Source organism: Trematomus bernacchii, unplaced genomic scaffold, assembly GCF_902827165.1.
Source record: "Trematomus bernacchii unplaced genomic scaffold, fTreBer1.1, whole genome shotgun sequence".
Lineage (NCBI taxonomy): Eukaryota > Metazoa > Chordata > Actinopteri > Perciformes > Nototheniidae > Trematomus > Trematomus bernacchii.
Window position 1 is genome coordinate 1,814,303 of NW_022987646.1, and position 72,089 is coordinate 1,886,391.

Consider the following 72,089-nt stretch of genomic DNA (forward strand, 5'->3'; position numbering starts at 1 on the left):
AACCATGTTTTGGGATGGTGCGGATGCTTAGCTGGGAAAAAAAAGCAGAAAAAAAGGGCAAGAAAGTGAAACAAGACATTTCCGCTTCAATAGACAAAACTGAACGGCCAGATAAAGTGATCAAAGAGTGTCTACCATTTGCCCACTGCAAAACCCCACCTCTTTCCTCTTCCTCTCTCTCTACACATTGCTGTCTCCATCTGTTAGCCCGTTGCACTCGTCCGTCCACTAACCCCCCCTCCTCATTTCCTCTCCTCCTCCTGCTCTTCTCTGGCCTTCCTACCCTCGGGGAGGTAAGGTGATCTCCCTGTGCTGGTGTAAGTGACTGGTATTAGTCTCCTTCTCTGTCTGTCTGTTTGATCCCGGCACTAATGACTCCACTGGGACTGGGGTCTGATAATGGGAAATCAATATAGAGAATAGCGCTCTGGAGTGGCCTCACTTAGCTCTCGCTCTTTCACGCCTCACAGCAAAGTGCCTCTGTGTATTTGTGTGTGTGTGTGTGTGTGTGTGTGTCGTTGTGTGTGTGTGTGAAGAGGGGCATGTGTGTTGAGAAAACCTGTGTTAGTGTGTGTAGCAGAATTTAAATAAAGGCCCATCACCTGGTGCAAATGAGTTTAGAAAACAGATAACTTTTCTTGTTTTGTAATTAGGGTTGCATCAAACAATTACCTATAAAACTGACTAATCGCTTGGTCTATAGTCTTGTTTTGTCATTCCAAAACCCAAAATATATTCAGATTGATTAAAAACCGAGAACAGCAGAGAGCTTCCATATTCAAAAGGTTGAAAACAGTACCTTCTTACATTTTTGTAAAACGTTTAGTTTTTTTTGCCATGAATTGGTTAAAAGTTGGCAATTATTTTACTTTATCCACCAACCCATTCCTCAAGTTATCCTTGCAGCTCTTTTTGTAATTCAAATAAGGCGTAACTTGCAATTATCTTGGCTGAGAGAACACTGCAGCTTATTACACATTTTATAACCACATTGGATGCAATCAAAGTGACTGGAGAGTTGACATTGTTGGGGTCATCCGGCAGTAATATGCATATGTGGCCACATATATCTGAGCGTGTGTGTCTAATCGGTCACACTCCTGCGCCTGGGGCCAGACAGGTGGGGCTGGTGGCATGAGGCTGGTGCCCCCCCTCCACCCTGAGGGGCCAGAAGGCCCAGCGAAGCAGGGGGCTGGAGTAGCTCCCCTCTGCCAGGCACCAGAGCACTATGGCTGGTGGCAGCTGGTCCTCTGTCCCTCCCCCCCTCCTCCCCTGCATCAGCGCCCCGCGGGCAGGCAACAGGAGGGGTTAGGAGGTCAAGAGGCAGCAGAAAATGGGTGGAACGGCGGTGACATGCAGTATAATCAGCTTTTATGAACCGGAGAGCACACAGACAGAGAGAGACGGGAAACACAGCTCTGACACAATGCAACTGACTACAAGCAGTAATGAATTAACACATTAGCGCCACGACCAGGGGCGTTCAGGAGCACTCAGCTGCTCTTAAACACAAACCCGCACTGGCACACTCCCTCACACACACACATAAATCAGTCATAAGTCATTAAAGCAATAGCAAACACATGCACTTAATAATTACAACAGTCATTTGGTGGATGGCAGATCCCCTTGAAAGCCATTGAGAGTAATAAAATATTTCCACAAAAAACGGCAGAGAAACTTTTACTCAGCATTCATAATAGATTAAAAAAAAGAGATAAACTTGTAAACGTGCAATCACACACACATGCTTACAAGCACCACAAAGCTATGTGCATTCTCTTGTCCAAACTCAAACCATGTGTTCAATCATCATCAGCCCCGAATGATCCCCATTAATGCTTTAACTCTTTCTCTCACATCTCAGTCTTAGCCATCCATCCCTCCTGTCTTTGCTCTCTGCTCTCCGTCCATCCCTATAATTCACGTCTGTGCGGTTTACTTACTTCCCTTTCTCACTCTCTTCCTCTCCATCCTCCTCTCCCTCCCTCCCTGACTTTTAACCAGCGTGAAGAGGCAGCCATGCATTCAACCATCAGACAGGCTTACATGGTCTACCCACACACACAGACACACACACACACACACACACACACACACACACACACACACACACACACACGCACCACACACACACACAGAGTCAAAGCATATTGTTCCTCAAGTGCACAAGAATGCAATGTTCATTAAAACAAGCATCTTTGTGTGGTTAAATGTGCATCCTAATACTTTCAGAGAAAAAAAGCGTACATGACTGATTTGTATACAAAACCCCACTGAAAGTCAGTCTATTGGGTCCATTATTACAACAAAGTTTTTATTTCAGCAACATTTCTGCTCTAACAACTGATCTTTCCGCAAATAAAGACAAACTTGTTGGATGAAAGCTTTCATATGCAGTAATTAAAACCCTTTAACTTGGAAGCAATAGGACTATATTTGACATTTACAGTGACATTTTACATGGTTTATCAGCTTTTTAAGTGTGTGGCTAATAAACAGCGTCCTCAGTGTACAGAGCAGTGGTCCAGTGACAGCTCAGGGATGATGATGGCCCTGACCGAGTCCCTGATGGGGGATCCCATTCCTCTCTTCTCATCCAACAATCCCACTGAGCATGTCAATATGAAACACTATCCCCCCACACTGGGGCCTTGCTAGGCTATTCCTCCTATTACAGACAAAACAGGCTTATATTGATAGGATGAGCCTCTAACTGCTGCATCTGCGTGTGAGAAGATGCATGGCATGGTATGAAGAAAAGTGTAAATTAGACTAAATCAAGTCTCCCAACAGTAAAACACATTTTCTCTATATTGCACTCAACGTGAGGTGATTTACTACACGACTTTTGTTGTATGTGGGTTGAAGGAAAGCGAGCCGTAAAGATTTGTTTACCCAACTTTAAAAAATCCACAGCCTTGTAAATGTTGTCAGATGGCCGATGCCAGTGTCTTTCAGCTTAATACTACCTATATTAAATAGTTTAAATATTTCATAAGGGCGGTTTTTAGAGCGAGGGAGGGGAAATCGTTAGCTGCGGTAAAGTTTCATTAACTGGTCCCCATTTCGCTGCGAGGCAAACTCATCTCCTCTTATTGTAATAAAACAATCTCTCTCTCTCTTGGTGCTGCTATCCACTCATCTCCCTCTCTCTACCGCCTCTCTCCTTCTCTTTTACATCATAATAATACACTACATCCCTTTTAAATGCACTATTACTTACCGCTGCCTTTTCATATTGTAACATCACGGGCACTTTAGCGACAATATAAAAGCGTGTCATTCATTATTCAGAAGCAGCCGGCCTCGTCCCCCTTTTAAAAAGTCAGGCGCGCTGCTGAAATTGATAACGGCGAAGAGACGCGCAATAAAAACGCAGCCCCCGGGTACAGAGCTGCAGCCCAGACCCCCGATTATGCAGATCAAGTGGTAATTTCTCAAACAAATCGCACTCTTTCACTCTTTTGTTGTCGCTTCTTTTTGGACTTTTGGAATCAGGGTGTCAGCCTTTATATTGCCTGTAGAAAAAAACGAGGATTGATGTGCGTGTTAATTGTTCGTGTGTGCTGCAGGCTTTGCAGAAACACTATCTAAACATTTGGGCCTAAACGAGATAACCTCAAGGCTGCTTTGTAGACGGGGTTGCGTGGGTTTTTAAAAAGTGGGCTCTTGGTATCAATTAGTTTTACCTTTTTTCTGCTGTAATCACGAAGCAATGAAATGATCTGACAATGTCTTCAGCAGTCAGACTATCAATAAATTCAGAAAGGCTGGCTGGAGGCGGACTGGTGGGTTTTGGATAACCGGTGTCACGGTGGTATCCCGGTAGGTCAGAGCTAATGTGACATAATCACTCATAATCATTGGATTACACCGGATTACTAACACCCAACATCTGCAACCAGTGGGACCCCGTCTGCTGTGTACAGACTGCAGAGACTGCCTTCACTCTACAACAAATATTAATTTCCCAAAAAGTTGCAATGCAAACGTCGTCCTAAACAGCTATTGGCCATGTTTGAATAAATTAAATACATTACAATATGTTTTGTTCGATGTACAAACTCCGTGGAAATTACGGTGAATTATTCTAACAAATGGCATCAAGAGAAACATACAAATGTCCACACAGATGACAGCTATAACTGACCAATTCTCCCCATCAAAAGCCACCGGTGAGCTCACATATGGCGAGGTGAAGCAGCCAACACTCAGTCTGTCCATATTGCCAAACAAACACCTCGGGCTCGTCCCGTCTCATATTGCTTCATAAGACTTTATTGTGAAGGGCGAGATGCGGATCTTTTTAAAATATATATTACCCACTACAGTATCTTTGCATTTCAATGTGGTTTTTGCGTACAACCCCACCAATGACAATTTATTCTGACGTTATTTTTAAGTTATGTTCAATGCAGATTGGCATACTAAACAATCATACAACACTGACAATAATAGTTAATAGTTAGCATAACATTTAGCCAAGAAGACCGGATAACCCAAATACGAAATGTAATTACATGAATAGTTCAGATAAATAAATATAAATAAAAACATTAGCATATTCAATGCGATGTCAATGAACAGGTTGAGCAGATATTTTAAAAAGCCGAGAAGTATAAACCCCATTGTCACTAAATGAATATGTTGGCCATTAGTTTGTTTAAGTACTGTAATGTGATAGCCTAAAAAGCCACCTGCCGCATCCGAACCCGACGCGCATTTGTCTGTCCCTTAGACAAGTTAGTGAAAATCTGATTATCCGGTCACTTTGGGCGCCTGTTACATTGAATCTGAGCGGTTAGCAGCTTCCAGAGCCCGGACACTTTATCTGAAGTAGCCCATGGCCTTCCCTTGTCAGGTCATTTAATGTGGCTACCAGGAGCAAATAAGGCCACGTTATGCTTTGCCAACCTCAAAGACGCTGGTGATTCACTGCCAATGTTCAATAAGGCTGCTGTCTTTTTATTTTAAAGAGAGATGTGATGGATTTATTGTGCGTAATTACGCATACACAGGCACAATAATTATACCTGCTTGTGGTATTATTCTGTCTAAATAATCACACATTTACCATATTTAATAAAATGTTGAAATTGATTGTTTAGTTAATGTGTTTCAATGAATCTATGATTTAAAAAAAAATCAATCATGAATTAACGAGTGAACATGACTGCTGTGCATTTGTTTATACAACTGGAACATCTAAGGCTTTGAATCCGATGCATTCTGAATACTGAAAAGCGTTTCATATGTTTTGTTTTAATCTAAAAAAAAGTAGCCTATATTTAAAACTAAAATAAAAAAATGATTCTCCACAATTGATAATTGGCGAGGACGATAAGAATAGGTTTTTAAATAAAAGGGAAAACATCTCAAACCGTGTTTTCTTCCTTTTGGTCTCTCCTTTATAATATATCCAGTCTTCAGGTTATAAAGCACTTTATAACTTGCAACTAGTTTTTGTGTAAACTATTATTCACGTACAGTCTGCATGTGACAGACGATACAGATTGAAGGGGTGACACAGACAGCAGGACGACAAATGATGAGCATTTTGTGTCTCGCCTGAATAGTGGTAATGGGCAGAAGCATCAATTCATCAGACCCTTAGGTGGGGAAAAGTTTTTTTTCCACTGACATCATTTATCACCAAAACTTATAAACCCGTTCACAGTGAAGACATTTATGGGGACTAGAAGAATCCAGAAATATGACTGACTCAACACCAGTTGGTTGAAACAATAACATATTAGATGTTTGACGCTAAAGACGCTAAAAACAACACTGATCTTCAGTGATCGCTGGTGCGATTTCTTCTGACATGTCATATACATTTCCATGAATCTGTTGCTTGCTCCTTACTCTCCGTTATAATGATACAAAAAACGACAACGTCAATAACTGATTCACTGGAAGGCATTGTGATGCCTTATCTTGCCATAGATATATAACAAACTGACGCCTGTGGTAATGGGAAATCTTGGTTATTGTGCCAAATTGTGGGCCTACCCCTATTAACATTCAATCAGTTATTCAGGTTCCAGCCAATGAATAGTGGAGAGGGATGTAGGAGGACGGAGTTGAGCGTTTTGACGCGCAGAGAGGAGGACAGAGCGTCACATCTCTCCAAACGCCCATCAAAGTTTCAGCAGAGCGCGAGAGGACCCAGTCCTCTGAAAGAGGCCTGTTAGAGACAACAAGGATACGCTGGATTCTGGAAACACTGCTCGACCGCGATGGAGACACAACTGGCAATTACAGTTGTTTCAGTTTGACCCTGTCGTGATTCCCCCTAAAACATATATTTTTCAGTTTTTCATTTCCTCTTCGCGACAGAGCAACGGGAATGGAGCAAGCACCCAGCGCGCCGAGCCCTCCTCCAAAACCGGCTCACCACGAGCCCATCAGCTTCGGCATTGACCAGATTCTGGGAGCCGGTACGGAGCCAGAAACCGGGCGCACTTCAGGAAGACAAAGTGGAGTCGATCTAAGCAACGGGGACGGTTATTACAGTTTAGGAAGCCAGACCGGGGCCAACGCGCCCTCATACACCGCGCTATCCATCTCCCTCTCCGGTATAATGCCTCCGGTGGAGGCGTCGGGTTCTTACGGGGATAGCAGGAGTCTGCCAAGCCGGGGAGTGATTCGAGTCCCGGCACACAGACCCATGACAGCCCTGGGACCCCCGGCCCCCGTGCAGGGCGCTATCCCTGGGTTTGGAGGGCTGTGCTTCCCCTGGATAGGAAACAGGTTCGCCAAGGACAGATTATCAGGTAGCCTAACACCTAACGGATTCCCCTCATTAAGATTGCATAATGTTTAAAATATTAGTAACTGCTGTTGAATCATTTAAAAAAACACCTGTGCCAAATATTTGTAAAGGTTTTTAGCAGCCAACTGAAATGCTTTTACTTTAATTATTTTAACGGCTGAAATAAAAAACAACAACAGGACGCAAGTTTTAAAATGTTTATTTAATTCAATTCAATTCAATTCAAGTTTATTTATATAGCCCAAAATCACAAATCCTATTTGTCTCAGAGGGCTTCACAAGTCAACAAACTAAATTGGCAATGTAAAACAATGAATTTAAATACTGGATTACACTACATTTACTGATTATTATTAAACACCTTTTACCCACTTCACTTGTGTTTTAGGAGTTGAATATCTCATTTCTACATCACGTAGTTGAGCAAAACAAATGTAGTTGTGTAACTATCACAGAGCTTTGTCAGGACAGCTAGAATGTATTGACATATTTTATTACTGTAGTGAAAATGTACTACAAATGTTAATTATAGTCTACATTGAAGATAAATAAGAAACATACTATTGGGATGTTGGATAATTTCGGCTACGTCTTAAAACTACATTAAAAAGTAAACAAAAAATAATATACAATAATAAAATGTTATGTCTTCTGCATTTAGCACAGAGGTACGAACAGATGTCTTTACAAAGAAAGGCGTTTCATAGAGAAAGTAAAGATAAATAGGCCGACAGGCCTGTTGTCCTATCTATAACTAGCAGCATGGGTATGATCAGTTTCTCCTCAAACGACTTAAAAATAAGAATTCATTTATTTCCCAGAGTTGCCTTGTTCATTGGCCAGACCCATCTTCCACAATATATTTCCTCTCACATATTTCACATAAGGCGTACACAGTCTAAATAGGGAATTGTTGTCAACCAGGGCAGATATCTGTGATGTATGGCCTTGTATTTCCATACAGATTGTTTGGTGCTGTAGGAAATCTTCTACTCACCGGTCTCTCTCTCTCTCTCTGTTCCCTGCAGCTGCTCTGGTGCCATTCGCCGTAACACGGCGGATAGGACATCCGTACCAGAACCGCACGCCACCCAAACGGAAAAAGCCCCGTACTTCCTTCTCCAGGGTTCAGATCTGCGAGCTGGAGAAGCGTTTCCACCGGCAGAAGTACCTGGCCAGCGCCGAGCGGGCAGCCCTGGCCAAAAGTCTGAAGATGACAGACGCACAGGTCAAAACCTGGTTCCAGAACCGCAGGACCAAGTGGAGGTTAGTACACATTTGTCTGGACTCACATTTGCAACCGTAGTTCATCACATTTACACTGTAAGAACCACACACCCCAGCCTTCTGCCGTAAAGTGGTACATCTGTTTTGGCTGTCCAGTTCAAACTTTTATCAAGCGCCACTTCCTATTAATTGACCCCATTGACACGGAAGAATTAAACTTTGACCATAACCTAACCAGAAATTAAAACAATAGTAGGCTATAATCATCCTCCTCTTGTCATTCACTTTCTTCTACAATTACAACACTATAGGCAGAGTAAAATGTAGTTTTTACCAATTATTACCGCAACTGTATTTGCTGGAAATCATGTTTTTATTTTATTTTGCTAAGGACACCAACGTTGACATCTTTACATCACTGACCTCATTTTAATTATATTCTAAGAATTGACCACTGCAGTTTGTGCAAATGTTTTAGTTCCACACGTGCTTTTATTTTTTTTGTTATTTTATTTTTAGCACATAACCTCACTTTTTAATTGATCCTTTTATTCATTTTTCAATGTTTTCTTTTTCACCTGTCTGTTTCCAGGAGACAGACAGCCGAGGAGAGGGAGGCGGAGCGTCAGCAGGCCAATCGCCTGATCCTGCAGCTGCAGCAGTCCGCCCTCCAGAAGTCCCTCAGCGAATCAGCGGTGTCGGATCCACTATGCGCGCATAACTCCTCCCTGTACGCCCTGCAGAACCTCCAACCCTGGGCCGAGGAGAGGGAATAAACACTCTAATCGATAGGCATTAGCTATTATCCCTGGGAGGATAAATAAAATAAATGAGTCCTACATGAGGACTAACACTAACTATGATCCATGCAATGGATAAAAAAAAGTTGGACCTGATAAACTGAGGAATTGGTCACAGCCAATTGAGTGGACGGTTGAGAAAATGGACCGGAAATGATGGTGAGTGGTGTTTGTTTTGGAGAAGAGACAGAACTTTCTTGGAGTAAATCTTGCAACTCTGTTCTTTGGAACCGTGAGCCTTTTTCCAATCGAAAAGGGAAACTGAACTTTAACAATTCTTGTCAAAACATTATTGTCCTCTTATGCGTGTACCAATTATGTTTACTAGGATAAGAGGGAGAAATATTTGTGTTAACCCCTTGACTTAAAGTAACCATTTTGAAACATCTTGAAAGGGTTGGCTTTGTTTCTATAGGGGAAAAACACCAGCCATATGAAGGCAAGGCCTACACCCGTTTAAACAGATACATAAGAGAACCTGCTCAAAAATGTATCTGAAAAAAATAATAATTAAGAATCCTGCTTTGTTTTATCCAAATACACAAAAATATGTCTTCACAAGATTATATTTTTGAATGTTCTGGTGCTTAACATTTTCTTCCAATCTCATTTATAAATGCAACACCACAATTACCTGTGCATACAAAGGTGTGGTGTACCAGAGTAGCCCAATAAATGGTGCCTAAAATGTTATATTATGGGAGATAAATGCTTTTGTGCACAGTAATAAAAAGAAAATAGATGTCAGGATTAGAGGGGAGAGAAGTGAAGAAAATATGAAGGAGGCTGTAAGTTGGGTAATAAAGGGAGTGATGCATGTTCAGTTATGGTGGTGACGTTTTTTTCATATGCACATTATCTATCATGCTTTATTTGTGTGTCCTCCGGGATTGAGGCACAAATGTACAACTCTTTTGTACTTTCATTGTATATGTGTAAATAACAATATAAACTGTTCTTGTGACCCCTTTTGCTCCTGCTCTTTATGGCGCACTATAAAAATGGTTTCACGGTTTTAATACACAACAATTATAAGCTATACAAATGCAAATGTTATGACGTGACAAGGTAAACAAAATAGCAGACATGAATTCATTTAGTTTCTTGAAAATTTTATTGATAAATATAATGATTTTATACAATATTTCAATACACACATTATTTCATTCTGACAGCTTTATTCTGTCTGTCTGTTTGTCTTCCTTTCTGTCAGTCTATCTTAAAGTTATTCTGGGTATAATTGAGATGAGCCGCAACACATCTCAGCAAGGAATCTTTATTAAACAATTGTTAGCACAGTGAGTGGGCCTGACACTAAATCATTCATTATTCTGTATTTTTGTCTTGCTCAATCTTTAAAAAAAAAAATGGCTCTTGTTTGAAACATGGCTTCCATTCCTTCAGAATCAGTGACTGGGTCTCTCTCGTCTTCTGTCTTATTCTCTACTCTTCTTTTATTCTGTTTCCACACTCGTCCTTCCTTCTTCGAGCTCCCCTCTCTTGTCTCTCCTTCACAGTGAAAGGTTGGTGGCTCCGAGTCGACATTTTAAACAAACAGAACTGACGACAAAACTCTCCTCTCTGGCAGAAACACAGCCAGTTGAGCTAGACCAATTCTTCCAAAAGATGATGTTGCTACATACTACGAACACACACACACACACACACACACACACACACACACACACACACACACACACACACACACACACACACACACACACACACACACACACACACACACACACACACACACACACACACACACACACACACACACACACACACACACACACACACACACACACACACACACACACACACACACACACACACACACACACACACACACACACACGTCACTCTGCATCTGTGTGCCAGTTAACCTCTAAATGTATCCTTTATTAAGCAATGAGTGTCAGGTAGAATTATTACATTAAATCCATTTGACAGAGAGACAGACAGATAGTCAGAATAAGAAACACGCAGACAAAGACAAGGCGAGAACAAGCCACAAATACAACAGTTAAATATTTACAGTGTAGTCGTTCTAACATTGAAACACTGACCGACACCACATGAACACAGTGGGTGTAAAGAGGACTGTAGCAAGCTGTCACGAGACGTAAGACTGCACGCTGGCTGAGGTTAAATTCAGCTCTGCAAACCTTTACAGGCCTGTGTCTGAATTTAGTCTGAAAACAAATGAGGTGGCTCTGTCAGACCATTGCTTCCAAAATGTATACACTTAGTTGATAATATTTTGGAGTTATTTATCACGGCACAAAGCCCATGTTAAATACGGCGTAGGCCTCTCTCTTGCATGCTTCACAATAATGCTCAGCTTTGTTGTGACGACACAGAAATTCACGATGAAAACAGCTATTATTTTAAAGTCTAATGCATAAAGTATGCATTGGATTGTTCTCAGCTGCTTTTAGGAATTCCAGTCCTGCTTGTTAATATGGTTCAATTTACAAGTGTATTAAAAGTATTTGACCAAATGAGACAGAATCAGAATTTACAAAATGACATGAAATACACACTGTCAGTGACGACTGCAAAGATGAGGGAGATGGAGAAGAGGTAAATGGTTACAGAGGTTAAATGAAAGGTATAAGTCCAAAGAATCTTTTCCAAAACGTTTGTCTCCATGGATGTTTCAGCAAGATGGTTTCCATGAAGTTTTCTGGCAACCATCCCTCTTTAAGCGACAAGATCCATGATTTGTTTCCAACGCAAGCTATGCTGTTCCTTTTCTCTTGTGTGTTCATCTCTTTTCTTCTTTGTTCTTATCTTGCACTTGTCTTTTGTACCGCATCCCTCTTCTTTGTTGTCTAAATGACATTTTCAAAGAGCTGTAGAGATCTCATGATGTTTTCATCCTGTGCAAAGAAGATGGAAAATGAAAAAACTGAGCGTGAGGAGAAAGTAATCCAACTAACACTAATTAATTCAGATTACTGGCCACTAGGGGGCAGTGAAAGCCTGTGAAATGATGGTCAGTGATCACTCTACAGACTAACAAACACATTGATAAAAAAGGAAGCAAAGTCCATAATTAATAGCCAATATAGTGAGATGTGCAGAGGAGAAAGCAAAGCAAAGAATATGAGGAAACAGGCCCTTTGGTATAAATAAAATAAAATGTTTACTTTTCGTTTTTAAACTGAAATTAGCATTTATCACTGGTTTTTGCAGTTTCTGTTTATTAGGCATGTTGTCACAATAGGAAGCACAGGTTTTTCTAATAACATTAACACAGCTTTGTTATATAAATGGTTTCAGCCACCTTTAATTCAATCATTTACACAACACATGTGCTACTGCAATATATTAAAATGCCGTTTTTTGCAAAGTTAAAGGGATCCTCTGTGTTATGTAATTAGAGACGTGAATCTAAAGAAAAGTACCTCTTGACAAGAGTAGATGAATTCATCCAGAGTGACCACACCATCTCTGTTTTTGTCCATTTTCTGTGAGGAGAAATGCAAAGGTGTTATAGGGAAGATATTATTAAATATTCATTAAGATAGATATATATATTTTTAAATAAATAGACCACCTACTTAAATCTGCAGCCTATTCTATGTCATCGTCTTTTTCACGCATTGCCCTTTGCATCAGTGTTTTGCTTTTGTTCAGTGTTGTTTGTTCTTTTATTGCAAGTTTCGTTGTTTTGTTTTGCTTTTGCATAGCGATGCCAGGGTGGGCATTGCTATGCATGGTACAAGTACCAGGTTTTTGTTATGCTTTTAGAAATGTGAGGCATGTGCTCGACTGATGCATCCTTGTTTGGTCAATCCTCACTAACTATGTTGTTGCTTTTTGGTCTGCCGCCTAAGATGTTGTTACCTGAAAGAAGGCCTCCACATGCTGTTTGGGAGCATCGTTTTTCAAGACAGGGTAAGTGTACTTCCCCATCATGTCGTATATCGCTCTGACTATGTCCGTCATCTCCTATGAAACAAGGGGAGAGTAAACACATACCAATAAGAAGTGTGAGATTAACATGAAAGTACAAAAGAAATGTGAGTGGTAGTCACACACACACACACTGGAGGGTGTTTGCAGTGTTTGTTTACTGTCAAGGCAGGCACGCTACTAATCCACCAAATGTCACTTCCTCATATTAGAGTGCCACTTATAAGTGTGTCAAATACTGCTAATTTACACACACGTATGACCATGCCCAATATTTCGTTTTAGAGTACACACACACACACACACACACACACACACACACACACACACACACACACACACACACACACACACACACACACACACACACACACACACACACACACACACACACACACACACACACACCACACACACACACACACACACACACACACACACACACACACACACACACACACACACACACACACACACACACACACACACACACACACACACACACACACACACACACACACACACACACACACACACACACACACACACACACACACACACACACACACACACACACACACACACACACACACACACACACACCTCTTTGTTGATGTATCCATCTCTGTTGATGTCGTAAAGGTTGAAGGTCCACTGTAGCTTCTCAGTGATGGAGCCCCTCAGTAGGATGGACAGAGCTGTAACAAAATCCTGATGGAGACAAAAAGGACTGAATTAAAATCAATTCAGAGGAGAGTTAGTTTGGAAATAGTGTCATTCAAATAGGAGAAATCAAGCAAACCTCAAACTTTATGGAGCCACTATGTGCTGTGTCAAAGGCGTTGAAAAGGTAGTGTGCATAGGTGCTGGCATCTGCAGGAGGAAGAAGAAAACGCTTGTCAGTACACTGGATACAAAGAAATAGTGAGACAAGGACAGGTATAGACTCAAACATCACGACACACACTCTTTACCTCCATGAGGGAAGAACTGGGCGTATATTTGCTTGAAAGTTTCCTCGTTCACAACGCCACTTGGACACTCCTGGAACGAGAGGGAGACAGAAGAGTGGTGATGGAGATGGAGAAAGTCAGATTGAGTCAATTAAAGGATTACACAACATTAATGGGAGACTCGCTATGCATTCAACATCTTTAGTTTTTTGTTTAATGTTATGTAATATCACTAAAAGTAGAACAGACTGCAATTTCATATCCTGACTGTCTCTCCAGGGTGTCACTATTGAGTCAAGTTTTTACATAGAGCTTTAATTAAGCTGTAAATTGGCAAAAGAGACACCAAAAGGGTCCTAAAATGATACCTGATTCTTTTGCAGTACTTGAGCATTTATGTGTAGTACTTTATTATTAAGTAAAAAAGAAAAAACGATCATTTACAGATTATTTAAATACATCTTCAGTATCTTAAGTACACCAAGCTGATACTGTGGACAGCTACTGGTGCTTAATGGAAGTCTAATAAACCACCTCCATTAAAAGCATATTACCTAGCCAAATATCAATTTCTTTGGTTGTGCGATGCTTGGATAAACCTATAGTTGGAAGTAAAGAATTACTATTTGTAATAGTTATGTTAGTAATGAACCTGCCTGGTCACTTACGTTCTTAAAGCCCCGGTACAGCACTTGGAGCTCCTTTTTGCTGAAGTTGGTTAGAGCTTCTAGCTGGTCGAGGCCCTCCGGTCGATGGCACACCATCGTAATCTCCAAGTCATCATCGGCTTTGTCTGAAGAAACAAAAATACATATTTCTTAATAGCTGATACACAAAACACAACAAAAGAGTGTGGAAGCAAGAAGGAAGAGAAAGAAAGAAAATCAAAGTAGTATAAAACAGAAGAAAATAAATATGTGACATAGCGAAATAATCTGCCATCAAGTTCAAAATGTTATTCATCCAATCCATTAAAAGGTAGAGAATAATAAGACTTCTAAGAGGTTGAAAAGGGAAGGAGGGAAGAGGAGAAGAAGAGAGGTAGGGGTCAGTCTAACAGCTTCATGTCCCTCGTCTCACCGGCACGATCATTAACATCTCATTACTGTCCTCGCCGGAGGGGAGAGAGGACAAACCATCGACCCTGACTCAACACACACACGCACGCACGTACACAAACGCGCACAAAATCTTACACTGCCAATATATAAACATACTAGTAACAAAGCATGTGCACCTAAGTGCATGCATACTCCCTGAAGCAATCTACAATGTAATTATGCATAATCTTATAACTATGCATAATTTAATAGAAATGGCCGTACTATTTCAGAACATGATAAAGTGGTCATAAGGTGCAGTAGTAAAATGCTTGACAAAATAACGTACCGGTGGTTAATAAGAGGGTACGTTTTATGATGCTGTTTCTGCCTGTTCCTGCTGTGTTTGCTTTAGTAAGGAAGCTACCAGAGAGCCCTGAGGTTATCATCCTCTCGTTTCCCAGTGATGGATAGGCTCTTTGCTCTGGAGCTTTTAAACACTGAGAATTTGGGCCTCACTCAGACAAATCTTTGAAAAATGCGCACCCTAATTCACCCATAAAAAACTTGCTAAATGTTGCTAAATTCCTGCATGCCATGGGATCATGATTATATTATTTGATCCCATTGACCAGCAATGCAATCAGCAGTTGAGCAAAGATAATTCAATGTTAATGTTTGGCATACATTCAGACGGCACTTAAAACATTAAGGAACATCTCTACTAAGGCATTTATTAGTTTCTGACTTGAGAAAAAAATAAATCTATTCTCCAAATGATTATATATCTGAAATATCTTGTTCACCAAATCACATAATCATTAGTAAGAGCTGGCTGCCCATTAAAAGGACTGCATGTTCATCAGGTACAATTTCCATGTATCGTTAGCATTTACCTGCTAAATGAATTCTGTCAGTTTCCAGATGATAACTCTGTGTTGCAGAGGATAACATGTGTTGCAGAGGATAACATGTGTTGCAGAGGATCTGGGTAGACGGTCATTTGAATGGGAGGTGGTAGAGTCATAGTGTCAGCCGATATAGTGATAATAACGCATTTCTAAGGGCTCCTATCCGGCTTTAATGAAGTGTCCCAAAGTGCAGTGTTCACACTGTCCTTGGCACTCAAGATTTTAAAACATCAACAGTCTTGAAATAGAAATCTTTATCTTTGTGGCAAGAACCTCAGCGCCCTGTAAAGCTTCATTACACCAACTCCTCTTTAAATGGTATATCTCAGAGAATCGTGGGCAGCAGCACTCTGCATTATTAAAACCCAGTCCAGTGTTCTGATTTGATAAATACTCTAACTGCAAATGCTGTTTCATGATTTATGAGCAAAAGTAAGTTTGAATTTAAACGAACTTTGAAGCATTAATCTTGTTGAAAAGGAAAAGTACTGAGAAATCAAGAGATTAATGTTATCGATACAAAATACCTTATCCAGCTAATGACTCTGTTCCCACTACTTTCTTACTGTGTGGGTGCAACACACACACACACACACACACACACACACACACACACACACACACACACACACACACACACACACACACACACACACACACACACACACACACACACACACACACACACACACACACACACACACACACACACACACACACACACACACACACACACACACACACACACACACACACACACACACACACACACACACACACACACACACACACACACACACACACACACACACACACACACACACACGCTAACCCCCGAAGGCCCTTCATTTAATCACTCAGGCAGCTCAGTGTGTCTCAGTGTCACATCAGGATGGAGGAAGTTCAAAGTAATGGCTCAAGGTGAGATTATACACAAACCCCAGGTGTTTCCAGACATAGCCTATACTGTACATATACCGCAGAATCACACACACAAAACATGGACACAATCAAAAATTGTGATGGTATCAGTCAAAGTCACACATCATACTTTGACATCCCATCACCAAGTACATCTATAAGTAAGCCTCCTCTATGAAAGAGAACAAGTTAAACAGTCACTAGGACTGACCTCATTAATAAAACAAGTGGGAGAGCCAAGATCAGTTCACATTCCACTTTAAAAGGAGCTATACACCTTCACTCAGTCAATAAAGCAAACACTGAATGTATGATCACATTGGTTAGGAGAGACTCAAAACATAGAAAGCAGCAGACAAAATAAAATAAACAAGCCCTCTACAGAAAGCCCATAATCCATCCATTCGTTTTCCAACGCTTATCCTCGGGTTGCGGAGGAAGCAGTTCCAGCAGAGGGCCCCAAACTTCCCTTTCCCTGGCCACATTAACCAGCTCTGACTGGGGGGATTCCAAGGCGCTCCCAGGCCAGCATATATTCCCTGCAGCTGGTCCTGGGTCTGCACCTTGGTCTCCTCCCAGCTGGACGTGCCTGGAACAGCTCCCTAAGGAGGCGGCCCTGTAGCATCCTTACTGGGTGCCCGGTTTGTCTACTCCGAGTCCCTCCTGGAGGACTGAACTTCTCACCTTGTCCCTAAGGGAGATGCCAGCTACCCTCCGGAGGAAACCCATTTCAGCCGCTTGTATCCGTGATCACGTCCTTTAGTCATGACCCATCATTCATGACCATAGGTGAGAGTAGGCACATATCAAACCCATACAATTAGTTGCTAATGGAAATGGTTCAGAATGAATTACAGTACACGCGGTTGAGAGTGCAAGCAGCCAGTCTGCAGCTTCTAAAAATACATTGATTCATAATTAATGAAAATGTATTTTCTCTGAAAGTTACAGTTGAATACAAATGATCTATTTTCAACATATTTGATCTTCACACATAAATAATCCAGATATTTTTTGTTATTATTCCAATAACTTGCAGAAGTGAAAACTCTTGTTCAACTCTGCTGGTTGGGCAAGTGCTGGATTACAGTTCTGATAGCAGTTGTACTGACTCACCCTCCACAGAGATGACTCCCAGTAGGTGCAGCATTTTGACGGCCGCACAGCACAGACAAATGATGGCTACAGTACGTAAACTGTTCTCACTCTGCTCCTCGGTTTCCATTTTGATACCTACTTCTTTCACTGGCCTTCAGAAGATTACGCTCCAACTCCACTGAACGTTATTATTTTTGTATTCCTTCCCTTTTACCAAGTAGAAATGTACAATAACTAACTTATTCTAAACTTTTACACTTGCTATAATGACTTTCATCCAATTCTCTACAGTTAGCTTCTGTTTCTCTCTCCCTCTCATGCCTTTAAACCTCCCATCCATCCTGCCTCCTCGTACGCTGAGATCAGCACACGACTGCCTCTCTCCGTCTCTGTCTTTTTATCCCCCCGTCCCTCCACTCCCTGGGGCATCGTCCTCTCTTATCCTGCCCCTCTCTCCATCCCACTAACTCTCCCTCTGTCCCCCGTCCCCAGCCCCCAGTCCTACTCCCCTCTGTTAGAGTCACTGTGTCCTTCACTTTGGGAACAGAGCTCTAACTTTAGGGTCCGGCCTGAGCACACTGCCACAACACCTACTGCTCTACGGCCTTATGTGTTTGTGCCGTGACTCTGTGTGTGTGTGTGTGTGTGTGTGTGTGTGTGTGTGTGTGTGTGTGTGTGTGTGTGTGTGTGTGTGTGTGTGTGTGTGTGTGTGTGTGTGTGTGTGTGCCCGTGTGTTCATGAGCACATCAGCACTTGATTAATTGGCTCCATTGAGTCACACAGTCATCCTTGAACAACAGAAGGCTTACAAAGTGACTTTTCTAACTAAAGTGTTGCTGCTATGACTCCTAAATTCCCCTACATTGTATCTTATCTTATCTCATCTTATCTTATACGTGCTTTTAAAGTGACTTGATCTAGAATTGAAAATTCTTTATCTGAATCAGAGAATACCTAGTGTGAATAAAGCATCCACCCCCCTTATCTTTACATTGTCTTTATATGATATATTGTAATGTGTCTGCCTAGAAAGAATGACCTGCTATATCCTGCAACTGCCACAAGGGGGCAGCAGTAACTAACATAAAGGACACCAGTGTGCGTCACAGTTTTCTCATAAAGACGTATTGTACATTTCATTGCATGAGTTATATCAGATTTAGCTGGTAGGTTATGTGCCAAAATTATAACGCTCTGAAAATAGGAACAAAAAGTAATTCGTTGTTAAATTAAATGTGCCATGTTCTTTAAATGTAAAGCATGAGGTAAGGGTGTATTTTCTGTACTATCTCTGTGTCCAGCTGGCACCCATCCACAGTGTTAATGTTAAGAGGAGCTGTGACGGCCCAGCTGAAGTGAAGCCACGGGCTCGCAGGCTGCAGGGGGCTCTGCTCTACCAAGAGCTTTCCCACAGAGTTACCAACTGAAGGTTTGCTTTATTTACTGGTCTGCGATTACAGCAGCAGTGCTGGGTCAAATAAGATTTAGTGGCAAGAGTAGCATTTAATTCAATTTGCCAGACATTTAAAAGATGCAGTGTGAACATCACTTGTTAAGGATGATTAAGTGTATATTGTGTTCGTTCAAGTAATCAGCCTTCAGCAGCCTCTCACTGTGACCAATCAGCAACATTTCTGTCGTGGAGCAACAGGAACAAGAAAGCTGCATGCTGCCATTCATCTGAGCTACACTCCTTTCTACAGAAAGTATACAAATTATGTGGTATAGTATATCAAATATATTAAAGGAAAATCTTGACGAATGTTATAGCACAATAGTTGTTATAACACTTCACCATAAAGCTAATTCCAATAAAAAAAAGAAGGTGCAGTGCAAATTGCAATGATAAAGAAATATAAAAGGCAGATTCTATAGCAACATTAAAAGCAAAGCAGAGACAACATTTAACCATTTCACATGTGATCAATTCACACAAGGCACAGGTTGCTCACGGACATTTAACGTACAATTTAGCATTTAGGATTCACATATCAAAATCACATTAGAAGTCACAAAATTCCACAATCCTACTTTGACCGGATTGCTCTGACTTTTAAATCAAAAATGAAAAAAACCAGGTTCCCACTTATGGGCCCCAGGAGACCCTGTGGACCTGTGTCCGTTCAGTAATCCAGATATGGCTATTACAGAGTAGAGGATTGGCTCCTGCTATCCTCTGCCAGTCCAAGAGTATTCTGTTTTCTCATTTTTTTTATGTGAATAACTTGAAACTGACTGCGGTTTAGAGACTCTTATTCAGGAAACCTCTGAAATCTCTTTTAAAATTAATCTGATAGAGTCTTTGTCGTACATACATACTACTATAAACTATTAAAGAGCGAAAACAGTGCAAACAGAGCTAACAGTGATAACCTGCAGGAGAACTGGAGGATGAGCATTAGGTTTCTGCGAAAATGCTGTGACTCGTTTTTAGTGGTTTTTGCCAGAGCGGCGGCCATTAGCTAGCCAGTGGGGCACATTTTCTGCTCAGGTAGACGTGACTCCACTATATCTTGACATAGCAAATAGTTGTTTGATGCTATATAAATGCTCTGTATGCCATATTAGAACATTTTATAAAAATGGATTGCAATAAGCCTGCATGATTCATTCTTAGTTTTAAACTAAAACTGTAAATCTTAAAATGTCTTGAGGTCTTCCCTTCTGTCAGTTACAAAATCACATATTCAGAGTTTGACAGTGGCCAAAACCCTGAACTCATTTCAGTTTGTGTTCAGTATTAAGCCGTGACCTGAACTGTCAGCAAACAAAAGACAGCTTGTCACTCTCCCCAGCCAGCCCCCCCTGGCACTAAAAACAACTCTTACATCAACACACACTTCTTCCAGCCCAGAAACAGGGCTTAACTCCCAGCTTTCCTGTAACTACTGGCTCTCATATATAATGTTAGCTCTCACTTCTCCTCTATCGCTTCCTTTCTTCTGTTGCCCGCTGAATCCTGCTTTCTTATCTCTCTCCCTCTCTGCCTTGCTCTCTCTTTCCTTCTAGTACAGTGTCCTGTAATCCTTGCCATAAAGTGTAATTTGCATAATCTGAATTTGCTTAATCTGCCGTCCTGGCGGCGATGGAGAGGGCTCGCTCTCACCGGCCTCTAGTGTCAGAGAGTGCTCTCCAAGAAAGTAGCAGCTACTGGCCATGGGCTCCCTGGGTAAATGGAGGAAGTATCTTAAAAAATGGATTCAAGCTGCAACAGTCCTGTTTACACCATGCAAAATCTACACAACATAATCATGTTGCAAGGCATGAATTCAAGCTGTTTCTGAGACTCATTGTTTTCCACAGTGAACATCCAAGCCAGTGGACATGAGCCCAATCCCTGAGTGGCCTTTGGGTGGTTCACTGAAAGTCCAATAGCTCACTCTGCTTGAAGACACACACAATCACACTGTGGCTGACCCTCGAACAAGACAAACTTGAAGACATTATTTCAGGGTCAGAGATAAAATATTAAGAACCCATGTGTAATAATACATACACACTCCCATGCTTGCATGCTCACACACATCTGTTTGCTTACTAACCCTCGGCCTGTGAGTGAGGACTGAAGAGCTGGAGGGTGTTTGCAGTGTTTGTTTACTGTCAAGGCAGGCATGCTACTAATCCACCAAATGTCACTTCCTCATATTAGAGTGCCACTTATAAGTGTGTCAAATACTGCTAATTTACACACACACGTATGACCATGCCCAATATTTAGTTTTAGAGTAAATACACACACACACACACACACACACACACACACACACACACACACACACACACACACACACACACACACACACACACACACACACACACACACACACACACACACACACACACACACACACACACACACACACACACACACACACACACCACACACACACACACACACACACACACACACACACACACACACACACACACACACACACACACACACACACACACACACACACACACACACACACACACACACACAGACAGACAGAGAGAGAGGAGAATGACAAGATGACTTAATGAGCACTCACACCAGCTAATGGGAGCGTGGGTGATAGAGAAAGGAAGCAAATGAGAGAAAGAATGGAGGCATATGAGAGAGAGGAAAGAGGGAAGGGAGGTATGGAGCAGTTTGTAGAGAAAATTAGAAGACAAGAGAAAGAGAAAAAACAAGGAAGAAAAGGGCCAAACAACAGGGAGAGGACAAAGGAGTGGGGTCAAATGGAAAAGGATTTCAAATGTTAGAAAAAAGGCATTCAAATAAAAATGTCGGGAGGGAGGAAGCAGGAAGCAAGAAGAAGGCAGATGAGTGACGGAGAAGGAAAGGAGCCAAAGAGAAGATTGAGACAACAATGCTGCAGGTAGTAAAGAAGGAAGAAAGAGATATAGGGTCTGCAAAGGAAATGAAAAATTCATAAGGGAGGGGAGAAAATGCAAGGTGAGAAATGAATGCTGCTGAAGAGATGGGTTGTCAGAGGCCAAAACACATGTGAAAGAAAACAGCAGCGAGCTTGCCAGGCTAAACCAGGCAGACAACACAACAGGTGGGAGAAAACTACCAACAAAGAGAGGCTGGAAAAAAGAACACTTGACAGAAAACACAGAGAAACAACACGCATCCTTGATGAGAACAGACAGAACAGACAAGCAGGCATGAAAATATTCAAGAAGGAGCAGGGGGCAAACATGGCAACGCAGGGTTTCTGTTCTTCTCCAGAGCACAGTGATGAGCTTGTGCTCAAAGCATCAATCATTGCAGGAATCTAATCACACAATATTACAGCCGTGCACCGTCTCCCTGTCAGTGTCGCTGTCAGTGTCAGGATCCTGGATAACAAGTTATCTGCAGCATCCCAGAACACGCTACACACATGCTGTATTAATCCTGCATATAGCCAACATGTTAGGGAAAGAGAGGGAGAGACGCTCAAGTACGACAACACAACACTAGAATTAGAACAACCTGCAAATAGCCTTAGGCACATCCCATGCTATCATGTTTTTGCAGAACAACTGTAGAGGTAAAAAAGGCTTGTTTTTGGTCTGCAGAACCTGTCAGTTTTGCACAAAGTCAGTGAATCTACAATCACCTTATTATTTAGACATACATTTACACCTTTCCTTTTTACACCCCTGGGAAAATGTGTTTTGTGCTTGTGGAGTGAGAAAAAGATGAAAAGAACCATATGCGCTCACTTGGAAAATGTCCTACGGTCTAATTTGCACGGAAAAACCGATAATGGCCTGCCTCAACAAATAGGTTTTAATGACCGCACACGATTAATAGTTTATATTTTCTTTCTGGTACTGGTCCTCTGCCCATTCATTTATGCAGCCTGTTTGGATTTGTACGATTTATATGAATGTGGTTTACAGGCTTTTATTATAACTAGTACAGAGGGAGTAAAACACTTCTTCCAGGCAACAGGTCTTCATAAAAATAATCATCCGCATGTTTGCATCTCTCATTATGTCAGTCTCTTTCACATGGCCTTGACTTACTTAGGAAAACCCCAATCTCGTCAAACCCCCCCTTCCCCCGCCCCAAAAACTGACATCTATTGTTGCCATGGCTACAGTGCTTCCAAGGTAACAGCAAGATGGAAAAACAGTGTGTGAGCAGAGTGACAAATACCTTCGACATCTGTGTGTTTACCAGCGTCAATTCTCCGTGTCTGTCTGTACACACACACACACACACACACACACACACACACACACACACACACACACACACACACACACACACACACACACACACACACACACACACCACACACACACACACACACACACACACACACACACACACACACACACACACACACACACACACACACACACACACACACACACACACACACACACACACACACACACACACACACACACACACACACACACACACACACACACACACACACAGGTGCGCACTCACACGGTCACACTTAAACTTTGTTGTACAATAAAAATATGCTATTTTTTCCTTTGGGAACACCTGTTGCTCTCTCTTTCTTTCTCTCACACACACACACACACACACACACACACACACAACACACACCAGGAACCATATGCCCTCTTTCTTTCACTGCATCTTAACAGAAATAGCAGCAGTGATTAATCTCTGGTTAGCAGCTCGCGTACGTGCGCTGTATATTAGAGTGTGTCTGCGAGGTACAATAAGACACGTTGTTAAAAGTTTCACTGTCCATGCCTGTGTCTGCATTGTGTTTATGTTTATGAGGGTGTCCACATGCGTGTGTGTGCGTGTGTGTGCGTGTGTGTGCGTGTGTGTGTGCGTGTGTGCGTGCGTGTGTATTCCCTCACCCCTGGACAACCTCCTCGTCTTGGTCTGCATGGTCAGCGAACCCACCACAGCCCCCATGTTTGCAGTTGTCGTCGTGGAAACAAGCGCGTCTGTGTGCTCAAGTCTGTTTCTATTTTGTTGTCACGTGTTAGACGCCTAGTACGCACACACACTCTCCCCTCGCCCTGTTTCCTCTTCTCATCCTCCTCTCCCTCCCTCTCCTCTTCTCTCAATGGCTGCTTTTGGCAGAAACCCCTCTCTCCATCATCCCTCCTTCACGCTTTCTCACTCCATCTCACGGCGCTCCTCCTCTCTCTACCCTTTTTTTCCCCTCCTCACAGTCTCCCACTCTCTATCTCCCTCCCTCCAATTTCCTTGTTTTTCAGTAGGGGTTGTAGTCTCCCCCCCTTCGTCCTTCTCTCTTGCTCTCTTTATATCCCTCCCACCTACACCCGCAAGCTAGGAGCCAGGCGGAGCATCAGTGATTCAGTATGAATTCGCCAGGATGTTGATTCACCAAATGATACATTTATATGAGTGTACCCATTGATCTGTGAATGATACAACTCTGTGAATCATTCACAGAACAGGAACAACAAACATGCCCTGTTACATTTCACACCTAACGCATCTGTTTCCTCTCTGATGGAGGACAAATATGCAAATAGATACAGCCTGAGATATTGATTTGCGAGGTAAACATGAATTATGGAGAGAATGGAAAATATGAACATGTGACAAAAATGATGGAAGAGCCCTTTGCATCATTTTGGTTTCCCCTCAACATCACGGTGTGTTCATGAAAAGGCCACTTCAATCCATCAACACTTCCATTCACTCCATCCATCATTTCTGTTCATCCATCCACAATACCCCCCCCCCCACACACATACACGCTAACAGGGGATGGATAAAGGAACGGAGAGAGTGTGAGAGTGGTAGCAGATTGGCTCCCTGGGCAGGAGGAAAGGAGGAAGAGAGACGGGGCAGGCAGCAAGAGAGCAGAACGGAGGGAAACGGCTTAAAGTCAAGGATGTAAGAAGAGAGAGATTAAAAGCAGGAAAAGGCAAGGGATGTGAAGAATGGGATATTTAATAGGGTAGAAATAGAGGGATCATGTGTCACATAATACTGCAGGAGTGTGTGCTCTTGCCTTAAGAGACACACACCCGATGAAATCACATTCTAATTAAAGCCTGATCGATACAAATGAGGTGTACGGTCTTACTTGATGAAATTAAAAAGAGAGTTCAAAACATAAATCAAGGATGCAGAGGTGGAAGAAAAAAGTTACAAATCACACTATAGTCCATTATGTAAAACAGTATTAAAGCATCACATTTAAAGGGTCCTTTCATACTCAAGTATTGCCAACATACACCCTATGGCCACTTTATCAGGTACACCAAAAGCCTACTGTACAAGCTATCTAAAGATCAGATTGTATAGACGTCTGAGAAAATGACCCTACTTCTCAATGTATCTATTGTCTTGGATCCAAGGTCTTAATCGCTTCAACTCAACATCGATGCTTATTTAGAAAATGATGGTCCAGTCTCAAGGCTTCAAAACGTCAGGGTGGCTGACTCAATATATTTGTATGAATGCAAAAATCCTAACATTTTTATTTCAATTCTTAAAGTGTGAGCATTGAGGTTAGACCTGAATACCTGAACAATATTCGAATCAGAAATGTTATATATTTTTGCTTCATTAGTGTATGTTACCAGGTAGCAGCAAACAAATTAGAACACTTGTGTGTGTGTGCGTGCGTGCATTTTGCATGCGTGTGTGTGCGTGTGCGTGCGTGTGTGTGCTTGTGTGCAGTCTAAATATATCATATAATAACTATAGCTGTCAAGTAAATGCAATGGAACAGCCACAATACACTGGCTATAACAACTGCATCCAGATAATGTTATTGAAAGTGAATAGTAGCTAGCTGTATGCTCAGATCTCATCAGACCATCTCTGGCTGAGCCCCACTCTTTCAGATATACTGTAATAGCTGCTTGCCTAGAGACACGACATGTACAATTCTATTGTCAACTATGATCAAAGTTACAGTTTGCTTCAAGGGTGAAAACCTTTCAAATCTTCTTTAGCAACTGAATGAGCTAAACATAATATCTGATAGAGTTGTGAATGCCTGCATATGATGCGTATGTCAGGATTTCAGTAGTCAATTTGGAGAATAGATACGCTGTCCTTTTATATCAAGCCAGCCATCCGTAATAATAACGCTTTTGCGAATGTGGCAACTGCTTGGAATAAGGGCCACTTTTGGTCTGCTGATGGTGAATAATGAACGAGGCATGACTGTTTGGAAGCCATATGGGAAGATTTAGGTTGGTGAGTAAAAATCTGCAATGTGTTTCTGCGACGATCTGCTCATGAATACTCTAATATGTGTATTTTTTCAGCAAGAGAGACAGAATGGACATCAGTGGGGATGCTTTCACCCTGCCTACACACACACGCTTACACTCGGAGATGCACACATATGTATACGCACACACATTCTGCACATGCACCAACTGTGGACAGAAAGAATTGCTGATTATAGGATGAGGTCCCTGTGGACTCCATGGAGCATGACCTCCTTCTGCTACACCCACCCCCACCCCCCACACACACACACACACACACACACACACACACACACACACACACACACACACACACACACACACACACACACACACACACACACACACACACACACACACACACACACACACACACACACACACACACAGCACACACACACACACACACACACACACACACACACACACACACACACACACACACACACACACACACACAGTGAACTCTACTTCATATTTAACCTTAAACCCTATCTGTCTATCTCTCTGCTCTCTCTTATCTATAAATCTCTCTCCAGGCATAGAGCCTACACCTTTATCTGTCCATCTCTCACTATAAATCCCAGCCTAGTGTTCTTGTCGCTTCAAATACTGTTCCCACCTCGTTCCAATCTCAAATCTCCATTCCTCTCCATCTCCCTACAGTCTCTGACAGGCCGGTTTCCCCACACTGACAGAAATGTTTCTCTTCTAGTAATCATGTCGTAGTCTGTCTGTAGAGCAGAGGAAAAATGCCAGAGGTTGGAGTGAGTGTGTGTGTATGTGCAAGTGGTGTTTTTGTGTTCTTGGTGTTTCCTGCAGGCATGTGAGGGAATGACTGCAGACTGTATACAAAAAACATGTTACACTTCTTGAGGAAAGAGAAGATAAGAGATGAACAGAGGGGTCAAAGAAGAGGTACGATGGGAGCACACAGGAGGAATGAAGAAAGCAGCAAAGCAGAGAGCATTTGGCGATGAAGGAGACGGAGGAAACACACCAGGAAGGCTTCCAGCTGGAGATTACAGAGCGATGCAGAGAGCGAAAGAAAGAGAAAGAAGTGAGTAACTAGAGCCAGGAGAGTGGGCGAATGGCATTGCAACAAAGAAAAGGAAGAGGAGAGCCAATGTGGGAATTTATTTTTTAGAGAAGGAGATGGAAGAACAAAGAGAGTAAGGGAGAAAATGAGGAAGCAAGCGTGAGAGAAAAGGAAACTCTAAAGATCTTTATTAAGATTATTCCCGCTGCTTGGAAGCTTCAGAAAAACCAGCTCAGCTCGTCCAAGCGCTCAGACCTGTATATATACAGCCTATGGTTCAGACCAACCTCAGTGCTAACCTGCAGCCTACAGACAAATAAGTAACCCTTTTCTTCCTAAGAGGTTCATTCTAACAACTATAGATTAGGAATCTATCTTGTAGCTGTATGACTGTGGCTTGTCGGCACACAAGGCGTAGGCAATTACTCATCAATGGCAGCATGGCTTTGGAAATGGAAAAACATGTCTATTAGGAAAATCAATACTAATATCATCTGCTGTCCAAATGACTTTTCACACGGCCGCTCGTCTGTATCTCTATTAGAGAGTTGCACGCTGGGCCTCTCGCCGGCTGCCATCACATTATGAAAAAAGGAATAATTAAAGGAGCCCCTGCTATTGATCTGTCATCATGCACGGAGCGGTGGAAGAAGAGAAAGAAGGACAGCACAGTATGGACATAGATAAATGGGAAAGAGTGAGAAAGAGTGATTGAAGCCTGGAGACGGAGGGAGAGAAAGCAGGAGAGAAAGTTTGAATGGTAGATAGAGATTGATTAAGGAGGGAATCGATGAGAGAAACTAAAGAGATGGAGAGAGAGAAAGACTGGGCAGAAGGGAATATAGTCGTCTTCCTCTTAGACACCGTTTCTGCTCCGTCGTTATTTTGAAATCTAACTACTTTGACATGGGACGTGATGAAAATACTCTTCTTGATTCAAAAGGTTGTTGAAAGAGTTTGCAGGATTGAAACAGAAACAGAATGAGCTCTGAGTACAAATCAGTCACTGGCTGAAATTCCAACAGTATTGAGTTTCAGATGCAAAAAAATGATCAAAAACAGTGCAGTAGATTTGAAACATTTAGTCAATTCATGTATTAAATAATCAAGAGAACATTGTTCATAACTGTTTTCAAAGACTTGAATCCAAAGAGTCAAACATTTCTCTGGCTCCAGCATCTCATATCTGAGGGTTTTAAGCTTTTCCTGCCAAATGTGATAGTAAACAGAAAGTCTTTTGGACCATTGCTTAGATAAACAACTGATTTAAGTAGGCCAATGTTGGGAATTTTTCCTCTGGGCAACTAGTAAAAAAACAAGAAAACTAAAACTGAATACAAAAATGAAGTGGAAATGTGCACAATGATTCAATAATTTAAAAATAATCTAACAATAAGGGCAAGAGCAAATGAATGAGGCTTAATTTGTGTTGTATTAGTGAAAACGACTGCCCGGGAAAAAAAATGCCAATATAATTCTTAACCTGCAGCCATACCATGCTATACTTGTAAACAGTATTTCTTCGTTACAACACATGACGAGATGAAGAGACATCTATCAGAAGCACGACACAACTGTGACCCACGACTCACTGACCTGATGCTTATTAAGGCACGTGGATGCATCCTTCATTATTTACAGCAAAACAACAGCACACACATATCCTGAGATCCTCAGATGACGTATTTTTTCAGCCAGTGTGTAATAATCCGGATGGTGTCACATTGTAGCGCAGAGGCGCAGTGAAACAAACACAAACACTGCATACTGTTTGAATGTCCCCGATTATAAATAACCCCACTGTTTATTTTTCTTACACTTACACAGATAATTGAAACTTTGATATTTGTTCTGTTCTTCTCGCACACTTCAACATATTTTTATTTTTTAGAGGTCACAAACCAAACAGAGATGTAGATTTACTTGCCGACGTGTTCCCTCAATAAAAAGCTTGTTTGTTAATATTTTTTTAAAGTCATTAAAAACTTGACTATGTGACATTAGTGGATTAGTCATTCTCTGTTCTTCTGCTGCCCCATTTCAAAGTGGAAAACAAGCTTATTTTCACAGGCATAAACCGTTCCTGCAGGGCTTAATTAGAAGATGTAGATAGAAATGACTAATTTGCTGTGTTTGCATAACCTCCGCCCTCAGGTTTAAATCACACACACACTGCACTGTACAGGTTGGTACAGAAATGTAAGCTAAATATAATATTTAGATACAAACAATATAACACTTATTTTCAAAATGAGGCAAAAGTGAGTCTGAAAAACTGTTGGTGTTTTTTTATGTATGTTGCACAGCCCCACCTAGTGTCAGCAGAAAGTAATTAAAATAATAATTCCAAAAACAGGCAAAAAATATATATCTTAAAATATATTTTAAGATCATGTTTAGTCATCTGATTCGTCTGTACATTGCTGTTTTAGTCTGCGTTCTTCTGATTAGTGTCTACAGTGTGCCTATTGAGCCGTGTAGAGCGATGTGGGGCAAGCCCCGATCTAGCCCCTCTCTCTGCTGTCAAAATGAACGTGTACTGTGAAAACTACACTGCGCATGCTCAGAGTATTCAATGTGTGCGGCAAAAAAATAATCACCAGTGGGCCAAATTGCTGGCAACCCCACCAAAACGTCATCTCATAATTCAGAGCTGATTGGCTGTAAGTACGTGTGCCGCGAAAAGTGTAGTTGTGAAGAGGAGACGAGAGAGAGCAGCGTATAGCCATTACAATCAGTAAAACGGAAAGAAAATGAATGAAGTCGACCATCTACTTCAGCTTTGGTAAGTTCATTTTATGTCATATCTTTTGTTGATCTTCTGTGTTTTGCCTATAGGCTATTGCTCTGCTGGATCGATTGATATTGTGACCTCGGTGATGAGTGTCTGTGTTTTCCTTATATTTACAGTCTATGGCGTTTTAATGCTGAAGCATTACGGTTGTTGTTATTGTTAAGTATTGCTTTGTGATGGTGCCCTTTACTGCATGTATTAAGGCGCATTACAATAAGACATCCCCATGCTGTGTACGTAAATGTTTGAGCTGACAGTGTTGCTCCGTGCTCTTCATTCATTCAAGGCTTCGGACAGTATGCTCTCTCTCTCTCTCTGTGACGATGAGCTCGCTGTTGCATCGAAACCATGGATAGCCTACAGCTATTTGTTTACGTGTTTAAAAAAAGCACCAGAAGCTTATATATAAACATCTAAATTGTTCGTGCCCCACCACTTTTGTACATATAAAAACGCCACTGGGATTACTTAATGCTCAATTGACAACTTGCTTACTCTCAATGTCCCAGTAGCCGAAAATAGATCAATATAGATTTGAAATCATGTTTAGTGAGTCTGAGAGCATGTGGTTTACTTTAGCAGCATCTGTCGTTTACTATGAGTCTCATTCTCAGCTGTCACATTAATTTAGTTCAAGTGGTGTGCTGTCATAACTGTGCATACAGGCCTGACCATATAGTTAGAGCTAAGTAGCTATCTATATTCATCATCTGCATTTGTCTCATTGGCTGCAGTGTTACAAAAGCCTGAAGGTAAGCACAGGGCTGAGCTCTCTATGGAGATCAATGTATTGAAAATGTTGTTTATCTTTGAAGAAGTGGCTGCACACATTATGCAAATTAAGTATGTTTATTTATACAGTATATTGATTTTCTATTTAATAAAATGCTCCAGCGTGGGTTTAATTTGAAACACTGAGAGATCAAAGGATGACAGAGGATCTTAAATGACAAGCATATTTTTTAAATAGAAATGATGCTCGCTGTGAAACTCTAGTATAGAAAGGGGTGTACAGAAATATGAGATATGCACTTGTAATATCACAATTTCATCATCCCACGCTCATACTGAATTACACACACGCTTCGGGCATGGGATTAGCCAGAAACACGTTTTCATGTTGCCATGTGCCTAATAAAGCTCTTTTGCCGTCCTAATTGGGTCTTTTGGTGCACTTCTTTTGATGTGCCGGGATGAGGGAGAGGGGTGGAAACTGTAAAGCCTATTAAAGAAGATGGGCTACTTTCCTTTCAGCTATTTAGCCCTGCAGCAGATGGAAACGTTGAACCAAACACAGTTGTTCTCCCGCGTACACTTACACATGCACGAACACACAGATATTTACATATATTCTGCCGGCCCCAAACTCAAACTACATGAAAGCAGTTGGAGCGATCTAGGTAAGGCTATATTCTGTGCAAAAACTGAAATCACAAAGAGATGTGAAGGTTTGGGAGAGACAGATGGAGAGAGACAAGGAACCCAAGATAAACAGAATAGGCAGAGGAATAGCCATCAAGGAGAGAGCGGCTCGGAAATAGAAGACAAAGACTGAAAGGAAGGAGCACATAAAAGACAAAATAAGGAGGTGAAATGAGGTGAGAGTGAGCAAGACAAAGAGAAAGACGGGGAAAATTCACTTGACAGAGAGAGAGAGTACAGAGAAATGAGAGTAGAGGCTAAAACAAATGGAGCGAACAGACAGGGAGATGAATGTGGCGGCAAGGTGCAGGTTTTTGTAGTTTATAACATAGCCGCTGGAAATATTTCACAGGTGCAGAGAAGTTTGTGCACAGTGACAGTGGATACATATATTATTTTGCCCACGGGACGACATCCCTTTACATCCTAAGGCCATATGAGCTGGGGAGGACACTGGCTAATATCTCTGCCTGGGGCTTCTCTTGTGGGAAAACGATGATGTTATGTAGGCCACAGCATCAGTTTGGCTTCCTTTAGTAAGTCACACCGAAAACAATAGCACCTCCTTCCGTTTGCAGAGCAAGTCTCTTGAATTAGTTTCAGTCAATTCCTCTCTATAAAAGGCTTTGATTAGAACTGTAAATGGACGGAATTTGTTTGCTTTCACACTAAAGCTCTGTAGAGAGTGCCTGTGATTCTCAGTGCACTGCACAGGATATGGAGAGTTGAGGTTTAGTTTCTTGATCAAGGATGCTTTGAACTTTCGACAGGAGGCGCTGACGATCAAACCACCAGCTCTGCTATTAACAGACAACCTGCTCTACCTCAGGAGCATCAGAGGATCATGTCTAAGCTGTACGCTGAATACACATCAGGAAACAAACTCTCTCTACATTTATGACCTGTGCCCCCTAAGAATAAAACATTGACTAACTTTGACCCCTTGTCATGGATTTTTAACTGACACAGTCGCCCAAAACTTCAGAATAATAAATCTCAAGTTTATCATAAATGCGGTCCCCTAAACATAGTCAATTTACAGAAATAATGAACACTTTTTGACCTACTGATCTTTTGTTGACAATAGCATATTCTCAAAATCTACATGTGACAATATTTGCTATCATAGTGTCTATCTGCTGGCCTAAACATGCCAACGCACCTTGGTAACATCATCTGTTGTCAGCAAAACAGCAGTAAGTATGCACACTTTTTGTGTCAATTTGTATTTAGGGATATGGAAAGATATTGAGTCACTCCAACTGGAAAGGGTTAAGCCCAACTGAAGGCCTCTCACACATAACAACATTTATAGTCATTACATTCATGAGTTTGACCTGCATTCCTTGCACAAATTCAGACTGTAGCTTAGAAAAGGCCATTCTCAGCGACAGCAAGTTAACTTTGGGCTCATCTCAGCTGGTTGTTGCCTCGTGTTGGTGGTGATCAAGGGTGGGCCAACCTTCCCTGCAAAAAGAATCCTGCCCTGCTTTCATTAAGACACTTTTTATAACAGAGCAGCAGATGGTGAAACACACACAGACACATTCACTGACACACACACTGCGGCCCCCTGAGGAGCAACCTCGCCTCCTATCCTCAACTTTCTCTATTTCTCACTCCCACTTTTCCTCATCTAGTGGCCTTCTTTCTCACATCCTAACAGCGCACACTTCAAAGTGGCTGCTATTTACAGGTTGCCCTAACTACAAAGGATTTTCCGATGTAAAATGGGCCACACAACACATCCCTTTTGCTTTGTAAGCATTGTTGCCTTTCTCAGCTAGTAATTGGGTTAGAGAATAACAAAGCAGACAAATGTGTTTTCTTGGTTGTTCCAGTCGTTTTTCTATATGTTTCAAATGTTAGGCTACACCTTGAAAATGTGTCTGAATCAGAACAGATCTGAGATATCTTCTAAGAGAGATGTTGCCATGCAATGAAAGGATAGAAGAATTAAAATAAACAACCCACGCAGGATGCTGTGCCTGTATTTATAGGGTCTTTCTCTGACAGGTTTTTTACAGCTATAATAAGAATACTCTGTGTGGTCTCACTGTAGCGTTTGACAGGTATAACACAGGCAGGCATTTTTCCTACATGAAATGCACAACCTGTTATTTACTGTACATCACTTTCATCGCCTACACAGTTTCTGTCACAGCATATGTAACACACATCCTGTTTAACATGATGTCACTGTGGCTTAATGGTCCAATGAAGAATTCCTGCACTTCTTCTTCTTCGTGTGTTGAAACATGATCCGACTGCTGTTTTCTGTCTCCTCAGTTTGTTAGAGGCAGCTCCATATCTGCTGGAGATAAGCATCAGGTTTGAGGTCAACATACGCAGAACAGATCACGGCCAAAGGCTGATGGATTACACCGCACTGATTGACTGCGCACACACTGCGGCCAGTGGCCACACAACGTACACAAAATGTATGTCCCCCTTACTCACTCCTACATGTAAGGAGTAAATGGTCCGGCAGTGGCTCAGTCAGTAGGGGCTTGGACTGTGAGCCGTAGGGTCGTCGGTTCAAGTCCCCGACCAGACCTAAAATGTGGAGTGTGGACTTCTACTTGGAGAGGTCCCAGTTCACCTCCTGCCCTGCCGTGGTGCCCTTTAGCAAGGCACCGGACCTCCCCCTTCCCCCCTCACTCCCATTGCTCCCCCGGGCGCTGTACAACAGCTGCCCACTGCTCCTAGTACTAGACTCCTGGTACTAGGATGGGTTAAAAGCAGAGAACACATGTCACTGTGTGTGCTGTGTGCTCTGCATGTGTGACCATTAAAGAGGGGTTTCATCCCTCCCTATTCTATTCTAAATTGTGTGTGTTTATATGTTCATGGACAAGGCTGCCAGGTCTATGAAAACACACTCACACACACACACATGCACATGCATACATCAAGTGTCAGGGCCAGTTTCCTCCTGTCAAACAGTAGCAGGGCAGACAGGAAGCAGGGTGGCTTGGAGAGCAGACAGGGGTGAATGCCATCACCTTTTATAGACATACCAAATGGCATGGCTGCACACAGTGACACACACACAAACACACACAAATACAGTATATTCTAAATCCAAAGGACAGATGGCCTCGAGATTATCCTAAACCAATAACATTACATGTTATGCCCACTTTACATTGCTGCTCAGTATACAAGGTTCAGCTCATTCCCATAATGCCCTTCTCTGCATCATCCATGACTCTGAGAGCAATCATACACGACACTGTCATTAACATAAACACGCTACATGACAGGTGCTCCTCTCAATGACAGTCACATGCATTTGAACCTACGCACATCCTCTCAAGTGTGTTAGAGGGAGACATGTTCTCGTTTCAAAAATAAATCTTTCTTACCTTTACGGTAGTTCACCTGCTTGGTTTGCATGGAAAAGGTTCCCACCACGAGACCCATGTTGACTTCTGGTCGCAGACAAGTTGTGAGTGCTTGTGTGTTTGTGTGTTGTCCTAAAGGTGTGCTAGTGAGTGTGTGTACGCTACAGTAAATGAGTGTGTTTGGTTATTAAGTTAGTCCAGCTGTATGTGTTGTAGTACCGATATCACTTCTCATTCTGCCTCCCACCACACTGCTCCGCCGCTTCTGCTCCAGGGTGTGTGCGTATGTCTGTGCGAGTGAGTGAGTGAGTGAGTGAGATAGAGAGAGAGCGGATGTGTGTGTGTGTGTGTGTGTGTGTGTGTGTGTGAGAGAGTGAGATTGTGAATGAAATAGCGGGCGCACATGCACTCTGAGGCTACCTTTGTCTACGCCGTCACCGAAGCTGCCTATTTTACATTCTCTCTATCCCTCTCTCTCTCTGCCGTGCAGACCCTCCCTCTTTCCTCCCCCTTCCTCTCTCTCAGTGTGTCCCCAGCCACCAGACTGTCATTCCATCAATTCCTCTCTGCCTCTCTCTGCTTCCTCTTCCCCTCCTGTATGTCTCAGTCACTCTCTGTGTCTGTCCAGAGGGGGAAAAGGGATTGCACGCTGTTGCACAGGAAAAGGCAGAGACAGAGAGTGAGAGTGAGGGGTGTGTGAGAGGAGAAGGGGGAAGGATAAAACTCAAGGAACAGAGCAAGAAAAAATCAAAAGGGAATGAGACACACACAAGGAGTAAGAGCAGGAGAGGAGAGGAGAAGACAGACAAATTAGGAGGATTCACAAGCTGTGGGGGAGGCAAAGTGAGGGTGGGAGGGAGATAGAGAGGGATGAAGAGAGCAAGAGGTGAGGGAAGATAAGGAAGGGCTAGACTGATCCATCCCTCGTTGCATTTAACCGTCAAACGGTCTGACTGTGGGGAGAGTATTTGCTGCTTTATCTCTACATGCACAGGTCTTACAGGTGCTGTGTGAGTATGTGTGTGTGTGTGTATATGTGTGTGTATGTGTGTATAATTATTCAGTTAGCGGTTGGGTCACGGACAAAGCCCCGTACATCTGACACCACCACATTTCCTGAACACTGCCTTGCATATGTCAGCGGCGGCATAAAGGCATGCTGTATAGCAGACATGTGTTGGCTCTAAAGTCTGCTGATGTATCCATCACACTGTTACACAATCAGGCCACACACACACACACACACACACACACACACACACACACCCTCGACAACAATACAAACCTGGATTAAAGCCAACACACAGTCCACCTCACACATGTACTCCTCTGTCAATCACGCTTAACCCCTGGCTGCCCTCAATATTTCACCCTGCTGTTGAGATTGGACGGGCTGCTGCACAGGCGCTATTGACTGCAGCCCCAATTGGAATTCCTCACGTGGCTTTGGCAAAGAAAACAATTTACAGGCGAGCCGTCGATGTGGTTGAGCTGAGGCCATCAAAGCCAATAATAAAGCTATTAGGCCAGGGTGGCATATATTACAATCTACTCTCTCCACAGCTGAGGATCAATACAGAGTAAAAACAAGAGAGAGGGAAGGAGGAGGTGAAGAGTGGACAAGAGAAAGAAGAATGAAGAAATGAGGCAGAGAGAGGTAGACAAAGACATGAAGACAAAAAGAGCACTGAAGGTGAAAGACAGGTATGGAAGAGCTAACCAAAACACACACACCTCCTCTTTCTCCTTTTCTAGCTCTGCAGACAGAGGCAAATCTGACAGCAGGCTCTAATCAAAATCAAACAATAACAACCACAATTCACACACAAGCACACATATAAAAACACCCACAAGTAAGAGGGGCAATAAATCCAACAGGTTTTTAAATACACACTACAGCAGCGACACACACACACGCCGATTCAATCCTGAAAGCTCGGCTGAACAGACGAGATAAGGGAGCGTGATTTGCTGTAGTGACGATGTTTAACTTCAGTGGAGGGGTTACACACACATTTATCAGTGGAGAGAAAGCATTTGGTTAATCAAACAAGATGAAAAACTACTGATACACTGAAAATAAAACACTGTGGAAAAAAGTCGTTTTGATCTCTGCAAAGCTGACATTTCCGAAATGCCAAGTCTTCAAACTGAACTGAATAAAGTTATTTAAAGAGGATAGAACGCAATCAGTGAACAATTATAACGGAATGGAATAGAACAGAAAGAATAGAATAGAACAGAACAGAATAGAACATAATAGAATAGAACAGTAGTATAGCATAGATCAGAACAGAGGAATAGAATAGAACAGAATCGAACAGAACCAAATAGAACAGAACATAATAGAATAGAACAGTAGAATATCATATAATAGAATAGAACAGAATAGAATAGAACAGAAAAGAACAAAAAAAGAACATTACAGAATAGAATAGAACAGACGAATATAATCAAATAGAACAGAACTAAATATTATAGAATAGAACAGAATAGAACAGAACAAAACATAATAGAACAGAATAGAATATATTATAACAGAACATAATAGAATAGAACAGAATAGAATAGGGAGTTTGTAGGGAGTCCTTGACATTGGTAACAGTTGTTAACAAACACATCTGAAGTAGATGATGGGATACAATCTAAAACCCACAGCCTCTGAAGGACTGTGTGTGTAGAAGGATTGGTTTGTTGATTGGTTTTATTATTTGGGAAATAACACAACGTGTATTAATTCAGTTGTTCAAAACCCTGACTCCCAGAGCCCAGTAGGCACTGGAAGAAAACAAACCTCCTACAACGCTGAATTGTTCTCGATGTTATTTATATCACTTCAGTCTTAGAATAAATAGACATTTGCATCTGTTAAATCCTTGTTGCTTAGTTTCTAGTCATTATGAGGAGAATTGTCTATAAGCAAACATTTCAGACATGCTGTTTGATCAAGGAGATTTATCTTGAACGTGGTGCTCCGATCACATTCCACTGCAGCAAAAAGAGCTGACCAAAGTAAAGAAATGTGGTCAGTGGCAGTAATGAGTGGGGTCTCTGCTGCTTACATCCTACAGAAAGTACACCCAAGAGAATAAGGCTTGGATGGTAGCATCACTTGCAGGAGGAGTGAAATGCCAATGACCTTGGTTAAGCCTGGGAGTGAAAGATCATTAGAAACAGACGACATCAGCTGTCTGTGAACATCAGATCTGAAGAGGTCACAACATCAATTGGAAAGAGCCAAAGTCATCCACCAGGAGTCAGTGGATCGGTCGTGAAAGATCGAGGAGGATAATTACATTCAACGTCAGAGACCATCTGACAGTATCTACAATCTATCCAACCATCCGCGATCTCCAATGCAACTACCCCCTTAGGGGAAAAGAATAATAAGACCTGCAGTATGGCTGCCACAGGGCTCAGTCCCTTGAACCTAGACAAATGTACTGGAAATAACGGTGTCATTTGTTACTAATTACAGAGAAAATAAAGAAAAGGTTAGTGATTCTTCATTTGTCCAAGTAGCTGCTTCATAATTTTATAAATAGGGATTTTCTTTAAAAGGACTTTTCTGTTCCACTGTAAAAAAACACAAATAAAAACACCTTTTTCTTGTGTTGTCATCATAGTAAATATTGTTTCCTACAATTAATACGTGAGGATATTAGTACTGCTGTATTTACAGTTAAGTTGGAAGATTGATTTCATATTTTGACATTGGAAACACTGTTTTATAATCAACATAAAAACCATACATATTTATTGATCAATCATTTATTGTTGTAAATTGTATTGAATTGTACGTTTACTGTATAGCCACCTTTGACCTGCTGTAAACTGAATTAAACTTATGGTAATGTAAGTTTAACCATTGGAGTTGTACTACTGTCTCAAGTTTCTTTCCTGGAAAACTTGAATGTAATGTATTAAAAAGCGAGTGGATGAACCTTGTGTTGTAGCCTTGTAGGATGTTTTGCCACATGTTTCCAAAACTGCTATAAATCTAAACCAATATCTAACTTGATCATTTTTCATGGAATCTAATTCAAAAGTCTGCATTACAAATTCTGCTGACGAACGTAAACTGACAAAGTAATTGATGCATTAAAATCTGAGTGTTTCAAACAAGGAAACCAAAATAGCTTTGGAGACCTCCACCTGCACTGCAATAACTACAGACAGCAGCAGGTTCATCACATTAGGCTGAGCGCCAAACTCTTCCAAGACAGTAGGCCGAACATCATCTGGGCTGCGGACCCTTCAGAGTGCCAGCCTACCCCTCTCTCGTCATTTATTCACCAGAACACATTGGACCTTTTACTAGCTTGAGATGTCTGCCTAAATGAATGAATGGAGGGTATGTGGAAGGATCAGGTTGGACAGTGTAGTAGCAAAAAGAGGGAAAGGGTGGAAAGCATTTGACAGCGGAGGAAAAACGTGTGGAAAAGCAGAGAAAATGTGGCGAGCAGGCGGTGAATAATAAATTGTCTGGTTAGTTGCTGCCCAGTCTAATCAGACAGCCTGGATGGTATCTGTCAAAGTGATGCCCAAACAGAGGAGGGTAGAGGAGGCAATGAGAGCAGAGGATTGGGAGGACAGGGGGCAATATCTGCAGGAATGAAGGGGAAGGGGGGAGAGACGATGAGAATGGGAAGGGTAAGATAGATGGGATGAGGATGAACGCAGAAGATGGGGAGAAGTGAATTAGAGCAGAGAATTGGAAGGACACATTTAATGGAAGTGAGGAGGGAGAGGTGAGAAGGAATGAGGGACACACAATGAAAGAAACAAGATGGCAGGACAGAGCAGAGATGGAAGTAATGTACGGAAGGAAGGAGGAAAAACTGCACACAGCCAGTAACTGATCCAAACGGGCTCAGCGCCGTCTGAGTCATCCGAACAAACAGATTGATTTACTGGAGTGAGGAATGGAGGAGACGAGTTCAGCCACCCTGACAGACATGGGAGTGAGGTGTAAAACTGCTGAAATCAGAGGCTCAAACATAGACTACATTCTCATGGTCCAAGCTGTGCAACAAGACATGACTGCAATCAATGTGCCAAGGATTCCACCAGTCGCATATCGTCACACATGCTGATAAATATCATCAACACTGAAAGGATCATTTCACCCAAAAGAAAAATGTAAATGACTTGTATTAGCTAAAAGCATTGCAGCAAGTCTTGCTCTTGTTTCACTATGTTTTAAATGTCCTTATCTGTGAGCTTTCTGCTGTTAAACCAGTACAGAGAATGTAACTCTTGATTCTAAATCATTTAAAACATTTTGGGTTATTTGTTCTTCCTTTAAAGCTGAGTGATAGTGATTAGTTAGTCGAAGTAAATTGATCTGCAACAATTTTGATAAGTTATAAAATGATTCAATTCCTAAACAAAAATCTAAATCAAAATCTTCCCTGATTTCTCTGGATTATTAGGTTTTAAATGTAATATGGGATTTGGACTGTAATGTATAATTTATCGATAAAGACCAGAGCCCAGTCTGCTTTAGAGATGTCCCGCCCCTTAACCCATCACGTTCAATGGGTTGGAAGTGTGAGTGTCACATAGTGATGTCTCTATGTTACGGAAAACAAAAGAGTCGAATGGAGGTGTTTCAGGCGGGGGGGAATGTGTGGGAGAGAAACTCCCTCTGGAGGGAACTGTGGGATTGTAGCCTTTGCAGACTATTTACATGCACACAAACCTACATAACACACTACACACATTTCAATAAAGTACTATCTTATCTTATCTTATCTTATCTTATCTTACAGGAAAGGGAAGATACAAAAAGCATTATAGTGCCTCTTTAACAATGAATCACATGACCACTTATGTAAGAGAGATTTAAAGCCACTGCAGACTACTTGCTCAGCACCATATGACTGACAAACCCATTTAGAAACCAGCTGGTGAACATGGTGGAGCTTTTAGCTGTTTCAAAGCCATATAAGTCCCTCAGGATGACAGCGGTGAAGTTAGTTTTGGGTTGAATTAAAAACATTCACTCAGGATCCAGGGGCATCTTCTCCCTCCTTTCACTGCCAGCAGTCAGAAGACAGTTAGCAAACATACTAAAACTTGCTCTTAACCACCGAGTTTCACTTAGGAACCATCAATAAATGACATTGAAAAACACAAAACCAGTGTTATTTTGAATACCTCTGTGCCAACTCAATCATATTCTATAAGCACACTTTTTTATAGAAAATGTTTGCAAGAGCTTTTATGTCATGTGAGGCATTGACTCCAAATGAATGCAGCATAATGTTACTACAGTAAACAAATAGGACACTGCATTTTCATATAAAAAAAGCAAACAATGCCAATCTAAAGGGTTTACTATAACAAGTAACAACTTGTTCAAAGGTCACATAAACAAAATCAGTGGTTTTGAGTCCAAATAGAGTTGTAATAATGTTTTTTTTAAGGAACAGCATGAGTGAGACTGTGCTGTTTCGAGCTTTCTCTCCATGACAACACTCCATTTCTCTCCTCAAGGCCACTGCTGCTGTTTATGTCCCACATTTTATCTCTCAGAAGATGTACTGCTGCACCTCCCACATACTTTATGTCACCTGTCAGGATGTGAAAAACTCCAATCCGCAACCACATCTAAGCTGCTCCCTCTGGTCGATACGGAGATAACAGAATTTCAAAGCTCTTCAAAAACACCTGGACAGTTCTAGGTGAACTTGCACAGGACATAAACCTGTAAGAAACACGTTAACACCAAGCTGTTAACCATTCCTTATTCTGCTATATTTGCGGTTGTTTTTTATTTTGCCATATCTTTTTTACAGACAGGCAGCATCACCTTGCCAGTGGGTCCTGATGTACTGGAGCCCTGTCATTACTATTCCTGGCAGCACACATTTGGCCCATGACACACCAGGGTATAAGTTCCAAAAGTGCAAATGGAAATTACATTTCTGTTAAGCGCAGCAAAGACTTATTTTCTTTACTACAAAATACCCAATTGGTTTCTGTGAACTGAATACAAACACCTATATTGACTCTCCCCCTTCCTTCCCTTCTCAGCAGAGGAGAGGGATGGAAGTGATAATTGCATGCAGCTTGGGGATTGATTACAGCGCTGGGGATGGGGGGGATGCCTCTTCCCTATGAATTATTATGCATCATATTTTGTATTTAACATGCACTGTGTCCCCTATGGTGCACTAAAAGTGATATGGCAGCATTTCAGAGCTAAGCAGCAGAACACACACACACACACACACACACACACAAAAATCCAGATCAAAGCACGTGTGTCTCTCTCACACATGTGCAAAAAGAGCACATACACACACACATGCGCACATACATTTCATCCCTGCTCTCATTTCTTCATCTATCCTACTTTCACTCCTTGTCTTCTCTCTGAATTCAGAAGCTGACCAACCCCCCCCCCCGACTCAAAGAAGGAGGACCTGAAGCGAATATCTAATGAAAGAAAGAGGGGCTGCTGAATGTTTCATTAATCTCTTATGATGAAAACTTCAGATCTGAATCCTTGTGGACAATGGTGCACCTGTGTCCGTCATCATTCATCAACCATCAGAGGAAGAGCGGTTTCTTCAGCAGGCGCTTTGCACGCTGAATATTCAACGCTTCGCTTGGTTAATACTCAACTTGACTTTGGTTCAGATCTGCCCTGAGTATGTGAGACGGCAGTATTTGGGAGATAAGGAGGAAGAATCTGTCGCCATCTGCTGAGCAGTCTGAGAAACCCACACATGGAAAGAAAAGATGCATTACATACTGACATTTGGTCAAATAAACAATAATGAAAAAAGATAAACAGTCAGAATTAACATTTGAGTATGTTAGTTTGATACCCAGATAAATACCCACGTTGAAATATAGGACAGTGGATTCATCTTCTGCTACGAACAACATATTTTTCTGTTTTGGAAATGAGCTCTTGCAGTGGAGCCAGGAAACAAACAGAAAGTAGGACAACATTAGAGTGCATGTTGCTTATTCCCACAAAAGACAGCTTTGAAGACTGAGAGGAATCAACACATTTGAAGTGTTTGCTTTGTTCTTCTGTAAAGCTTCCTCTAAAGGGGGTTTGTTTCTGATTACAAATGAACCTCTGGGTTTATTTGGATGATATTGTGAGAGGTGTTAAACAGACAAACAATGGGAGGTAGGTCAAGAGTTAGACTGAAATAATATCAAGTAGCTGGCGGCTTCCATGCCTTACTCTGGCTGAAGAGAAGAAGAAATGCATTTGTATTTTCTGTGTTTTGACGGTTGTGCATGCTACAGTAAAAGCTATCCTCTGTGCCCGGACCACCACAAAGACCCCATTCTGCATCCAGAGAGGTCAGGTATGCCGGAGGGAGGCACCTGGGCAGGCTGCATGGATAGGAAAAGTGAAACATGCACGGCTTGACAGGATGTTTACAGGGTGTTCACAGATGATTGGAAGCTGAAGAGAAGTCTAGGGCTGAGGCAGAGCAGAAAGTGACAGACAGTCAGAGATAAACCAAGAAGAAAACCAAAGTGATGAAAGGGATTTGATGTAATCAACCTGCAGCTAGAGGAAGTGAGCACAGCTTGAAAGACGTCTGGAAACTCCAGCCTGGAAAGCAAATCACTAATTCTGCTTGTGTGATTGCCCTTTAAAGTGTAAATATCATGAAGACATCTTATTTGCAGTGCTTGTGAACAAACATTTGGGTGTCTGGAGTACCAACACACAAACTGTGAAATAAGACAACCCAGTTTGTTTCCTGTGGGCTGCCTCTGTGAGACAACATGTGATTTAACAAGGTATTTAGATGTGGCTCCCCTTTCTATGAGAACTACAGGTATATTCAGATTCAGAACATTAAAGCATGTAAACATGTTCTAACTGAAATGACAGGAAAAACCTGAACACGAGCATCATATGTCTTCTTGAATATGTACTGATACCTTTAAGCTTTAATACTAGTGTGTATACTAGAGATTGAAGGGAAACAAAGATAATAAAGCTCTGACTACAAGGACATAGTAATAGAGCGATTTGTTTCAAAGATGGTGGTGGAGTAACGGCTGACAGTTGACTCTCCAAACAGGAAACACAGACAGCTCCCATGCCGATTAACTGATGATTTAATTGCCTACGAGCAATTTGGGATCTAGGGGATACAAGCCCGGCCTGACTTGTTCCCTTAGTGATAGGCCTTTAGAGCTGCATTGTTACCTTGGATACTGTGTAACCTAGTAACCTACTGGCCTATTAAATAGGATTTTTTTTTTAAGTTACGGTGTGCTACATGTTTTCCTCACCACTAATTGTCCTTGCATGCCTCTGAAATCCTCTCTCATTGTAAAGCACATTGTGTATCCAGTCCAGGATTTGTTTTTGACCTGATAAATGATTTCTGCTTTTTTTAAAGTCTACAGATTTCTGAGAAAGAGAGAGCATTTTTAAGTTGATGGTTTTCTCCTAGATATCTATTTCACAGGTTTTAAAATACAGTAGGATGTGTGTTCATAGTCCCATTGTCCTTTTCTTCCTCTCTTCCTCATAGTTCATTTCTTTCAAGTCTTTGAGCAGACTGAAAAACACCACATTTATTTTATTCATGTCCAATATGAAACATGATTGTAGAGTGGTAGCAGCAGAGCTAAATGCTGCTCTGGTATTCACTTTCCACAGATCCTGTGAAAAGCCTAAACCTGTATTTGCTCTGCCTTTGCACTCAATATGCTCAACATTGTCTCATTATGTTTCTGAGAAGAGAATTTAGCACTCTGACTGTTAAAGGTCATCCGAAAAAGAGTCTGTCATTTACAGAGAAGTGTATAAAAGGCCCTTTGGCTAAAAAGGTCCTGGTCTTATTTGCCCTTTGAAGTTGGCTTCATGCTGAAAAACACTTTGTTTCTCTGCTAGTGAACAGACCAATAAATAAATAGATGCACAGATCAATCAATGCTTTAAAATATGCAGCTATTACCATATGTTACTTCATAATTCACACATGGGGAAGGGAAGGAACATATTTGAACATTTGGAGTGAAGCTTTGGCCTTTAAAGAAGTTGATTCTTCATGCTGTGACTTTGTATGTTTGCCTTCAGCTCCTAAGTAGTGCCACATCAGTTTTTTGTCAATAATTAATTCAATATCTTGACACATTTTTACAAAAAAGGAATATTTGAATTGTCATAAAGACTACTATGCAGCATATGAGTTTGGACAAGGATATGTCTGTTTAAGGGTTCTGTAAAGATGACAGCAAGTTGCATCATGGAAGACATCTGAATATCTTTGCCTCTGCTGCTTACATTTTGATCATACATTTTTTAATCAATTTCTCAAAAGTTTCTGAATTTTAGTGAAATGTAATGCCACATCAATTATCTCTTTGGGAGTGAAATGTTTAACCAGCGCAATTACAACACAAGTTTTGCAGCCCTTTGTAATTACAAAAACAAAATGTAAAACCAATAAACTTGGCTGTACGAATTTGATATCTGATGTGGTGTTGTTACTGGTTTGGTGATATTGAAACTTTACTGGTCATCAAAGTGAAGCATTGTATTTAATACATATTATTAATGTGAATTGGTATTAGGTATTTAAAAAAAAAAAGCTTATATATACCTCCACACATCACTAGATGGCGCTCTGATGCATTATGAGAATTGCTGCTTTCACAAGCTCTGCACACTCTCCTCATTTACATTGAAATTGCATAATTAGTTTCATATGACCTTTATAAGCCATCTGGAAAATGTATCCTTCAATATGTTAACCCTCACCCTACATCATTAGCTGCTATTAGAAAAACAGGAAACCAAGTCAAAATACTTTAGACTCTTGTTTTCTAAATGGCCTCTTAACTAACAAGTTTACAAATATCTAGTTTCTGGTGCAGATAGTATCTGAGAGTCATTTTAAATGGGCCACATGACTCAGTGAAAACCTAAGTAGTAGAACATCTCAAGATCAATATTGCCTGTTTACTATTTGCTGTTTTGTTACAAGAGCAGAAAAGCAGGTACATGTAATTAGTTGTTTCCACTCTTGAACAACAGGGCACAGAGGAGCTTCTCGGCATGCGTGTGTGTGTGTGTGTGCGTGTGCGTGTGCGTGTGCGTGTGCGTGTGCGTTTTTTTTAGGAAGAAACGTACAGTTCATGTTTACTGCTGCTTCTTTTTGTGAGTTTGAGTTTGTCTTCCAAGGAGTAATTTGTTACGCAACCAAACCTCAGCAGGAGCTCCTTTATGATGTTGTGTGTGTGTGTGTGTGTGTGTGTGTGTGTGTGTGTGTGTGTGTGTGTGTGTGTGTGTATCCTCGAGGGCAATTTTACCCACTGTGACTGAATGCTTGAACCATCCTCAAACGTGTGTGTGAGTGTGCAGCTGAGTATGTGCATCTACTGTATGTGTGTGCCTGACTTCTATGATGTTTCCGATCCCTCAAGACAAAATGTCAATTGGCGTGTGCACGTGTGTGTGTGTGTGTGTGTGTGTGTGTGTGTGTGTGTGTGTGTGTGTGTGTGCCTCCAGGCTGCTGCTGTGCTGTATACAGTTGCTGAAGCCTAGTGTGCATTTCCTTGCCCTGCTCATACAATTAAAAAAATACATCTAATGCACACACACAAACACTCTTACAGTAGGCATCAAACTGGGAAGCACCAGCCTAAAAGCAGCTGATGAATCGCCATAGTTTAATCCTCCGTTCCTCTCAGCATCATGTGTGCACGGCTCCTCTTCCCTGTTGCCACACCGACAAATGTTATTACTCACATTCATCACAGGCACACACTCTGCCCTATATCAACTTTATCTCTCCTCTCTATTAGCTGCTTACTCCCTTCGTCTCTGTCTCCTTCGGTCCTCTCTCTGGAGAACAAACTGAACAGAACGAGGTCAACTGCAGAGCAGACACGGAGGAGAGTAAAGAAAAGAGTTGTACGCGCAGGAGATGAAAGACGAGGTGGATCGGACTTTCGATAAGACCTCTGGGACATTGATGTATATGTTCAGCTTTGCCTGATACAAGACAACTGTTCACAACACACTTAGGACGACTTTCTTTGCTTGCAACTTATGTGAATTCACGTACAAGAACCTGCGCATGTCTACACATTTTTTGCACATGCACAAATAAAAACCATAAAGTGAAATTCAAGCACTCACATACCTTTGATGAGAGTCCCAGTGAGCAGTTTGTGCATGGTCACAGCAAACTTGATAAGTCCCTGTTTGCAGCGCTTGGCACAACCCGACATCCTGACAGCGAGCTGGGACACGGCAGGAGGGGGGGGGGGGTCCAAAGCAGCACTCTCAAAGGCAAAGTGTCAGTCAGCTCAACTTCTCCTGGGGGGGTGTATGAATCCAACAGAGGGAGGAAGAGGCGCTCCTCTCACTGTGTTGCCTTTCGTCCTGCTGAGCTACAGGGAGAGAAAAAAAGAAACAGTGATCTCCCCCTGCTCTCCTTCCCCCACTCCTCCCTCTCTGCCGTTTACATCCCACCTTTGTAAAAGTCCAAGTTAGAGACTGAGAGTGAGCTGAGCATGTCGAGCAAAAGAGAAACAGTGTCCAAGAAGGAAATCTAGAGCTTGTTTGAGGTGCTCTTACAATCCAAGTGTCCAAGAAACTTCCCTCCAATCTGCAGGCAGCAACGCAGCAAAGTGATGAGCTCTTCTTCTCTTCCCTCCTGCTTATCAATTGTATTACTCCTTTTAAATGGGGAAGCAGTAATCCACCTTCAGCACCAGTGACAATGGAGAGCTCCTCACAATGCAGAACCAACACACTGAGCTGCTTCTCTTTCTCTCTCCACACACACACACACACACACACACACACACACACACACACACACACACACACACACACACACACACACACACACACACACACACACACACACACACACACACACACACACACACACACACACACACACACACACACACACACACACACACACACACACACACACACACACACACACACACTCCATCAGTTAAAAAATTAGCAAGGGCCTTTTTATTACATCATGCAGCAATAGTCATAAAAAGTGTTTTTAATTAGCAAAATCTAAAATAATTGGAACATTTGACAAAATAAACACGTGTCAAGATAATAATAATATATATCATATATATATATATATTAGAATAACGTGGGAACAGGACAGAGTAGGTTCTTTACTTAATACTTCAATGTAAAAATACTGTTACAAGTAAACATTTTCAATAAAAAATCAATATATTATATTACATAATACTAAGCATTATGAGTACTGAAATTATATAATAAATAGACTTTTAATATCCAAAAGCAGAAGTACTCATTAGACAGAACGGCACTTTAGGAATGCTTTTTATATATTTTATACTAACAGATTAGTAATAATTGTTGGGGACCATGTATGCATCGGTAAATCAGCTACATGTTTTATTTATTGTAATAAACTTTATTTATATATCATGTATAGAAATCCAGCTGTAAGTGCTCATGTAGATCAAAGTGTTTGTTTTAAATGATAAGTGTAATCAAATGGACGGGTATGAAGAGACTTTCAGTGAAAAAGCCTTAATCACAATATATGAATATATTTGATGGTTCTTTCCTTTATTTTATGTCGTATCTTTGCGTATAAATAGTAATGCAATATTTTTGAATATTATCTTGTGAAACTATGACTAAGAATTTGCATACATAATTGTACAGTATGTGAGTAAATGTACTGCTAAACAATACCGCCCTGAATGATAATAGTTATTGGTTTTCTCAAGATCTTTTACTGATTCCTTTGAACGCAATCTTCAAAATACCTGCACCCAAACAGCAGAAGTGTCAATCAATTGATCAAGTTAACCAATGTTGTAATGCATCACATGCTGTTGACATTTACTTTACCAGTCCTTTAATTCTTCCCGACACAAACCTGCAAATAACTCAAGAGACATGCAGAGACTAAAAGAGGCTGAACAATGTAAGCACAGGAGAGAAAGAAGAGACAGAGGATGCAGAGACATAATCGTATAATGTCCTTCTGGGCTATATTTAGTCCTGCATCACATACTGGACTGGGGGCTAGCACATTAAATACGGGGGGGGGAACAGCAATAACGGCAAAGTTAAGAGGTGGAGAAATGAGGAAATAGATGTAAACAGACACAATGGGGGGAGAGGGAGGCAGGCAATAACACAATCAAAATGCAAATGAAAGGGAAAAAGAATAAAACAGAAGGAATTGAGAGCAGTGGGGTCTGCAGAGAGCAGGGGGGTGTAAATGTCCCATCGCCTACATTATTGGGGTTATTTGCTATCAAGCTGTAGAGATAAAAAATGGGATCAATACTTTTTCCGTAGACGCTGAATGTTCACACTACCTGGAAGAAGAGGAAGGTGGGATGAAGAGAATAACAGGGTAGAAAAGTGAAAGAGAGACAAGAAAGACAGATGAAATGGAGAGGTGGGGGAGATACAAGCAAGTCAAACGGGTGAGCAGTGAGAAAGAAGGGGGAGGATTGTTTTTCCTATTAAGAATGAAGGAGATTTGTTGAAAAAATATAATGTTAAAAAAAAAGAATGAAGGCGATTACTGTGTGGGGGAATTTGCGTAAACATGTTTCTCTATTACCGCCCCCATTGTTCATGATTAATGAGATTAGGGTTGCCTATGCGTTTATATTCGAGCGTGTAATAGCAACTAATTGCTTGTCTTTTCCCAAATTAAAAGTTGTGCTGTTTGCTGTTTCTTTCAACATGGATTTACTCAAAGTGATGAAGCTCCTTGCCTGGTAGGAGGCGGACCTGCTGGCACTGTGGAGGATAAAGATGTGGAGAAAATTGAAAGGGAACTTGAGTGGAGGAGAGAAGAAACAAGATGAGCTGCAAGAGAGATAGAGTTTCATGACGCACAACAGCAATAAAGCACTTCAAATTGAGCTATGAAAAGGGGCAAAAATAGAGAAAAGGGCTGTAATATAAACTACTTTGGTAAGAAAATGTATAAAATGAAAGGAGAAAAATGTGGATTGTATGAAAGAGAGATTAAGTTGTATAAAAACAATATAAACAGGGAAGAAAGGGAGACTAATAGAACAGGCTTGAAGTATGAAGGTGAAATAAAAGGAGAGATGACGTGTAGTAAAGAGAAAAGGGGAAAGGGGCTGGAGATAGGCAGAAAACTGAGCGAGACCAAAAGAAAGGAGATTGCTTTCAAAGCAGTAGATCTGTCAGAAGAGAATCACAGACGGCCAGCTGTGAGCTCTGATAGTGCTGTGCCTCTAAATATAACAAGCACTGAGATGGACTGATACGGCCACAACAACAGACACACAGATCTGAGAATAAAGCAGGCGTCTCAACACTGAGGAGAGAAAGACGGAATACAAAATGCCAAATCTGTACACACACAAAAAGCATAAGCTCTCAGCGGTTGGTAATTTTCCTGTGATGACATTTTTAGTGCCCCGATGTGTTTGCATAATATGACAATATCCATTCAGGGCTCCAGCACTCACTACGCACAGATGTATGACAACTTAACACACCAAAACAAAACCCTCCAGCACGGAGACCCATCTGCCCAGACACGGCAGCGGGAGGAACCCACTTTTAGAGCTAATCTCTGGGTGTGAGGTGCAAACATTCCCCTGGAGGCGTGGAAGTCGACCCCAGACCGCCACCACACTCAGGACGGTCAGGGTGTCAGTGGCAGAGATGGAGTGACAACATCCCCTCTGGGTGAAATTAAAACCTCGACGCACCATCGCTCTCTCTTTTGAAGCTTCCCCCCTCCCCCCTCCCCCACTCCCCCTGCTGAGGACAACTGTCTGTCTCACACACACACTCCTGCAAAAAAGAGATATCCCCTGGAGTGTGGATACAGTCATAGCAACATATGCAGAGCACATATGCACACATGGAAAGCTCCAGAAATGTCTTTGAACGTCACACCAGAATATTCTCGCAGGAAGCTTGAGCCCAGCTGCCATTGATCTCCCCCCCCCCCCCCCCGTTTTCCTTGGCCTTCATGGGAAGAGCTGAGCTAAGCTTGGCATCATTAACATTCAGAAGAGAAAATGTATTAACACCAACATCATTAGCTCATGTAAACAAGACCTTAAGCACACACATCATGTATGTTGGAGTGTGTTTTAATAATGAAGGTGAGTGTAATGAGAGTCCTGAGGGTCCAGCTGAGCCTCTCGAAGGCTTCAGGGGCCATTTGAGTGGAGCCACTGCACTGCAGCTTTTATTGCAGCTTGCTTTGATGCTGCAGTGCAAGACTACAGTAAGGCACGGGAGCATGTACAACTTGAGTCCAACCCAACAGGTATAAGACGGGTGTAAAGTCTCCAACATGCAATGCAGCATTTTTGTATTTTATTATATATGTTGCATCGTTGGAGGAGCTCGGGTCATAAGATTTGCATTGCCATTTCTACACTGTGGCTTATGTGCATATGACAATAAAACTTGTGAATTTGAGCGGAAAATACTCCCTGTTGTTTTGCATTAATGAAAGGGTTTGGACTATTTAGTTTGAACAAGTTTTACACAAAATAAATACAAAACTATCAATCTGATAACATTGTATGTGCTGTATACTATACACAACAATCCATATAATAAATTGATGGTGGAGTAGATACACTCTTCAGGCTTATTCTAGGTTCAAGGGTATGTTTATTGACCCACTAGGGAAATGTGTCTTGCAGAAAGGGTGCACATACAAACAGAATATAAAAAGAGAACATCAACAATGCATCAACAAAATAAATCACAGAGCTAGAGTAATAAAAAAAAAATGCATAGTGCAAATATAGTGTGCAAGGAGTGCAGCTAGAGTGCTATTTGCTATTAAGCATATTAATAGCACTGGAATGATCAGGGGACAGTTATAAATATTCTTCCTGTATTCATCTGCAGTTTAAGAATAATGTATGTTGTGGTCCTGTCATTTAAACATGCATGCACGTGGTGGAAGAAGTATTCAAATACTATTCTTAAAAAATCTATATAAGGATACTCCATTAGAAACTTTCCAATAAAAATGCCACTCCAGTAAAACTAGTTATACTTGAGTATTATAAGTTAAAAGTACTTTTAGACTTTTGACAAAGAGTACTCACAATGAAGAAAAAGCCCTTGTGTGCATTTAATATGATATAAGCATTGGGTATAAAAGGACATCCTATTTTGTGTTTAAAAATCCTAAAATATAAAGTTAAAAAGTAAAGCTGTCAAATATTGTAGTGAAGTGAAAAGTGCAATATTTTTCTCTTAATTGTCGAGGAGCATTAAGTATCCAAAAATGGTACTTAAGTAAAGTACTTGAGAAACTTGACCACTGTAAAACCTGACGTGGTGTAAATAGCCTACATAATAGGAGGTCCAAATGTTGTCGTTATACTGTGTTGATACGAGAGGACTTTCTGTGTGTGTGGGTGTGACAGAAAGTGAGTCACAGGAACAGGAACAGGAGCAGAAGAAAAGGTTAAAGATAATAAATGATTAAATGTTGGATGACAGAACTTACTGCTGCACCCATTGGCTCACCCTCACACAAACACACTCCCTCCTCCACCCAGGAGCTTCTCTTTCCGCAGAGTGTGAGCGATGACGTTCTCAGAGGAGTTCCCAAATCTGCTGAGAACAGCAGGTGATTATTAAGCTCCTTTTCTCATATTGTTTAAAGCTGCTGATTCTTCATCATCTTTCCTCAGTTTTTGGTGCATACGTTGTTTTTCAATGGGAGAGAAGAGACTAGGATTTAGGTGTTTTGTATGCACGTCGGCATCATCCACTTCACTAAATGTCTCGTGACAACACCTGTCACTCACGCCAAACACACGCACACATGCATGTACTAAACACGTGTACACACACAGTCTTCCATGAAGGTCTGCCACCTAGTGTTCATTAATGGGAAGTGTACAGCTACAGTAGCCCATCAAGGATTCAATATAATCCCCACATGTGTAGATGGATTGTGACATACTTTCTGTATAACTTCTAGATTACAAATTGTTAACCAAAACGTTTTTGTTATTTTGCCTCTTTCATTTGTTCACATACACGCACAGACACTGGAATGACAGTTAATATCATATAAACATTTAATCTCTGTACAGGAAGCAATAATTTCTAGTAGGGATATAAAAATACCTTTGCTGCACCATGATCAATTCACACCCATACATACAGTAGGTAGTAAAATAACTTCGTAAAAGAACATCATATGTGTGTTTTGAATGTTGTATAAAACAATATGAGCGTGCAAACATGACATCTATTAGATATTAAAAACAAAGTGTCACTCATACAAAAACACGTACAGTGTGTGGTACATTACATTGGCATATCTTTTATAATATTCTCTACAAAAAAATATGTGATAATGTCTTTTTTTATTTCTTCTTTTAAATATCAATAATAACTATGTGCAAAACTTAAATAGCTTCTGTGTTTGAAGTAATCCCGTAGACCTGTGAGCAGAAGGAGACAGATAAGTCTTTGGAGTGAATCATTTTCTTCTCATATTTGGCTTCATGTGTAAAAATCAAGTAAGATGACCTGCGGGTACAATATTGAGTCTGTACATTATACAGTATAGGTTGATTTAAAAAAGGCTTTTGATACAGTACGTGTCCCTTTAGCCAGCGGTTCATGTCACAGAGTCCAGAGGGGCAGCAGAATGATGTCCGATTAGCAGAGATGACTCTCGGTGTTTCACACAGTGTTAGAATGTGCAGCAGATGTCCATCCAACTATTTTGAGTCTTAACAATGTTGGAATACGTGGTGCAACAGGCAGCATTTGGAAAGTCATTGATCTTGGCTTCATATAGTTTGTAGTGAAGTATCACTTTTTATCAGCCTGGCAGTCTCTATTTCCTATACATTCAATCCGGCCGGTTGGTCTCTGAAACAGGAAGTTCTCTCAAAGAGGATCAGCAACTCTTCCCCTGCTTTCAATTCAGACTCTCAGCGCAGAAGCAAGAGTCTTGCTTTGTATGACATCTTAAGATAATCGTTTCAAGAGTTTAGCGGAGAGTCATAGGTCATTACATTACATTACATGTTAGACGCTTTTATCCAAAGCGACTTACATACTCAATACTGTGGGCAATCCCCACAGGAGCAATTTGGGGTGAAGTGTCTTGCCCAGGGACACAACGACATGCTGACTGCAGTGGGGTTTGAACCTGCGCTCCCCTGTTCCCAACACCAACGCACTAGTCCACTGCGCCACACGCCCCCCTGGTCATGGGCTGGTAAAGTGAGACAACGTGAGATATTTCTGATTGGTTGACCTGAGCCGGAGTCCCAGCAGCGTGACGGAGCCTCCCTGGCTGCGGAGGTGGAGGTCAGGACGTCCCACAGAGGGCTGCAACTAAAGATGGCTGTGCACTGGAGGGCGGACACACAGGACAGAGGGAAAATAGATTGTCACACAGAGGAGAATGGAAAGTGCCAGAAGGACAAAGTGTCTTCAAGGTCTATTTGAATATTAGCTACATTATGTTCAATTTAACTGTCATATTAATCTGTTATTTGTTTTAAACACATAACTTAAATAAACAAAAATGACAAAATGAAATAATTTAGATGCACACTATTTACCTGTCAAACCTCGGCCAATGGCAGTGAAGGTTTTCACTCAGAAGATGGAATTATCCTACAGTGAGACTGACAAAGAAATAAAAACACAAACTAATGGTACGCAGTAACAATATTTAGTTTAGGAAACAGGGGTGTCTAATATATATACTTACTGGTTGACCTTTGCCATCCTTACGTTTGCAGTGAGTCTGTTCTGACCGACGTGCTGTACAGGGTGTGGACAAAGTTTGAAGTGAGAGCTTCAGAGCCCAGTGTTTGGACACTTATATTCACTGGGACACTCAGGTTGACGTTCTCTAGAATACACTAGAAAAAGGAAACAAAGTATGTAATACATTAGAGTGATTAGTTTTCTTTTTTGAGTGATAAGTGCTTTTAGGAGACAGATACCTTGGTGCACGCTGAGCTCATGACCGATTTGTGGAAGTCTCCATCAACAAACACCTGAGAGGTGACAGGAAAGAGTAAGTACAAAAACAAAGAAATACTGAAGTCCATGTAAAGTCCATGTAGTTTGTTGTGCCTACCCTGTACCCGTACACAAATGCGCCGTTACTGCAGCCCAGCTCGTCCAGTGGCGGCCTCTCCCAGCCAATCAGGAGGCTGCTTTGTCCGACTGTTCTGATGACCTCAACAGAGCGAACCTCGGCTGGAGCTTCTGCAGGGCATCGGATAAAGTAAGGTAAAACACACTGTCCTAATTTACTTGCATCTACATGCTTGGAATGCTGTGAACAGGAGGCCATTTTCCATTTCTCTCTTCGTTAAATGGCAATCTGATTTTACATCTGACTTTTACCTTAAAACGAATTATACTACAATAAGGTTATATACACGTAACAGGACTCGGTGCATACAGCACCACCTCAAAACACAAACAATTTATCACCATGTCTTTCAATGTGTTACTGCTTGGGAGTGATAAATGAACACTGATGGAGTAGCCTTCAGGCTTTTAGAATTGGTTACATCATGGTCAACCTCATGGTTTTGTTAAAATACACCCTATCTGGCAGAGAGCCTGCAGGCTAACTTCCCCTGTGTGTGCAATAAACTGCAATCATTTGTGCTGGAATTTCATATATTATTTCCAATAAAAGAGACAGTAATAGGAAATGGTCCATATCTAGGCTCAGTATAATCCCACTGCGGCACTATAAAAGCACATTTTCTGCCACATAATATTATGCACCAAAGCTACAACATGTGTTTATGCAACGTTTCAGCAAATGCTTTTTTATTTTCAAATCAATTTCACCTTTTATGAAAACAAGATTTTATTCCACCAGGACTTTAAGTCATAGTGTTTTTCCTTTGTGTAATTCATGTCAAATATTGAATATGTGTCTTACCAGGTTTAGGTCTTGCTGTCTTGGTCTTTGCTAAAGCAGTGGTGGACTTTCTGGCAGAGCAATGAGCAGGTGGAGTGCAGGGTGCAGCAAATATAAGTCCATGATATGCAGGGGTAGCACCATCCGTTTCACAAGGCATGTTGAAATGGTTTTCCTCAGGTGCAGTTGGTCTTCTCGGGGCAGTTGTGTCTGAGACAGTGTTTTTTGGATTAGTCTCAGAACATATTAAGACATCAGAGTCAATGGTACAAGTCCTCCGAGTTAAGGGAGTAGGAGCTGTTTGCTTCGCATCAGATTTGTCTGGGATGGCAGTGATTTTCTTTGGGGATGTTGTTACATTAGTGCCACTGCTTGAAGTGGGTTTGGCTTTGCAAGCTGCCACAGTGTCGAAAGGAGAGCTAGAAAGTGCAGGCTTTGTGGTTTTAGACGCGTCTGCTTTAAAGTGATGGTATGTAAACAAGTTCGGACTGAAGCTAACATGAGCAGATCTCGAGGTGACTGCATTAAAGAGTGTGTTAGACGTATTTGTGGACCTCACTGCTGGAGTGTGCTTAGCTTGGCTCACAGCAGCAGCAGTGACAGGCAGAGAGTTGGTATTTTGATCATTCAAACTGAGGCTCTGCTTCTTTGTGAGAGAGGCTGGTCTCAGGTCAGCAGGAGCTGAAAACGAGAGACATTTCCTGGGCTGATGTCGTCTTCCTCTGCCCTCTGGATCCTTGAAACGGAGAGAATAAAATGCATTATACGTACCCTAACATTTTAGATTTGGGTTGTAGGCCAAGTAGGATTTCACATACAAGGAATTTGTTTTGGTATTTTGGAGTAGTAAACTTAAAATACACATGGTAAGAGAAATGTTAATAACAAAATAAAAACAAGCACTGTAAAAAGAAGGAACATAAATGTAGTAAAAATAAAGGAAACATACAAATGAATGATATTACTATGAACAAATATGTACAATGTCTGTTTTGTATAATGTCTAAAAATGCACAATAAAACCCAAATCATACAATCAACTTTGTTCAACACTACCCACATGTCTGATGCTGAAAAAGCTTCTTTGTACCTGATAACTGCTCATGAGCGTCCTCTGCAGCTGCTCATGGAGGTTGATGATCTTCTCAGGACTACTCAGCCTCCTGCTGGGACTGACAAACTCCCTGGAGGGGAGAGGAGAGGGACTCAGAGAAGATCTGGTCCAAGGGATGGGATCTGGAGAGGACTTCCCTTTCATGTTTTGGTGATGACATTTCTCCGGTCGACTGGCAGAGGGAGAGAGCTGTGGTGGAATTCAGAAAAGGCATATAGTAGTCTATTACCCAATTTAATTGACTCTCTAACAGACATGTGATTGTACAAACAACAGTAATATGTGTCACTTAACTTGGATGACAAAATGATGCTGTTGCCGAGATTGTAGCCTCTTTGTTAAAATGTGCATTAAACCATGTTTGCTCATTACCAAGGAGAATGAGCACAGCGAGTTATATCTCACTGTTTTACGGGCCTCTGATCACTATTTGAAGATGCACTTTCAAAATTGTAAACCTATCCGAAAGTGAATGAGAGCATTTCCCATAAACACAGCTGCAAATAATATCTCTGCTTGAAGGGTTTTTTTTTTCTCCTGAAAATATTAAAGATGTTGGAAGTGCTTGTATTGATTTTTTAACAATCTGCCATTGTGACAGCATGAAACAACAAACCATGAAATGTTTTTCTGTAATGGTTACAATTAATTCAGGCATGGCTGCACGTAAAGAAGACTTGATAAGTCGGGAACGGCCGGCTTATCTGTCTATTTATGAGGATGATTTCACAAACAATGCAGTAACAGTTAATTGCTGGTAAAATGCAACACTTAACCATTAAGCCTGAGTCATTTCAGAAAAGAAAACGTGTTTATAAATATACATACATTTCACATAAATACATTATTTGTAGTATCTTACCGGTGCTGGATTGGATTTGAAGCTCTCTTTCAGTTCTGGAACAACAGGTGATGGCGTCGCTTGGAGACGCTCGTGCACAGGTGCGTTGGCATTTTTCTTCAGTGTGGCTGTCGGTGCAGGAGTGACTTCACTAATGCAGTCAGCTACAGCTGTGACCAAAGTTGACTGTTTTTCACTTTTTAGTTCTCTACATTTCACTCCAGATTCAGGTATGAGTTCATTTTGGTAAAGCTGATTCACAAGTAGTGGTATAGAAGAGCAGCTCTGTTTGTCCGTGAATCCACTGGTGTAGTCTTGGAATTTGGAAATTAATCCTGGTGTAAACCCAGCGCTGTGATCTCGTGTCTTTACGGTGCTCCCCGGTGTGAATGCTGCAGTGTAGTCGTGCAGAGCGGCGTCACTGAGTAGATGCTCCACCTGCAGCGTTAGAGTTGAGTCTGCACAGCCTCTTCGATGCATGTCCTTCATCATCTGAACCAACAGGCTGTTCCTCTCCTGACACTTCACCACCAGGCAGGACAGCTTGGCCTGGTATTGGACGAAACACCTGACGATCAAACTCAACTACAACGAAAATCATCTTACTGAATCTAATAAAGAGATTATAAATTGCCCCCATACATGAATATACCTGGTTCAGTACCACTGAAGTCAGTCGTTTTTTAGTCGTTTTTGAGCAATGGCTAGATGGAATAAAACACTTTTTCCCAAAATATGTGATATTGATAATGTACATAGCTATCTACAGTATCTTCATATATGTGTTATTAGAATATATGAGATTATAATTAATCACTAAAGATCTCTTAGATGTGTTTTACTAAACGGTTTCGAAAGTATCCTGTTTGTTGTGATTGTATGTGTGTTGCAGATACATAGCAAAGAGTAAATACATTTTTGTTACATCAGATAATGCAGATCTAAAAAAAACTAAAATAAACAGTTTAGAACAGTCCTACAGAATTATTGTAACATGTCAATAGGAATAAAAAGGTATTTTCCTCACCCTTAAAGGAGCTATTTCCAGATCCGTATGGCTCCTCTTTTTCAAGAGTTCATCATACTACAGCACAAATACAATTAAAAAAAATACACATGAAATGTAGACTGTTAACACCCAGACAGGAATGTAGAAACACATGACAAACAACAAACTGCTTTGACTTTAATGGAGATAAGAGCTGACTGGTTACTTACTTTAGCTCTGATGTCGTTGTAGCGCGTCCTGAGTGAGACGAGAGCCGTGCTCAGATCATCCTTGCTGCCCTGCCCTCGTTTCAGAGCGATATACTCAGAGTTCAGCTCCTCCAGAGCCACTGTCTGTGAGGTTTGACACACACATCAATACATGTTTACACACACACACACACAAATACACACACAAATACACACACAGGAACATATCTGAGATGAGAACTTATTGAATTTAAAAGATCTTCTTTAAAGGGTCTTCTTTTCCTCCATACCCAAATCTCTAAAAAAGGGGCTGCAACAGATCTGATAAAAACTGATCCAGATTTGAACACTGTCCTGACGTCAGGACGGTGGCACTACGGCTATTGGGCCAACTCCACCAATCAGGAGGAGACAGCCACGGCCATTGCCGTTCGAAAGCGCTGGAGATGCTGTAGTACATATGCCAGGCCTGTAGATGGTGCTGTTCTCACTGAATCTGTCCTTGCAAAAACAGAGCTAAAAAATGTCAAATTGAGCAAAATGAGGCATGGCTAAAATGCATGATCTGTTTGGTATTTTGAAAAAAAAAAAGTATAAATATGCCTTATATACAGTAGGTATGGTCCTACACTATATTATTCAAATATAGCATGATAGGTCCACTTTAAGTTTGACTTTTTTCTTTGCAGATCAAGAATAAAATAGTTGAGATCAAATGTACAGTTCAATGTATAGGGCCTTGGAGATTAATCATAGTGCATATTCAAAATGTGATACTTGATAAATATGATATGATACATCTCAGTAAGTTGATTTTAGCTATGCATCAGGAAAGACTGATGTAAACAATGTATTACTCTTACTGTTGTGTTTAAATGGAGGGACTCTTAATTTCCTTTAAAAGGGCAGAAGTTAGTGATTTAAAACATGTGGGGAGTTATTGTAAGCAAGCCTGTCCTGTGTTTGTAAGTACTTTAAGCAGTGTGCTACAGCAGTAAAAAAGAAAGAAACTCTGTTTACCTTGGCTTTGAGCTGAGCTGTGAGGATGTTGTGTCGCTCCTCAATGTGTGTGTTTAGTGACAGAGCATCAGTCCTCTCCCTGAGCAGGCCTGTCACTTTGCTCTGCAGCTGCTTCACCTGAGACACATAAACAGCGATTAGGTCCAACACATAAATAAGAGACAGACACAGATAGCAAATAAACATTGTTTGGGTGTACACATGGGGTGTACATCAGGGAAACGAAGCATCACTGAGTCCAACTGATATTGGCATATTTAGAGCTTATGTTGAGTTTTTCCTTATTGTTTATTCAGTATTTTTATAATTCATTTTGGTGAAATACCTGTGTTGTGAGGTTGTCATTTTCCTTTCTGGTTTCTTCCATCCGATTGGCTACAACAGTCATCCTCACCACCTTGTCAGCTGCCTTCCTCTCCGCCTCCTCCCTCCTGGATTCTGATTGACACAACTCCCTCTGCAGCCTCTTGTTCTGAGCATGACGCAAACATACACACAATACTGTAAGTTAGTCAAATCCGCAAAGATACACCATGCACTGTAAATGTAGAAAAGACAGCCAATGACAAAAAGGAACAAAAAAACATGTCCCCAAGAATCCAAATCCAAAGTCAAAAGTGAACAATATGATAAACATTTTGAAGTTTGGGTTTGAAAAAACAACGCAACTGAAGTGCTGCTGAGTTCTCACCTTAATGTAGTCAAACCTGAGTTCGGATTTTATTTTAACTAAATATTTCATTTTGCTTAATCAATAGCAAGTTTAAAAATTAATATTATCTTTCATCACAAAAATGTGTAAATATATGAATGTTAATCTGTAAACTCACATCTACACGGCTCTGGTCCAGTTCCTCATGAGAGGTCTTTAGTTCTGCTCCCAAAGCTTCAAGCTCCCTCCTCAGATCACTTTGCTCCTGTGTTCAATCAAAATAAAGCTGTATAAGTAATCCAATATAGTGATACACAAGCAGACATATTACTATTGACACTTATATCATGCACAAAGGTAATAAGCCCACCACTCTTAATACCTCTTCAGTGTTCCCTCTGTGGTCCTGAGTCAGACATCTCTGTGTATCTCCCGTTTCAGCAGCAGTCTCAGTCGTCTTTATTGCAGCGCTGTTTGTTTTCAGCAGAGGCTGCTTCTGATTCCTCCCCTCTGTTTGTGTTGGGCTGGGCAGAGCAGCTTTGAGGCGGTCTCCTTCCTCTCTTAGGCCCTGAAGTAAAAGCTGTATCTGCTTTTCTTCCTGTTTCAAACAGCTGATTGAATGTTCAATTCTTTCTTCATCTTCTCTCAAAGTGATAGCTGATTTTATTAACTCTTCACGTTCTCCTTGTGAAGTGGAAGATGATCGTTCCTCGTCTCTCTGTTTCTTCAGACACTTAAGAGAATCAGTGAGTTCATCCCTCTCTTGTTTTAAATAAAGCACCGCCTGGCTCAACTGCTCACTCTCTGTCTGTACACTTTGTAGTGACTGCATGATTTGATCTCTTTCTTCTTTTCCATGCGAGAGAGATTCTAACAGTTTCACTTTTTCTATTCTGAGGCCAGATAAAGACTCTTTCTCCTCTTTCAGGCCACTCATAGACCTTATAAGCTGGTCCCTCTCATCCTTGAACCCACAGACTGTCCTCGTGAGCTGCTCTCTCTCTTGTTTCAGACCAGCCACAGATTTAGAGATGCCGTCTTTCTCCTCCTTCAGTCCCCAAACTGTCCGAGTTAACTGCTGTTTCACTTCCGTCTGTGTTTGGACGGACAGACTTACTTCTCTCTGATGCTCCCTGAGAGTATTCAGGCTGCCTGACCGTTCTTCTTCTTCTGTTTTGAGGCTCTGGACAGTCTTGGTCAGCTGGGACACTTGATCAGTCAGTGTACTAACATGCAGATCATCATGATTATTATGCTGAGAACTGGCTGCTGTAACTACAGTCAAATCTTCTGCTTGTTGACTGGACTCAAGTCGCGGTTCATCCCCTTTTAGCATGCTCTCCACCAAACTGTCAACACATTCTTCGAGGTTCTTCTGTTGTAAACTTCCTGATGTTGCAGCTGAGAATTCACTTTGCAGTTTGTTGCCAATCTGTGACTCCTCCATACGCTGTTCACTCTCCACTAACCTTTGCTGCAGCTCCATGATGCTATTCAGATCGTCCTCAGTCTTCTTGGTGAGTTCTGTAATCAAACACTCTTGTTCCTGGCTCTCCTGCTTCAGCATGAGCCTCAGATGTGTTCGCTCCCTCTTGATCTCCTCTTCTCTGAGCTCATTGTGAGCCAGAAGCTCCTGAATCCGTTCTGCCAAGGCCCGGTTCTCCTGGTTCAGGGCCAAGACAAGTTCATCCTCACCTCCATCACTGGGTGGTAGTGTGCTAACCTGAGTAAACAAAATGGTAGAATTCATGATAAACTGAAAAAGATTGTGATGGAAAATGGGTAAACTTGGGAATACTGACACCCCTGTGACATACCTCTTCTTTTGAAGAACCCTGCTGCGCATCTGCTTCTTGTTTCTCAGCGTCTTTCTTGAGTTGTAATTTCATTCGAGTGTTCTCCTGATCCATCATCCGCAGCTGCTCCTGTGTTTTCCCCAGGGTGACCTCCAGGCGGTCACGTTGATCTTGAAGTGCTTTGAGATCATCCCCTAACCCCAGGCTCCTGTAGGCTTCCATCAGGGCCTCAGATTCCTCACTGGGGCTTTCCTCCAGGTTTAGGATCCCTCTGGAGCACCAGGTCCCCAGTTTAAACTCATCTAGTTTCTCTTTAGTCAAGGACAGTGACTGGGGACAGGTGTTGTTTTTTTTAAAGGTTTTAGGCGGATTTTCTGAGTTGGCAGATGAAGAGTGATCCTCTGTGTTGTCCTGTAGGCTCTCTGCTGCCACCAGCTGGTGAACAGGTGGAACTACAGAGGAATAAGGCTGGCCTGTTCCCTCATCCGACGTTAGATGTACCTACACAGAGATAACAGTTGTGGGACAAAATGTGTGAATCCTGTGAAAATGAAAATGACAAAACACCGAATAATATAACATAATCCACATTCATGTCTCAGGTAGCTATAGTGACACATTTATATTTAGACACACCTTGAAGCATTGACAACACATTATGTAACATCCTAATCCTATCGCTATAGAGCTTTCCCTTTTCAGGAGATGTCATCCTTTTTATGCTGTAACACCTTCTTTTGGAATAACAAGAAGGTATTAACAGCATTAAGCCAATAATAAAACCGAATTGAATATTTGTTCACCCTTTAAATATGTTTACCAACACTTTATGATTCGTCTAATGTGAAAAACTAGTTTAAATGAATCCCAGAAACAACTTACTTTATTAAATCAACTAATAGTCCTCTTTAATCTCTCAGGAACTTGATAAATACTTCTTGTCTAAAGTATTTTCTCAAGAAACCATAAATGTATGTATGTAAGTGTATACATTCATGGCATTCAAAAACATAATAGATATACAATTGAAGCTGTTCAGTTCTTTTTGTAAATATCTGTGATTTTGATTAGATACTTTTAAATGAAATGTGGAATGATTGTGTTAAGAAAACTGGATTTGGATATTATAATGGGTTCTTGTATTCATGGCTGTTTTGTTTCTGTTTACTTGTTTTTATATATTTTGTTTAGCTATCTTTCTGTTTATCTAAAAAAAAAGTTAACATACACAATATGTGGTTGTATGCTCAAACGGCAACTCAATGGTTGCTTATTAAAGTTAAAAAAACAACTTAAAAGTCTAATCACACTGAACTTTACATTGTTGACCTTTTTAGAGGTAACTTTGTTGTGTTGTTTATCTGTTCTGACAGTGTTGATCTCCAAAAAATAAACCTACATTTAATATAATATTGTGTCACGCACCTCTCCCATGGCAGTGTGAGAGACAGTGTTGGTCCCAGGACATGTGGCGGTGTGTTTAGCTGCATCTGTAAGACTCTGCTTGAGTCTCTGGTTCTCCTCCTTCAGCTCTCCAGCCTCCTCCATCAGGGAGCTTTCAGAAAGCTTCAGCTGTTGCTCCTCTGCCTTCATCTCCTCCACCTTGCACCCCAGGAAGTGGCTGTTCTCCTGGGACTCCTGAAGCTGCTCCATCAGTCTTCTCCGCTCTGTCATCCCATGCTCCTCTCTCTCCAGCAGCACCCTGAGGTCCTCCTGCAGGCTCAGGATGAAGCCTTGCAGCCTGGCTTCACTTGGAGTCTGCGTTGCGTCTTTGACTGGTCCCCCTTGTATGTCTTTCTCAGCTTCCCTTTCATTTCCCACACTGGACTGCCATTGCCTCCTCCTCTCCTCCTTTCCCTCTTCCTCTCCTTCTCCCTCTCCTCTCGTAGGAGGAAGCCTCTCCTGTTCTTCCCAGTGTGTTAGAGTCCCGGCGGTGATTCTGACTGCACTGATTTTTGTCAAACCAGTGGCTGCACTCACGGTCATGTCCAGCAGCTGCTTCTCTAAGGTGTAGATCCGGTTCTGTTGGCTCTGCTCTCGGTCCCGGGCCAGGCTGATCTTGTGCTGGAGTTGGGTTTTAAAGTTTTCAAAGTACTGGGACTGGCGACTCATCTCCTCCTCTTTGGCCTTCAGCTGCCGCTGACAGCGCTGCAGTCTGTCCCGCCAAACCTGCTCCCCTCGCTCCTTGTCCCGGGTCTGGGTAGGGGGGGGGGGGACATTGAGACATTAAGACAAGCACAGGGAGATTTTAAATGCATAGATACTAAAGTCAAGTCTGAAAAAATAATTCCTCAGTTAACAGTTATTCAAAGCTACACTGCTGTCCTCTAAGAATATGAAATAGTGTGTGTGTTATTGTTGGCATTATCTGTAGTTAAAATGTGTGACTTGTGTCTTTTTATTTGTATTGTGCATGATTGAACAAACCTGAAATAAATTAAGCTATCTATCTATAAAGCGAACACAGTGTACTTCACTTAAAAGCAGATATACAATGAAAATGCATCATTCAAATTGCCTTGAATCTCAAAGATTGAAATAAAACATTTAAAATAATTAAGGAACATAAATTGTTATTTTCAAGCACTCACCATCGTCCTGACCTCGTCCCTGAGCATGTGTAGCCTCTGGTCCAGCCTGTAAGAGTGTTGCATGCTGGGGGGTGGGGGGCAGAGGTTAGCTGACAGAGCTGTAGGAGCAGGCTCCTCTCTGACCTCTCTATCTCCCTGATCCCATCACCACATCACTGACAGGCTCACATTACATCCCATCAACTTCACACAAGGGTGCACGTACGCATACAAACTGGAAGGTTAAATAACTTTGATCTAGCTTTCTACCAACCTTCAAAGAGAAGAGTGAGAAGATAAAAAATGTCCTCCAGCTAATGATTCCAGAGGAGATGTTAGCAGCCGTGTGCTCGCAGTGTGCAGAACAGTCAGGTGTGTTTGAAATGTGAGATCACCTTGGACAAATGTGAGTATATAGTAGCAGAGGTGTGTGTGTGTGTGTGTGTGTGTGTGTGTGTGTGTGTGTGTGTGTGTGTGTGTGTGTGTGTGTGTGTGTGTGTGTGTGTGTGTGTGTGTGTGTGTGTGTGTGTGTGTGTGTGTGTGTGTGTGTGTGTGTGTGTGTGTGTTGCGTGTGTGTCACTGGATCCCCTCTCCCACAGTCTCTCACCTGTTCCTCGGGTAGCTGTCAAACTGGAGGGTCGATCCGTCACGCTGCTCCAGCTCAGATCCCATCGAGTCTGTTGCCATGGTTACTACACTTCTTCCGGTACCCGTCATGTCCGATGAGGTCACGTGATCCTCCACTGGTTAGCCTGCTGTGAGTTTAACCTGCAAAAGGAGCTAAAGGTGTCAGCTTCACTTTAATGTAAAACTAACACTTCCTTAAAAGTAGAAGTGTTACACATCCTCCCTATGATTCTTGTTTGTATTTTCTTAACTACAGCCTCTCCATAAACACACAGCCATTGGCAAAGATAAAAGCAGACATAGGAAAATATACAAAAACATAAAGTCATGTATTATTCACCATTTCAACAGCTTGGTAGCAAGTTGTAGAAGGTGGTATTTCTCAGGTTACCCTGCCTCCTAATCCTGCCGTCTCCTCCTTCTCCTCAGATCACCTCTCACTAATTCTCCAGTTCCCCCAGAACTCAAAGAGTAGGTTCTTACTCACATGCCCGTATGCAAATTGAAACAGCTTTTGGTCTGTTGTGATAATCACATTATTTTCTACCATAGTATAAACTATTTTACACTAGAGATGGACTTCTTTGGGCTCGTGTTTTGCAGGATTGTCAATTGTTGGGCTCGGTCTTGTCACCTTTATTGACAGGACGGCAATGTGTGAAATGATGAATGACTCACTTGAGCATATTTTTATATTTACATATTAAATAAAATACTGTGAATATAAAAGCCGTTTTTTGCCATGTAAAATAAGTTTTAAAATTAGGAAAGTGGGAAATTGTTGTCATCAGGTCAAGAGCCTAGATTTGAATAAACTCTGAGAGAATGTCCTTTTACTCTTTTTATTGCATTTGTATATTCATACATACATGGTGCGCCTGTGTTCTCTAAAAATGTGTTTTGGATTGTAATTTGTAAAAGAATGTGGTTATTGTTTTCTTAGCAGACTGTTGTAACCTAATAAGTAAGCTAGCAAGCAAGTGTAGCCAATGCATAACAAAACAGGCTCATTTTTGTAAAGAGAAAAAATCATGATTTTTGTAGTCATTTAAAAATAGTTAAACTCACACAAGGTTAAATATGAGCTGTTGTAGTATTACATGTACAAAGGATTGGATTATCAAAGGTAATATAATTATAATAACCTGTTTTTTGCACTCCACTGATTGCAGTTTCATCTTCTTAATGCAGCGACGATCTTCCAGTAACTTCAGCCTTCAGTGTGTAAACTTAGTTGCGCTGTTGTTGCCTTAGAAACATCCCAGACGTTGGACTTTGCCAGAATCCTCCAAATCCAGTTGGCCCTCAGCTTGTCCCCCCCCTCCCCTCACTCCCCTCTGTGCTTTCACTCTCCTTGTCCCCCCTCCATCTTTCCTTTCTTTTAACCAACTGGGCATTCTTTCAACCAAGGCTGATTCTTTTCTCCCCTTGAATAAATCCTCTGATTCAGAGTTTTCTCTCAGTAAATCCATGTTTGCTTCTCATAGAGGAGTTTTTATATTCCAGGTCCAAGAACCATTATAGTAAATGTTATTTATACATAAATCTGACTTCAAACCTTAAGTATATCTGGTTCCTTATTACATTTTTAAATATGTTTGCATTCCATGTAAGGGTCAAAAGTGCACATGTATCAAAAAGGCCATGGGGTTTTCATGAGCTGTCTACAAATGCATAAAAAACGATCCACAGCAACCTCATCACACCTAAGAGAAGGAAAGGGTGTTTCTCATTATATCTTCATTATTTGTTTTTTCACTGTAACTGTGTTAAGTACTGTTATGTGCACATCAAAGTTGCTACCTGATGTGTGTCCACGGTCACTTTCATTAAGGCCAAAGAATAAATGCTAATGAGAAAAACAAAAAGAGGAACAAAAACTAAAGAAAAACAAGGGGTATAATCAAGAGGGTGAGAAGAAAAAGAGTATCAATATGTTAATCAAAAACACACACCATCAGTAAATCTTCACAATCTCTCTTGCTTACGTGTTTCTAGTCATATTAAAGTAAAAAGGGAATATTTACCTTTTCCTCTATGTCCTTTATTTGTCGCTTTTGCAATTCAAGCCTGTCCTCCAGGTCTCTAATCCTCTGCAAGGAAAGGACAGACGTGGCTAAGTCAACAGATGAAATACAGTCACATGTATAGTCAACAGTTAATGAGACCAGGATCCAGCTATTCCTTTTTCCCCATCATGCCTTTCTGTCTCCATGGAAGCTGTTTTGGGTAAGAATGAGCTGCCATGGCAACCAAAGGGCAGATTAAACAGTGAAAGTGACCTAAAACCAGAGCAGCATTATCCCTGGTTGAACATTAACATATAAGTGTTATTTTGGCAGACAGACAATGATAGCCTTTGAATTACAAAACAAAACCACCTGCTTTTTTGTTTAATATCATCATTCCAATGCATCTCTGTTGGAGCTGATGCTAAATCCAAAATCATGTGAATCATTCATTAAGTAAATACAAATAAGCTGTTTACTATGAACTAATCCATTGTGTCAGCAAGGAGAGTGAGAAAGTGCGAGAACTAAAGCCCAACTGCAGGGAAAAGGGAATCATTTTACTGAACCTTTAAATCTATCAGGACATTCCATCAATACATTTACTTATTATATGTTATGAGTAGTTGATAAGAAATGTGTTTGTAATGTTTAGTGGTGAGAGATAAGAAGAAAATGTTAGGAAGTTACAGTACAGAAAATGGTTCGAATGATTTTAAGGTGCAGTGGTTGTTGATGCACTCAATGAGTTACATAAGATGTACGAGCCATGGGTGTAAAAACTAATGTGAGGGCTGCAGAGTGGAGGGATACTGAAGAAGTTAGGGTGGGGGTATTCAGATCACAATGACATAAACACACTCAAACACACAAAGTGATTCTGTCTCATCCTCTAACTCTTGCACTTATACACATGCACTTACAGATAGGGTCACAGGTTGCACACACAGGGATACTGCATCTTTCTCATAGCACCAGAGGTGGTGAGGTGAGACGGGTCAGACAGGTACCGGGGTCAGATTGAGAGGCAGCGGTAACCTCCATTTGTTTTCAGCCTTACCTGCTGGGCCTGCTGTAGGAGCTCCATGCGCTCCTGTAAGATCTGACTGTCAAACTGCCGGCTCTGCCTGAGAATCTGCCGCCGCAGCTTGTCCACGGCTAGCCTCAGCTCGTCCCTCTGCCTGTCTGTCAGCGACTCTGCCACCGCCCGGCATGCCGGCTGCTCCTGCTGCAGAGCGCTATACAGCGTGGCCTCCAGCTCGTCGATCCTCTGCACAACCAGCCACATACACACATACAGGTACAAAAACACACACACACGTGGACAGTTACATGCGCATGCAAAAACACACACACACATGCATGCACAAGCACACACATGGAGGGACGCATACAACCGGAAACGCATATGCACACAAAGACACACACACACACACGCACACACACATACACACCACTGTGACCATGGCAGTTGTGAGGAACAGTGTTCCACTTTCTATTGGGTTTTTATAGGCTTGACATTCACATGATAACTTAAACTACACTAAGTTTCCTAAAGTTGCCTGACTGTTCCTACAAAGTCACAATGTAAAAAACTGCAAGCGTTCAGCAACACAATATAAAGTGGGACCATAAACACAAACCAACACCAAAACTGACCCAATTAAATGGTTAGAGAGGGATGTAGGTGTCTGTTTTCCTTTATACAGGGATGCAAACTCATCAGGTATGAAAAAGGTGACAAGGATCCGAGCCCCCCGACCCCACGGAATATCGGCTTTAAAATTAGGAATAACAGAGGATTTTAGCAGTCAGAACAACTAAAGCAGTTAATAATAACAGAAACGCCAAAGAGTCACATCTAATAGAAATATATAAAAGCATTTATTTTAATTGTGTAGCAGTCAGTTTATAATTTTGGCAGCACTGTTGAGCATTTTGAAAATGTATTTTCATGCCTCTGTGCAAGGCTTAGTCTTTCTATCTTTATAGCCACTGGTGTAAAGTAACTTCAGTAAGTTCATAAACTCAATTACTATACTTGGGTACAATTTTGAGATACTTGTACTTTATTTAAGTATTTCAATGTTTTGCTACTTTGTTCTTCTTCTCCACTACAGTTCAGAGGTAAATGGTGTACTTTTACTCCACTACATGTATTTAATACCTTTAGTTACTTTACAGATGTGGATGAATGATGTGAAATATAATCAAGTGTTAAATCAGACTTTAGTTCCACCTGGAGTAAATTCACAAGCTACCCTGCAGTATACAAAGTCATTCAAACTAGCTGCACCTTTACCAGCTTTGAGAACACTTTAATGATCAATCATTATAAAACATATCATATATATTATTCTGAAATGGACCAATCTGCACAATGACTACTTTTACTGTCGCTACTTTAACTATATTTTGATGAGAATACTTTTCTACTTTTACTTGAGGAACATTTTGAATGCAGGACTTTTACTGTAACAGAGTATTCCTACACTCTGGTACTTCTACTTTTACTCAAGTACAAGACCCGAGTACTTCTACTTTTACTCAAGTACAAGATCTGAGTACTTCTACTTTTACTGTCGCTACTTTAACTATATTTTGATGATAATACTTTTGTACTTTTATTTGAGGAACATTTTGATTGCAGTATTGTTCCTACACTCTGGTACTTCTACTTTTACTCAAACCTGAGTACTTTTTTTTACTCAAGTACAAGATTTGAGTACTTCTACTTTTACTCAAGTACAAGATCTGAGTACTTCTACTTTTACTCAAGTACAATATCTGAGTACTTCTACGTTTACTTAAGTACAAGATCTGAGTACTTCTACTTTTACTCAAGTACAATATCTGAGTACTTCTACTTTTACTCAAGTACAAGATCTGAGTACTTCTACTTTTACTCAAGTACAATATCTGAGTACTTCTACTTTTACTTAAGTACAAGATCTGAGTACTTCTACTTTTACTCAAGTACAAGATCTGAGTACTTCTACTTTTACTCAAGTACAATATCTGAGTACTTCTACTTTTACTTAAGTACAAGAACTGAGTACTTCTACTTTTACTCAAGTACAAGATCTGAGTACTTCTACTTTTACTGTCGCTACTTTAACTATATTTTGATGATAATACTTTTGTACTTTTATTTGAGGAACATTTTTGATTGCAGGATTGTTCCTACACTCTGGTACTTCTACTTTTACTCAAACCTGAGTACTTCTACTTTTACTCAAGTACAAGATTTGAGTACTTCTACTTTTACTCAAGTACAAGATCTGAGTACTTCTACTTTTACTCAAGTACAATATCTGAGTACTTCTACGTTTACTTAAGTACAAGATCTGAGTACTTCTACTTTTACTCAAGTACAATATCTGAGTACTTCTACTTTTACTCAAGTACAAGATCTGAGTACTTCTACTTTTACTTAAGTACAAGATCTGAGTACTTCTACTTTTACTCAAGTACAAGATCTGAGTACTTCTACTTTTACTTAAGTACAAGATCTGAGTACTTCTACTTTTACTCAAGTACAAGATCTGAGTACTTCTACTTTTACTTAAGTACAAGATCTGAGTACTTCTACTTTTACTTAAGTACAAGATCTGAGTACTTCTACTTTTACTCAAGTACAAGATCTATACTTATACCACCTCCGTTTATAGCCTATGAAAAAAACTATTAGAAAACGAAGGCTAAAGCTAACGTTAATAGATAGTGACAATGTATGCTAGTTAGCTAGCTCGACAACGATAATATTGCGACAGAAAAACTTTTCAGTGCACATCATGCTCTGCCGCTCCGACAGGGTGCACTGCTCTGAACACCTGAACGGCCCGTTCTAACAGCTGTTCACCAGCGGTGCAGTCTGTGCCACAGTGACTCCGGACCGCACAGTTAATATTAACGAACGCACCCGTAGATAATGTAGCTAATGAAGCTAGACCATCATCGTGGAGCAGCAGAGCCTTATTATACATCCATGAGCAGAGCCGACAGGCAGGAAGACTCGAGCACACAGATCGCGCTGCATTATAATATATACACCATGCGTGTCATGATGGCACATAACAGCTCGCGGTTGCCGATTACTCCGGGTCCCAGACCCCCCCCATACCCCAAAAATATTTTTATTGCAGATCTACATGAATCACACAAACGACCTATTTTGGATTCAAAACGGCGAATTTCGCCGAAAGGTGACAAGTTTGCATCCCTGTTTATAAGTCAGTGGAAGGGGAGAATGTTTTAGGATCAATTATGCAAACATAAAAAGTAAAATCTTATTTCACTAATTCAGGCTAGACTTCTACTTCAAGTCACAACTTGATAATATAATAGTATATAAACAGGATATTAATAAGGCATTATATCTTCTATAATAGTAGTAGAGT

At 41.2% G+C, this 72,089-nt stretch overlaps 4 protein-coding genes across 6 annotated transcripts; 1 reads left to right on the forward strand and 3 right to left on the reverse strand.

The window, feature by feature from the left end:
* The first annotated feature begins 6,155 nt into the window (after positions 1-6,155).
* On the forward strand, positions 6,156-9,816 carry LOC117485530 (T-cell leukemia homeobox protein 3-like). The gene is made up of 3 exons (XM_034134096.1): positions 6,156-6,779; positions 7,807-8,044; positions 8,598-9,816. The coding sequence occupies exons 1-3, from the start codon at positions 6,353-6,355 to the stop codon at positions 8,779-8,781; spliced, it is 849 nt and encodes a 282-aa protein (XP_033989987.1). The 5' UTR covers positions 6,156-6,352; the 3' UTR covers positions 8,782-9,816.
* Positions 9,817-10,638: 822 nt separating this feature from the next.
* Positions 10,639-35,429, reverse strand: LOC117485391 (Kv channel-interacting protein 1-like). 2 transcript variants are annotated; one of them, XM_034133911.1, is made up of 8 exons: positions 23,986-24,275; positions 14,351-14,475; positions 13,704-13,773; positions 13,532-13,602; positions 13,333-13,440; positions 12,661-12,765; positions 12,219-12,281; positions 10,639-11,690 (listed from the first exon to the last, which is right to left on the reverse strand). In XM_034133911.1, the coding sequence occupies exons 1-8, from the start codon at positions 24,041-24,043 to the stop codon at positions 11,643-11,645; spliced, it is 648 nt and encodes a 215-aa protein (XP_033989802.1). In that variant the 5' UTR covers positions 24,044-24,275; the 3' UTR covers positions 10,639-11,642. The 2 variants fall into 2 exon arrangements, with proteins under 2 accessions (XP_033989802.1, XP_033989803.1); XM_034133912.1 differs by lacking the exon at positions 23,986-24,275 and adding an exon at positions 34,958-35,429 and having other exon boundaries at positions 11,433-11,690.
* A 17,554-nt stretch (positions 35,430-52,983) lies between these two features.
* On the reverse strand, positions 52,984-66,978 carry LOC117485382 (trichohyalin-like). 2 transcript variants are annotated; one of them, XM_034133895.1, is made up of 19 exons: positions 66,826-66,978; positions 65,661-65,821; positions 65,075-65,138; positions 63,909-64,679; positions 62,505-62,984; positions 61,070-62,410; positions 60,866-60,952; positions 60,361-60,507; positions 60,036-60,152; positions 59,037-59,159; positions 58,846-58,902; positions 57,840-58,367; positions 56,954-57,166; positions 55,885-56,599; positions 55,060-55,190; positions 54,923-54,976; positions 54,708-54,838; positions 54,533-54,598; positions 52,984-54,319 (listed from the first exon to the last, which is right to left on the reverse strand). In XM_034133895.1, exons 2-18 carry the CDS (start codon positions 65,768-65,770, stop codon positions 54,583-54,585), a joined length of 5,085 nt encoding a protein of 1,694 aa, XP_033989786.1. In that variant the 5' UTR covers positions 65,771-65,821; positions 66,826-66,978; the 3' UTR covers positions 52,984-54,319; positions 54,533-54,582. The 2 variants fall into 2 exon arrangements, with proteins under 2 accessions (XP_033989786.1, XP_033989787.1); XM_034133896.1 differs by having other exon boundaries at positions 54,685-54,838.
* A 402-nt stretch (positions 66,979-67,380) lies between these two features.
* LOC117485497 (janus kinase and microtubule-interacting protein 2-like) lies at positions 67,381-69,035 on the reverse strand. Its single transcript, XM_034134048.1, has 3 exons — positions 68,750-69,035; positions 67,708-67,773; positions 67,381-67,386 (listed from the first exon to the last, which is right to left on the reverse strand). The coding sequence occupies exons 1-3, from the start codon at positions 68,975-68,977 to the stop codon at positions 67,381-67,383; spliced, it is 300 nt and encodes a 99-aa protein (XP_033989939.1). The 5' UTR covers positions 68,978-69,035.
* Between the last annotated feature and the right edge of the window lie 3,054 nt (positions 69,036-72,089).

Excerpts from the sequence above, each read along its gene's own strand:
- LOC117485530 (XM_034134096.1), top strand. The coding sequence starts at position 6,353 with ATGGAGCAAGCACCCAGCGCGCCGAGCCCTCCTCCAAAACCGGCTCAC. Across the intron at positions 6,780-7,806 it reads CGCCAAGGACAGATTATCAG|CTGCTCTGGTGCCATTCGCC; the intron begins GTAGCCTAACAC and ends TGTTCCCTGCAG. Across the intron at positions 8,045-8,597 it reads AACCGCAGGACCAAGTGGAG|GAGACAGACAGCCGAGGAGA; the intron begins GTTAGTACACAT and ends GTCTGTTTCCAG.
- LOC117485391 (XM_034133911.1), bottom strand. The coding sequence starts at position 24,043 with ATGGGGGCTGTGGTGGGTTCGCTGACCATGCAGACCAAGACGAGGAGG. Across the intron at positions 14,476-23,985 it reads GACGAGGAGGTTGTCCAGGG|ACAAAGCCGATGATGACTTG; the intron begins GTGAGGGAATAC and ends TTGTTTCTTCAG. Across the intron at positions 13,603-13,703 it reads CCAGTTCTTCCCTCATGGAG|ATGCCAGCACCTATGCACAC; the intron begins GTAAAGAGTGTG and ends TTCCTCCTGCAG.
- LOC117485382 (XM_034133895.1), bottom strand. The coding sequence starts at position 65,770 with ATGACGGGTACCGGAAGAAGTGTAGTAACCATGGCAACAGACTCGATG. Across the intron at positions 64,680-65,074 it reads GGGACGAGGTCAGGACGATG|ACCCGGGACAAGGAGCGAGG; the intron begins GTGAGTGCTTGA and ends CCCCCTACCCAG. Across the intron at positions 54,839-54,922 it reads TGAGCTCAGCGTGCACCAAG|TGTATTCTAGAGAACGTCAA; the intron begins GTATCTGTCTCC and ends TCCTTTTTCTAG.
- LOC117485497 (XM_034134048.1), bottom strand. The coding sequence starts at position 68,977 with ATGTGGCTGGTTGTGCAGAGGATCGACGAGCTGGAGGCCACGCTGTAT. Across the intron at positions 67,774-68,749 it reads TCCTACAGCAGGCCCAGCAG|AGGATTAGAGACCTGGAGGA; the intron begins GTAAGGCTGAAA and ends CTTTCCTTGCAG.